The sequence below is a fragment of the Arvicanthis niloticus genome, chromosome 22 (genome assembly GCF_011762505.2).
Source record: "Arvicanthis niloticus isolate mArvNil1 chromosome 22, mArvNil1.pat.X, whole genome shotgun sequence".
NCBI classification, from domain to species: Eukaryota; Metazoa; Chordata; class Mammalia; order Rodentia; family Muridae; genus Arvicanthis; species Arvicanthis niloticus.
The window spans coordinates 2833901-2903433 of NC_133429.1; the positions used below are offsets into that span (position 1 = coordinate 2833901).

The window sequence follows — 69533 nt, forward strand, 5'->3', positions numbered from 1 at the left end:
TCCCCTACCATCCCCCACCATCTCCCACTGTGGGGAGCCGAAAGAAGGGGGCTATCATCCTTGCAGCCATCTTGAGCCACATACCCTGATAAGAGATTTGATTGCATTAGCCTACAACAGCTGAGCACACTCTGATAACATTTTGCTTTAGATACCCAGGATTTTCCCTTGGGTGTGTGAAACTTAAAGGTGTGTGACTTAAGGGTGTGACTTAGAGATCAGATTTAGAGACAAGACCTAAGGGCGTGATTAAAGGCATGACTTAGAGGTGTGGCTTAGAAGTGAGACATATACAAGGTGAGAGGCAGACAGGAGAGTTCAGAACAATTTGGAGTAACAGAGATTCAGACACTAGGAGTAGGAGTAGACATTAGACACTCGGAAGAGAATAACTTAGAGTACAACTTGGAACTAGAAATTAGGTTAGACACTTGCAACAGAGAATTAGGCACTTGACACTTGGAGAAAGAACTTGGAACTTGGAGGCACTAGGAACTAGGAACTCAAGACTTGGGACTTGGAGAGAAGAAGAGAGACTGAAGAATAAATGGGATTGAATCACACTCTGTCTGGTCTCCATTCTTTGAGTCCATCCTCACTCTCTCTCTTGATGAACCCCGACCCATGGACCGGAGCTGCTTAGGCAGTTTGGGCTAACAAGTTAGTCCCCAAGGCTTTTGGCAGTGCAGGTTCCAACATTGACAAAACAGTCTGAGACATTTTGGTCCCCAAACGTGGGCCAGCTCAGGCTGCAACACCCCACCATCCTCCACCATCCCCACTATCCCCCACCATCCCCACCATCCCTCACCATCCCTCACCATCCCCATCATCCCCACCATCCCTCACCATCCCCCACCATCCCCCACCATCCCCCACCATCCCACACCATCCCCACAATCCCCCACCATCCCCCACTATCCTCCACCATCCCCCACCATCCTTCATCATCCCCACCATCCCCCACCATGCCTCACCATCCCCCACCATCCCCACCATCCCCACCATCCCCCACCATCCCCATCATCCTCCACCATCCCCCACCATCCTTCATCACCCCCCACCATCCCCCACCATCCTACACCATCCCCACCATCCCCACTATCCCCCATTATCCCCAACTATCTCCACCATCCCCCACCATCCCCCACCATTCCCCATCCCCCACCATCCCCACCATTCCCTACCATCTCCCACTACCTCAACTATCCCCCACCATCCTTCATCACCCCCACCATCCCCCACCATCCTACACCATCCCCCACTATCCCCAACTATCCCCCACATCCTTCATTACCCCCACCATCCCACACCATCCCCCACCATCCTCCACCATCCCCCACTATCCCCAACTATCCCCCACCATCCTTCATTACCCCCACCATCCCCTACCATCCCCCACCATCTTCCACCATCCCCCACTATCCCCCACCACCAGCAGTCAGACAAGGACCTGATGAACAATTTTCTGATTTTGTTCATTGATTAATGACAACAGCAGGGAGGATTTTTGGTAATGCAAAGGCATGTGTAGATTATGTGAAACAACTTGCATATGAAAATGCCAATCCTGCCTGCCAAATGGCCATTAGACCCTTCAGGAAAAAGACAGACCTTATGGGGTATATCAGACTCTGTTCTGATATAGGTCCCTCCTACCAACAGGGCTTAGCTATGGCAGCTGCCATGCAAGGACAATCAGTAAGAGATTTTTTGGCTAGTAAAAACCAAAAAGCCTGTTTTAAATGTAGCAAGCCAAGACACTTTGCAAGAGATTGCATGGCAGAAAATGAGTTAACCCAGAGACAGCCCAGAAAACAGCCTGGGCTCTGCCCACTTTGCAAACATGGAAAGCATTGGGCTAGTGAATGTAGGTCCAAAAGAGACGCACAAGGAAACACCCTTTCCCATAATCAGGGAAATGAGAACAGGGGCCAGCTCCAGGCCCCGAACCAACATAAGCCAAAACAGGCTTATGGAGCAGTCAGTTTTATACTAGCAAACAATAATCCCTTTCAGAACTTAGTCGAGCAACACCAGGAAGTGCAGGACTAGACCTCAGTTCTGCCACCCACATAATGTTAACCCCAGAAATGGGACCTCAGGCCTTACCCACTGGAGTGTTTGGACCATTCTATCCAAATGTGTTTGGTCTGATAGTGGGAAGAAGCAGTACTGCAGGGACTACAAATTTTTCTTGGAGTAATAGATAATGATTATCAAGGTGAGATTAAGGTAATGGCACAGGCAATTCAGAATATAGTCACCATTCCTACAGGAAGGAGGATAGCTCAACTATTGTTACTTCCATTGTACCCTACTAATAACAAATATAAGAATCCTAAAAGAGGGGAATCAAGGCTTTGGTTTCTCTGATGCATACTGGGTACAACCTATAGTTAAACACAAACCTATGATGACACTATGGCTCGATGGAAAGGCATTCCAAGGCTTGGTTGACACAGGAGCTGATGTGACTATCCTAAAACAAAGTGGTTGGCCTGCCACCTGGCCTCTGATCCCAACCTTAACCAATCTAAGGGGTATTGGCCAAAGTAAAAATCCACAACAAAGCTCTAGGGTGCTGACATGGAAAGATAAAGAAGGTAATACAGGGAATATACAACCCTATGTCATCCCGGGCCTTTCTATTAATCTCTGGGGCCGAGATCTGTTATTCCAGTTGGGATTGATTATGTATAGCCCTAATGACATACTCATGGCTCAAATGGTAAACTCTGGATTTTCCCAGGGAAAGGATTAGGAAAAAGTGAAGAAGGGATTACTCATCTTGTTGAGGTCCATGGTAATGAATGTTAATCATTATGATGAATTTGGCAATCAAAAATATATACATGTATTGTAGATACATACAGTGGTTTCATTTATGCGACATTACAATCTGGAGGAACAAGCAAGCATGTGATTACTCATATGCTTGCTACAATTGCTGTATTGGGTGTGCCTAGACAGATAAAGACTGACAATGGCCCAGGTTATACAAGCTCCAGTTTCTACCAATTCTGTGAAAAATTGAGGATACTACATAAAACGGGTATTCCATATGATCCATAAGGCCAAGGTATGGTAGAAAGGGCGCATTGAACCATTAAATGTCAATTTAAAAAATTAAAAAGGGGGAATGGTACCCTACCAAGGGATCCCCCAGAAATATCCTTCATCACACACTCTTTATTTTAAATTTTTAACTTTGGATTCTGAAGGAAAATCCACTGCGGATAGATTCTGGCATCCTGATACAAAAAGAATTTTGCAACAGCCCTCTGGAAAGACCCATTAACTGGAACCTGGAATGGGCCAGATTCAGTGCTTATCTGGGGAAGAGGTTCTGTCTGCATATATTCCCAAACTGCAGATGCCTCATGCTGGCTGCCAGAGAGACTGATTAAACAAATAGACAACAATAACAAATCCAGGGAGAAGAAACCCCTGAGAAGCATATTTTTTCTTTGCAAAAAACATGAAGATGCTTCTCAATTGCCTTCAAACTGGAACAGATCAACCAGCAAACCTCACTTGGGAAGTCCCCAATGTGGGAAGAGACATCACCACCCATACTTCCAGGGTGGCTCTATTGGACTCTTGGTTCCCTAACTTATGATTTAGTGAAGAACATTGTTTAGACCCAGGAGAAAACCCACTACCACAGTTATAGTTGGTTTTTTGGGTTTGAGATTGAATGGAGCAGGAACAGGGGTTTCCTTACTTGTTTTGTTAAGATCAAAGCTATGATCAGTTCTGTATTTCTATATATTTAGATTCTGCTATAACACATTTATAAACAGAATAGAAGAGGATTATACTTTTTACTCCTCTGATAGAGGGAGTTATATGTTGCCCTTAAAAAAGAGTGTTGTTGTTATGCTGACTATTCAGGCATTGTTAAGTTGCTAGACTCTTGGGTCCATGCTGTTCAACAAACTGATGGCTTTTGTATGACAACAGGTAGACGCTATTCAAATGAAACCCATACAGGTCCATTATTACAGGCTGGAAGTAGAGGATTGTAAAACCTCTGTCATCAAGACTAACGAGGATTATCTCCTAATTTACGAGCTAAGCTGGATAGTCAATGACGGGTAAGAGAACACTTCAAGACCCTTGCTCCTAAAAAGGGAGGCCTCACCATCCTAAGACAGGAGCTCAATCAATGGCTGTTGAGTATCCAAAGATACTCAAAAGGAAAGGGAGGCTGGGGTCCTTTGTTCCAACCTAAGGCAGGCACGGTTTCCATAAGTTTTCCCAGCCTTCCCTTTTAAAAAAAATTCAAAAAGGGGGACCTGTGGGGAGCCAACAGAAGGCAGCTATCATCCTTGCAGCCATCTTGAGCCCTATACCCTGACAAGAGATTTGATTACAATAGCCTACAACAGCTGAGCACACTCTGATAACAGCTTGTTTTAGATACTCAGGATTTTCCCTTGGGTGTGTGAGACTTAAAGGTGTGTGACTTAAGGGCGTGACTTAGAGATCAGATTTAGAGACAAGACCTAAGGGCATGACTTAGAGGCGTGGCTTAGAAGTGAGACATATAAAAGGCGAGAGGCAGACAGAAGAAAATATTATTATTAAGTATTAGGCACTTAGAGTAGGCACTTGAGACTCGAGACAGGCAACTAGGTATTAGGCACTTGGCACTTGGAGGAAGAACTTGGATTTAGACATTAGGCACTAGAACTTGGAACTGGAAACTTGGAACTTAGAGGCACTAGGGACTAGAAACTAGGGAAGACTTGGGACTTGGACTAGGAAGAGAGACTGAAGAATAAACGGGATTGAATCACACTCTGTCTGGTCTCCATTCTTCGCCTCTGTCCTCACTCTCTCTCTCTTGCTGAACCCCGACCCGTGGACCAGAGCAGCTTGGGGCAGTGTGGGCTCTAATAATTTAGCCCCCAAGGCTTTTGGCATTGTGGGTTCCAACACTGATAGAGTGGTTCATGACATTTTGGCCCCCAAGCGTGGGGTACCTCGGGCCGCAACATTTTTTGGTGTCCAACGTGGGGTAGTTCGGGCTGCAACACCCCACCATCCCCCACCATCCTCAAACATCCCCACCATCCCCTATCATACCCACCATCCTCCACCATCCCCCACCATCCCCAACTATCCCCCACCATCCTTCACCATCCTCCACCATCCCCAACTATCCCCCACCATCCTTCACCATCCTCCACCATCCCCCACCATCCCCACCATCCCCCACCATCCCCACCATCCCCCACCATTCCCCACCATCCCCCATCACCCCCACCATCCCCCACACCCCCACCATCCCCCACCATCCCCCACCATTACCCACCATCCCCCCCACCATTCCCACCATCCTCCATCCATTTCACCTTCCTACAACCAAAGCCCTACATTGGCCAAAAACAGTAAAAAAAGGCAGGAAGATACAACCCCTGACATCTACTGGAGACCCAGAGCCAGGCAGAGAGAGGGCACCAGGCCTGAGAAGTTCTCTCAAGTTCATCCAAGTCCATTTCCTGGGCCAAGGCCACCAGACAACTGGAGAAAGCCTTGAGGGTAGGTGGATTACAGAGCCCATGGCACAGAACTCACTGGTGCCCTCTGGTGGAAGAAAGGAGAACAGGCCCTAGCAGGTCTGTGCAGGTCTGTGAAGAGATGCTGGGATAGAAAGAAGAGAATACAAGGTGATGACAGATAAAATCAGATAACTGGAGGATGATGAGATGATGAAGGATGGTGGGGGTGGGGGATGGTGGGGAATAGTGGGGGATGGTGGGGGTGGGGGATGGTGGGGAATAGTGGGGGATGGTGGGGGATGGTGTAGGGTGGTGGATGATGGTAGGGATGGTTGGGGATGGTGGGGGATGGTGGGGGATGGTGGGGGATGGTGGGGGATAGTGGGGGATGGTGGGGGATGGTGGGGAATTGTGGGGGATGGTAGGGATGGTTGGGGATGATGGGGATGGTAGGGGATGGTGGGGGATGGTGGGGGATGGTGGGGGATGGTGGGGGATGGTGGGGATAGTGAGGGATGGTGGGGGATGGTGGGGGATGGTGGGGGATGGTGGGGGATGGTGGGGATAGTGAGGGATGGTGGGGGATGATGGGGATGGTGGGGATGGTGGGGGATGATGGGGATGGTGGGGGATGATGTGGGATGGCAGGGGATGGTGGGGATGGTGGGGAATGGTAGGGATGGTGGGGATGGTGGGGGATGGTGGGGATGGTGGGGGATGGTGGGGGATGGTGGGGGATGGTGGGGGATGGTGGGGGATGGTGGGGGATGGTGGGGGATGGTGGGGGATGGTGGGGGATGGTGGGGGATATCCAGGCTGTGCCCTATCCTAAGTTACTTCATATTGCATAAGACAGTAAAATTTCCCTGAGACTTTGTTGGGGGTTGGTCTTGTGCACTGTATTTTCAGATGCTGAATTCTCTCTCTCTCTCTCTCTCTCTCTCTCTCTCTCTCTCTCTCTCTCTCACTCTTATTCCTCAGTGTAACCAGCGCTCCTGGTTATCCTGGCCTTGCTTTGTAGACCTGGCTGGCCTTGAACTCATAGATCCGACTGCCTCTGCTTCCTGAGTGCTAGGATTAAAGGTGTGCGCCACCATGTCCATGTCCAGCTCAGATGCTGAGTTCTGAGCCCGAAGGTTACAGTCTGGACATCAGCATTGTCATGATTATTGAACCATCTCCTGTATCTGTGTAGAGAATGCCTTCCCGCTGCCTCTGATTGGTTAATAAAGAGCTGACCAGCCTATGATTGGGCAGAGGGAATAGGAAGGCTGGACTCTCAGAACCTGCCCAGTTTAGGCTTGTTAATAAAAATACAGGTCAAGATTAAAAGCACTGGCCGCTCTTCCAAAAAAAAAAAAAAAAAAAAAAAAAAAAAAGTCCTGAGTTCAATTCCCAGCAACCACATGGTGGCTCACAACTGTCTATACGATCTGGTGCCTTCTTCTGGCTATGTAGGCATATGTGCAGGCAGAACATTATATACATAATAAATAAATCTAAAAAACCAAACCAAACAAAACCCCAGGTCGTTGTGTCAGTTATTTTGGAACTAGAACAGGAGCAGATAAGGTTACCTGCGTGACTTAGAGACGTGAGGACTGTGTGTCGCTCTAGGTGACTCTGCTATCATCTAGCTTTGAGTTCATTCTGAGGGAGAAGTATGACCACAACCACTGGGTGGACCCGGAGGCTGCACTATCCATGTGGGCGGTACATGGTTGGCATGACATATTTCTGGTACTTGAAAGGGAGCAACTCTGTGTTTATCGAGGTGAATCAAGACTGCGGGGCATACATGGACATATTAAAGTCACACCAGATGAAACAGGACCAAGAATTTACCAGACACATGTGACCAAGGATCCCATAAGAGTCCTATAAACTGACAGCCACTGTGGGGTCATGACCCCACACCGACTCATCACCGGGTATCAACAAGCGGAGGACTCCCTAACTGTCCCTGGCACACAGGCTCAGTTCCACTCCCCTCTTTGACACTGTCTATTAGATTGGCTGCCAATTCACTTGTTTGTTCATCTGGTCCAGGATTTGAACCTCCATTTTTCTACGTCAGACCCGGCTTGGTCTGTAGCTTAAATTTTTCTCAACCTTTTTTTTTTTTTTGGTTTTTCGAGACAGGGTTTCTCTGTGTAGCCCTGGCTGTCCTAGAACTCACTTTTGTAGACCAAGCTGGCCTTCAACTCAGAAATCCACATGCCTCTGCCTCCCAAGTGCTGGGATTAAAGGCGTGTGCCATCACTGCCTGGCCTCACCCTATTTTTAATAATAGTTCTTAAATGCTTTAATCTCTGTTCTAGCTCACCACCCACCAGAGGTGGTACCTCTACGGAGTCACCACAAACCACGAACAGAGCTCAGCTAAAAAAAAAAAAAAAAAAAAAAAAAAAAAAAAAGTTGAACCAATACCTGTGTGCTGTCATTAGCAAAGAATCTGTCATGGGTCCTTTCAGGTGCTTGCTTTAACAGAACATCTTTCCACCTGTGTCTCTTTCATCTGTTTGCCCCAGCAAAACACCATCCGACACAAATGACTTTCCAAAGAACCCAGAAGTTTCCACTTCACTGGTCTTTTACCTTGTGGCAGAAGGCGGCAGCTTCACCCTCCAACCCTGACTCCAGCAGCCCTAAACTGGCCCTGCCTGGTTCATTATCTTCCCACTGCAGACTCTTGCTCAGCTTCCCAAACCTTGTGAACTGTGTGGCAGCCTCTTTAACTTGTCTCTGTTCTGCAGACCCTCTATGGTGCTCACGGACACAAAGGTGCACTCACTCACCATGTGCCACGGGATGTAAAGTTAAGGTCAGGCTTCTGAGGCTGGCAGATCGCATCACAAGTTGTTGTCACTAAAATTACTGACCATTGTGAACTTACTGCTATTTGGCACCTTCTGACATTGTAGAAAGACAAGAGTGTATTTGCCTAGGTTTCTGTCCTAGTGAGGACAGGACAAGCAGGTCCTTACTCCTTGCTGCCCAGACTGCTGTGGTCTAGAGCAGAGTATTGTATGATGGGAGCTGATGAACTGAGGGTCCAGGTAACTGAGGAGTGAGCTGTGAGCCATTTCAACTGGTTGCGTAACTAAGGAATCCTTAATGGTGGGGGGGACCTGGGGTTGAAGCGTTGGCTGTGGGTGGGGGGTCCAGGACCAGCCATCTAATCCCATGTGACCAGGGTGGAGCTGAATCAAGTACGTCAAGAGGACAAGGACATGCATGCTGGGCTTGTGGGCCCCCCTGAGACTCCTGGATCTCTGCTTCAGGGAACCGCAGGAGCCAGGAGCTAGAATCCGAAATTGCTGATGTAAAATTTGTTGGACTGCCCAGGCTCAGGCTTTTTGGTATGTTTCTGAGGGACTCAGAATCTTAATCATGTGAGTATCCATTGTCTGTGACCAAAAAAGGAGGTAGTTCTCAGTCACCTCCTGAATGCAGTTCTAGCACAGGGAGGCAGAGGCAGGAGGATCAGGAGTTCAAGATCAACCTGGGCTACATTGTGAGTCCTTGTCTCAAACAAAACATAACAATACAAAGCAAAAATCCGTGGGTCACTACATTTAAAAAGGTGCCCATCAGCATAGAAACAAACTGGAAGAAATATCTGAGTTTGATTGTGCCAATCTTCCCAGAACTCTCTGGTGGGGACACGGTGGTAGCCTTTGGCAAAGGTAAAAATACAGGATTATCCTGACATACTCTGTTCTCAGCTCTGCCTCAGGACCTTTGCAGAGCTGGTCTCTTACCTGACAAGGTTATCCTTCCCAGGCTGGTTCATACCAGAACAATCTATCTATTAAATTTATTGTTTAGCTTCTCTCCCCACCCCAAGAACACCCACCCTTTACCAGTCTGCTCCTGTTCTACTCACATCACTCTGAAAGTGTCTGGGATACATCAGGTGTTCAGCACGTGTCTGCTGATGAATGAAGGAAAGCTGGCTGACACCGATGAGCACCCGACTGAGTTGGGAACATGTCGTCCACAACCCTGGGCTCTGTGGAAATGAGGTTTTGCTCCCCTCATCCATGTTCCTTCGGGTGTTCTGTTTGCGGTCCTGGCTCCCTAGGGCCTGCTCTGGCCCCATGGCCCAGCTCAGCCGACTCCCTGGGGACCTGTTCGGCTGACACTGGAGTCTTTCCTGGACCATCCAGCCACCTGGCTGACACTTGATCTCAACTCCACTTCCAGGCCAGCGTCCGGCAGACCAGCCTGGCTCTGGCCAGGCCCTGAGATCCTTGCTTAGGGACAAGGGGTTGTCTGTGTGGTGGGAGGGTGTGGTGAGGCCAGGCTTCTGCCAACACTGGCTGAGCTGTGAGGATTGGGGACAGTGCCTGGTTTGTGGCACCAGAGTAGCAGCACGCAGGAGCCCACACGAGGCCCTGTTCACCATGGGGACCCTCAGCTGCGACCCAGCGGCTAGGCTGGCCACAGTACCCCTGGCCCGGCGAGTGGCTGATGGCCACATTCCGGAGACTGGGCTGAGGAAGTCCTGTGGAATGGCCACCTTGGAGAACGGTTTGTGCTGGCCTTGTTGGGAAGGGCTCCTCCTGTCTCCCTGCTGGGGTTCCTGGGATGTTTAGTAGGTGCACTACCTGCAGGCAGGCCCATATGTCCCTTGTGGGATCTGCTGGCCGTGCACACGTGTGCTGCAGGGGACAGGTTGAATGAAGTGGAGCAGAACCCGAGGGAGGAAGTTAGAGGGAGTGTGCATGTGGGGGCTTGCGGAGCTATGGAGTGTGTGAAGGGGCTGAGGCTGGGTGCTGGGGGGGGGCATCTGTGTAGAATGCAAGCCGTAGCCTTAATTCCCCATCCTACAATGGACAGTGTGGTTAGATTTATACCAGGTTCCATCTCCCCACCTCTGATGTGGTATTTCTTTGTGACCGGCCTCAGTTTCCCCTGTAGAACAATCTCTCTGTCCTGGATCCACTTTCCCCATTTACCCTCACAACCTGTGATCTCTCTACTCTGGGTTCAGTTTCCCTTCCCTCCCTGGGTGGTGTCTCCAGCCTCAGCTTCTCTAGCTGCAGTGGTCCTGGTTTCCTCTCTTGCCATGGTCTCTCTGTTCTGGCCTGTTTTCCACTCATGATAGCTTCTCTATTCAGTGTCTATGCTTTTAGCTTTAATAACCTGCTGTGAGACAACAGGTCTGTTCCCAGCCTCAGTTCCCCTACCAGTGATGATCTCTGTGCTAGCCTGTCTTCCTGGGCTCTGTTTTCTAAGTCTCCACAGACCCGGTGATTCATGACTAGCTCACAATGTGGGTGTCACTCAGTCCTCCGGGACATTTTCTCAACTCAGACATGGAGGCGGCTGGGGTCCAGGGTGGGACTCTACCTAGCCCCTCTGCGTTTCAAGCACTCGCTCTGATCTGGTCTTTGGGTCTCAGGCTCCGGACCTGGCTTGTATGTTCTTCCATCCACCGTTGGCTATGTCAATCACGATTGTACCAAGGCAGCCAGTCCTGCCTACTCACTCGCTCGGAGGCCCAGTGAAGGTAAGACCGGCTGAGGGGCACAGGCTACCTCCCCAGGCCTCCAGAGTCTCTCTGAAGTAAGCCTCAGGGTGAGCAAGGCAGGGCAGGTACGCACATCTAGCAGCTTGCTGCCTTCTCGTGCAGCTCAGGCTGACTTTGAACTCCTGATCTTCCCGCTACCACCCCCCAAGTTCTGGGGCCACAAATGTGTATTACTATATCTGGCCAGATACCAAGATTTTGACGTGTTAACCAGTATTGGGGTGCTAGGGTACAGCATGTGTGTCAGTGGGTAGAGCTCTTGCCTACAATGTGTGAGGCCTTGGGCTGGATTTAAAAGAAGAAAGAACGCCATAGTCCTGCTTGGTGCTCAAAAAGTGTCAAGTAAAGTGCGTAGGTGCACGTGTTATCCTGAGCGTAGGGTGGTCTTAGTGGCAGGCAGAGGTGTGGGCGAGCAGGCCCTGGGGCCTCCCCGACTCCGATGACATTCTACAGTGAGTGACATCTAAGCCCCATAGCCAGCTTTGAGTTCTCAGTGATGCTGGCTGAACACACCAGCCAACTTCTCAGTGCTTGGTCCTAAAGCTGCTCTAGACCCCACTGGGCTGGATGGAGGCTGTCTGGGTAAGGGGCTGCTGCAAACAGCCATGAAACAGAAGGCTGGAGGGTCTACTGAGTCAGGTAAGTGTCCTGAGTGGGCAGTGGGATCCGGGCTCAGCAAGGTAAGTAAGATTCTGGTGGGATAGGAGAGATGGTTCAGCTCGTACGAGTTCTTATTGCTCTTGCAGAGTGGGGCTCACAACCCCCAGGGAAATCTGAAGCTGTCTTCTGGCCTTTATGGGTCCTGCACCCACTGTACATACAACCTCTCCTACAAACACATATAATTTTAAAAAGTCTTTGCTGGGCTGTGAACACCTTTTAGTACCAGCAATCTGGAGCGAGAGACAGGCAGATCTGTAGTTCAAGGCCAGCCTGTTCTATATAGGGACCCAGTCAGAGACACATAATAGAGAGACCCTGCCCAGCCCCCTAAACAAAACAGAGCAAAACAAAACAAAAATATATTTTAAAAATGTTTGGTAAAGAAGTCCTAAGAGAAAGGTACACCAAGTATGGCTTGCAGGTCGGGTGGGACATGTCTTGACGGGCAAGCTGGGTTTTCTTATCACAGGGCTGTGTAGGAAGATGGGTACGGAGGTTTGCCCATGCAAGTTGAGGTGCAGAGGGACAGGCATCTTCTTGTGTGTGACCCAGCACATACTGGTAACTGTGACCCAACCCCCCTCCTATCCCAGGAGTCATTTAGATTTAGCTCTGAGCTAGAGAAGGGCTGGAAACAAATTCTTGTCAATCAAACGGGAGTGTGGGGTGTTTCTGAGGGCCATAGCTTAACACTAGTGACCACCATGGGTTGCTGGGGAGCCTACTGTGTGTGCAAACCCTGCTTGTGTGTCTTTGCACAGAAGCCCACACCTAGGTGGTACCTATGCACATCCTGGGACTCACTGAGGCTTTGAGAAAGACTTGGTGAGGTTCACCACTTACCTACAGGGCTCAGCACGGACCCACCACACTCCCATGCTTGCTATCTACACGCTAGTGTGCTTCAAGTTCAACAGTGGCGAGGCCAGCCACAGGGGCCGGAAGCACAGTCAGCGTGAAGCTAAAGAGATTTGTGGGGCCTGGGCTCCATGTCCACACACACACACACACACACACACACACACACACACACACACACACACGTCCGTAACAGTGGGGAGCAGCTGTGACATCAGCGACTTCTTCCTTCCTTGTCGATGTGAAAATGTGAGTCAGGCAGGCTGGTTCCCTGTGAGCCGAGAGGTCCTGCAGGGATTCGCATGCCCCACCACAGTCCCCCTGCTTGATCACCACTTCTGAGGCTGTGGCTCCCAGGTTGAGATGCTGCAGGATCTCAGGAGGCTCTGGGCCTTTTGGGCCAGGTCTGAGGAAGCCTTATGTCAGGGCACCTTTGAGACTCTGTCTCCTTTCCCCAGTACCACTCCAGGATTCCAGCCCAGGACCTGTCTACTTCTTGGATCCGAAAGTTACTCGCTTTGGCCGTAGCTGTCCCCCTGCCTACTCCATGCAGGGCCGGGGCAAGGTTAGAGGTGAGCATGTGATGTGTGGTGGGAAAGGTCTCTTAGGAGCTTGAGACCATCCTCTCCTGCACCACTGGAGCTCTGAGAACTAGTGTGTCTGTAGTGATAAAATCCTTGGATTTTCAGATGAAGGGTCATTACTCCAATCCCTCAAGCCTTGAGCTGAGGTGGAAATGTGGTGATCTCCCACCATGTCTCCACCCTAAAAGCAGGAAAGCCTGGTTCTGGCCCTTTTTGCTAACAACCCCTCTGCATGGTTCCCGGAGGATTATTTGGATACTTGATTTTATTCTCTGCCCATGTTATCAATCCACTTATTCACTCGTTAATCAATCCATCCACACATTCATCAGTTCATATACTCATTCATCCATCTATCAATATACCCACCATCTGTCTACACAGTCATTCATCCACCCACCCACCCATCCACCCATCCACCCACCTACCCATCCATCCATCCATCCATCCATCCACCCACCCACACATCTATCCATTCACCCACCCACCCACCCATCCACCCACCCACTCATCAATCCATCCATCCATCTATCCATCCATCCACCCACCCACCCACTCATCAACCCATCCATCCACCCACCCACCCATCCACCCATCCACCCACCTACCCATCCATCCATCCATCCATCCATCCATCCACCCACCCACACATCTATCCATTCACCCACCCACCCACCCATCCACCCACCCACTCATCAATCCATCCATCCATCCATCCATCCAGCCACCCAACCACTCATCAACCCATCCATCCACCCACCCACCCATCCACCCACCCATCCACCCACCCATCCATCCACCCATTCATCCATCCATCCACACACCCACCCACTCATCAACCCATCCATCCACCCATCCATCTATCCATCTACCCATCCACCCATCCACCCACCCACCCATCCACCCACCCACCCATCCATCTATCTATCCATCCATCCATCCATCCACCCATCCATCCACACATCTATCCATCCATCCATCCATCCATCCATCCATCTACCCACCCATCCATCTGTCCATCCACACACCTACCAACTCATATTCTCATGCATCCACTCATCCATAAGTCCATCCACCTATCCATGCATTCATCTACCCATAAGTCTATCTTCCCATTCACTCAGCCATCCATCCATTGTACATCCACCTTCCTCCCTCCCTCCCTCCCTCCCTCCCTCCCTCCCTCCCTCACTCCCTCCCTCCCCTCCCTCCCCTCCCTCCCTCCCTCCCTCCTCTCCCTCCCCTCCCTCCCTCCCTCTCCTCCCTCCCTCCCTCTCCTCCCTCTCCTCCCTCCCTCCCTCCCTTCCCTCCCTCTCTTTCTCCCCTCCACACATCTCATCATCTTCCCGCTCACCCTCTCACCCATCTCCCTGAACGCCATGGCTCTGCCTTCTCTCGATGCCACGCCCCAGCTTTTCAATCACACTAAAGCACAGTCAAATGCACGGAAGAAGCGGCTTAGACATCTTTGCCTTCTTGAATTTCCTGGTGGACTCAGGCCCACCTAGCGGGCCTGTCTCAGGGAGTCGGGTTTGCAGAGAGGATAATTCAGGTGGTTACGGGGCCCTGGAGTGAGTGTGGGGAGCAGGAGGGGAATGCCTGGGCTGTGCTATGGTTGGAGTCTGAACACGGGAGTACCAGGAAAAGAATGCATGCATGAAGAACACGGCTGGGGTGCTGGCTCTGAGTGGCCACTGGCGCAGGTCTTCGGCCAGGTGAGGCCTCCATCTTGTGCCTGTGCCCATTCACTTTACAGGTCTGGAGGTGACACCAGGCCCTGGAGCCTACAGCCCAGAGAAGGTACCCCCAGTACGGCAGCGGACGGCCCCAGCTTTCACTCTGGGCTCTCGCCTCCCACAGAAGCCCCCAGACACCTCTGCTCCTGCCCCCAATGCCTACAGCATGCCACCTCTGTGGGGATCACAGATCTTTATCAAACCTAGTAGTCCCAGCTACACAGTTGTGGGCCGCACACCGCCCGTGCGTCCCCCTCAGGATCCTTCTGAGACTCCAGGCCCTGGGCAGTATGAGAGTCCTGACCCCAACACCTACCGGCAGCGTAGGCCGGCCTTCAGCATACTGGGGAGACCCCGGACACCACGGCCCCTGGAGGACACACCTGGTCCTGGTACCCACAACCCAGAACAGGTCACTGTGAACAGGGCCCGGGCCCCGGCATATACCATGGGCATCCGTCACTCAAAGCGGGCATCCACCATGGTAGGGGACACCAAATGCTGACAGTTGCAAGCCACAGGCAGCTGGGGCCCTTCCTGGGCCTCATTTTCTCAGAGTGGAACAGAGGAGGTGCCTCTCCCTCCCCTTCTGCAGTTCAAGGTCCTTTGAGGGCACTTGATCTTTCTGTCCCTGGGGCCTGTGATCAAGGAAGGCTCCACACAGGGTGAGGGTGAGCCTCCTTCCAGGGCCCCAGTTTCTTTTCCCAGGTCAGACCAGGCCAGGAAGAAGTGTCCCTTTCCCTGGCTGGACCGGGAGCTATGTGTCCTAGAATTCAGTGTCCAGGCCACTTGGGTTTCTGCAGATGAGGCTGGAGAAGTCTCCTGGAGGTAGCCCTGATACCTCTGCCCCCCCCCCCCCCGTCACCCCACCCTCTAGAGTTGCTTGCCAATAAATCATTCCTCCATCAACAGCTGTTAGCACTGTGCTCATTGGTTTATTTAGCACTTCTAACCACGCTGCAAAGAAAACACTAAACAGCTCTGTAAACCTCGTTCAGTTCAGATGGGGCAAATAGAGGACCCTGGCAGCAAGAGGCTAGAGACACTGCCTGGGTTTGGATCGCGGGACCAGTTAGGTTCTTGGGAAGGGGTATTGTGAAGCTGGGCTTTGAAGGATGTGTGGGAGTTTATTAGAGTATTATTTACTGCCATTTGTGCCACAGATTAAAGAGTAGAGCCATTCCGACAACCTCCCCATTCAGCAGAGGAGCACACGTGATAGATGTGCACCCAGACCCGGAATGCCGTGGTCCACATTTACACAGCTAGATCCCACAGCCCTTTCTCAGACTTCAGTCCAGTGGCGCTCCTCCTCCAGCCGACAGCACCAAAGGCGACCTGGCTGGGCTCCTTAGTGTGCCTGTGCTGAGAACCCGGGCACGCGCCCCCGCCCCCTCCCCCCCTCTGCAGGCAGTGATCTAGTTTCTCTCGGCATCGATCTTGCCGGCCTTGCCCCTCCTCCGCACCCTGCCCCGCCCAGCCTTCTTTTCTTTGTTTCCTGGCAGGGCTGTCCTGGATAGGGCGGAGGACAGAGGCAGGCTGATGATGACAACCCCTTCCCTCACTGAAGGAATCCCCTTGGGGTCTGAGTAGGCATCTCTGAGGTCTCTTGGGCCTGGGCTGGGACCCGTGGCACGCCTGGGAATTCTGATCCTCAGGTTCCAATAAGATCCCAAAGAACCGATGGACTCTGCTTACAACCTAGGAAACAGGCCAGGAGCCATCAGAGGCGGCCAGACGCAGCCCCACCCGCGGTGTCCTGGGCACTTGCTTCACTTCCAGGCCTCAGTTTCCCTTTAAGCCTTGCTCCAGGACTCAGTTTTCCCACTAACCAGTAAAGTAGGTTCAGTTGGAGGGGGTTGAGTTTGAGGTTCTCTTGTCCTGGACCTCTGCCCTGCCCCAGGCCTTATTTGGACCTTATTTAGAAGTAAAGTTGGGCAGGATATGACTGAAAGTGTCAAGGACGGGACAGTCTCATCTTGCTTCTACCACGCAGATCTCAAGTCTCCTATTGTCCTCGCCCTCGCCCTCGCCCTCGCCCTCGGTTTCCTCATTTGAGCAGCTGCTCTACCAGGGCTTCAGTTACCCTGTTCAGTAAAGCAAACATGGTGGAACAGTGGCTGAGCGGGGATAATTTAGGGGCCGGAGGATGCTGTCTCATTATAGCTCTACAAAGCCGGGCCTCAATTTCCCAATTTAGAAGTAAAGAAGGGCAGGATGTTGCTGGAAACGTGGTGAAGGATGACCTCGGGGTTAGAGGTCATCCCTGCACCTGCGACTCCAGGCCTGTTTCGTTTTTTCCATTTAGAAGAAAAGAAGGGAGGATGGGATGCTGCTGGAGCGGAGGCCAAGAGTGACTTGGAGAATCGCGCCCCGCCCCGTGTCTGCGACCCCTGGCCTCAGTTTCCCCATAGGTCAGAGCCTGACTGGACTGCCCCTCTGGGATCCCCAGGGAGACCTGGCTGTGCCAGGTCAGGGGCGGCGCTGCCAGAACAGGGTCGGGGTCCCAGGAGCGTAGCCCCCCGCGGCTGCGCGCTGCGCGGAGCGGTGACATCACTCGGCGGGGAGGAGCGCGCGGCTCCGGGCCAGGCTCAGCCGGGGCTCCTCGGCGGCCGCGGCCATGACGCAGGGTCCGGGTGGCCGCGCGGCCCCCGAGCCCGAGGCGCCCACCACCTTCTGCGCGCTGCTGCCGCGTATGCCGCAGTGGAAGTTCGCGGCGCCCGGTAGCTTCCTGGGCCGCGGTCCTGCGGCGGCGCGCGTGGCGGGGGCGGCAGAGGCGCAGCCCGAACCCGTGGTCCCCGCGCTGGCCGCTGTGCTGGGCGCCTGCGAACCGCGCTGCGCCGCGCCCTGTCCGCTGCCCACGCTCGGCCGCTGCCGGGGCTCGGGGACGCGGGGCGCGCGGGTGACTCCGGATGTCGCCGACGAGTGGGTGCGCAAGGGCGGCTTTATTCACAAGCCGGCGCACGGCTGGCTGCACCCCGATGCCAGAGTCCTGGGGCCCGGGGTCTCTTACATCGTTCGGGTGAGTGCGCCCAGGCTCCTTCCCGGTGCGCCGGGGTCGGGGACCGCTCCCACCCCCAGTTTGGTCTCCCAGACCCCAAGAACCAAGTGAGCTCTCCCCACCACCCAGGAACCCGGTCTCCGGTACGCGAGCTTCTCGGCCGCCCCCACTCGCAGGCGCTGGGGTCCGGGTTCCCACGGTGTCACGTGGGGAGGGGCGGGGAGAGGGCTCAGGTGAGGAGGGGACACACGCATGCGCAGGCTAGCTCCCCCACTTCCCGCTGTTGGGTGAGAGAGTCCTTAAAGTGAGGACTAGGTCGCCGAGGGTCCCCTCACTCCTGAGAAAGCAACTTTGCAGCGATATAGTGGGGATTCAATCTCAGGGCTCAGGATTCCAGATTCCACACCAGAGCAGGTGAAGCGAAGGGGCCTGTCTATGTTTATCCTCTTTATTGTGGCAGAGGTGGAAGGGGTACGGATTTGGCGAGAGGATTGCGATCTCCATCTGCAGGCTATCATTCTCCCTTAGCAACCTCCCCAAATATTGGGATGTTAGATGTGTGTCACCACTTCCAGACCTTTATTCTCTGTTTTGTTTTTGAAACAGGGTCTTATGTAGCTCAGGCTGGCCTAGAAGTCACTATGTAGCTAAGGATAACCTTGCATTCCTGATCCTCCTGCCTCCACTTTTTAAGAACCAGGGAGACAGTCACGTACCACCACACCCTGTCTTTATGTTGCTGGGGATGGAGCTCACTCCCGTACACGCTAGGCAAGCTGTGTGTCTGCTGAGTGCCAGCCACAGACCCTGCCCAGGGTTTTATAGTGACCTTTGCAAGGGATGAGCTCTGGGGGATGGTCTACCACGTGCTCTCAAGTCACGGGGGACAGGGTAATCAGTGGCTTGAAAGTAAGCTGGCATGTGATGCTCTCCTTAGGCATGCTAGTCTGCCTTCCTGCCCACCACCGGTAGTGAGATGACAAGTGATCTCAGAATGCTGAAGTCTGTTGGATGTCCCCCGACCAGGATGCTGAGAGGGTGTCTCTGTGTGTGTCCTTGTTTTCCCCACCAGGGTCCCCTATGTCACGTCTCCCTTCCCCAGGCTCTGTTGAGTCTCCTATATTTTTTTGTCTTGGGGATCTACAAATAGGACCTTATTTGGAAGTGAATTTAGTGGAGCACACCTGTAGTCCTAGCATTCAGGAGGCTGGAGCAGGAGGATTGCCAGTAGTTTAGGCCAGCCTGGGCTACATAGCCAGACCCATCTCAAAAGATAAAGAAGGAAGGCATGGTGGTGCACTTGGAAAGCCAAGGATCTATATGAGTTTGAGGCCAGCCTGGGCTACATAGCAAGTTCCAGATCCATCTATAAACAGTCAAACACACAAAAAAGAAAGACAAACCAACCAAACAAACAAAAAAGGAAATATGTATAGTGACAATTTTGGAATTTTGGTTTCCTTAAAAATACAGAAATATTATAAGCATGTGCTTCTGTCTTAATGCCAGGTGAGGGCTGTGGGCCTGCATTGACGTCTGCAGCAGCTGATTGTGATTTGCCTCAGGCTCTAGCTGAGATGTGGTTTTGCTGGTTGCAGATAGTTTCTTTGATTGTACAGTGTTTGGGACTCTGGGAACTTTTCAGAAGGTGCATAAATGCTAGGTCCCGTGAGGCTGGGTTGGTTGCGGTTTGTTAGTGGTCGTGCTCAAAAGAAACAAAATTAAAGAAGTTACATTCAGGGATCTCTCTCTCTCTCTCTCTCCTATATTGTTATAGGGGATGGAATGGGGTGGGAGGGTAAAGGATGGGAACAAAAAGAATCCACAAAGTAGCAAAGACCAGCTACCAGTAGGTTTGTGGTAGGTGTAATGAATTCAGATGAGGTTGTACAGGAGTAGGGTGGGTCCTCTTACAGTGACTGAGACATAAAAGCCAAGGCACAAGTGGGGCCAGGAATGGTGACACACACCTGTCATCCCAGTATTGGGAAGAGGGAGGCAGGGGGATTAGGAATTCAGGGTTATCTTTGGCTAGAGAAGAGTTTGAGGCTAGCATGGGCTATGCGAGACCTTGTTACAAGACAAAACAGAACAGCTAAGAGAAGAAGTAGAGGCTGGAACAAAAGACAAGCTACAGGCCAAGGGCCACTCTGAGAGCCTTCAGATGCTGGAAGAAAGGGACCCTCTGTGTCGCCTCAGAGGGAGAGTGCAGTCTGCACAGAGCAGTTCCTGCTATGCCCCCCCTGTCTGTGGTACTTTGTTGCAGTAGCCCTGATAACTGATAACCCTCTGGCACTGCCGCCTTGACACCGGATGCTCTGGGTGATTGCCTGGTTCGGGGATCTGTGCAGTGTCTGCCTGTTAGATCGTCCTGTAGCTTCTTGGCCCCTGTGCAGGATCTGGGTGTCCTCTGTAGATGATGCTCACATTCTTGGTCTGGCTTATGTCCCCTTTCTGCTGTGTCCTGATGGTTTGGTATTTCTGGGTTCTGGTGACACACTGTGTGTGAGAGTCCCCAGTCTTGTCTGGTGGAGACATGTTGAGAATCCAGATACTGTCATTACTGGGGCTCCAGATGTTCACGCTTCCAGGTCCTGACAGGTCAGGGGTGCTAAGATAGTGAGACATTTGTACGGGGTTGAGAGGTCTCCCTCCAAATTTATGCCCGCCTGGGACTCCAGAACACAGCCACACTGGAGCAGTGTCCCTGCAGTTGTGGTCAGTGGAGACTAGGAAAGGTTAAGTTCCAAATCTGATGACTGCTGTCCTTAGAAATCCCATAGGGGGACAGGAAAGGAGGCTGTGACAGTTCAGCAGAGTGAGTTGTATAGCTACAAACCAAGGGACTCAGAGTACTGTGGCCACTGGATGCCTGGGAGAGGCAGGAGGACCTCTGTGAAGCCTCCAGAGGCAGCTCAGTCCCAGCAGACCTGGCTCCTGGTCTTTGGCCACTAGAATGTGGATGGAACTGTTTCTGGTGTTCTAAGTCCTATCCTAGTGGGAATTGTCATATCGTCCCTGGAGACCTACTCTTTGGCAGTCCTAGCTCCCCTGCTGGTGGTTGTGGTCCTGGAGAAAGGGCTTCATTTCCTGTGGGCCATGTTCATGGTGTTTTCCCTGGCTGACCAGCCAGAACAGGGCCTTGTGGCTCTGCAACCACACTGACTGGGGCCCTTGCACTTTGTGTCCTGAGGCATGGCAGCTGACGGTTGTTGTGTGGTGTGGTTGCTTGCTCTGTCCTCTGTAACACAGTGCTCCTGCCCCTTAGTGTGTGTGCTCGAGTGCATGTGTGTGTGTGTGTGCATGTGCACATGGACCCTCAACTGGCCAGTAGCTCACCAATTGGGTGAGGATGGCCAGCAAGCAAGTCCCAGGAATGCTTCTGTCTCTGTGTCTCCAACGGTGGGATTATCAATGTGTACAACAGTGCCTCACTTTTTATGTGGGTGCTGGGGATTTGAACATTACTCACTGAGCCATCAGCTCCCTAGGTCCCTGAAGCATGTTCTCATGTTGACATTGTGGGACATTGTGGATCTACAGTTGTTTGTGTACCCAGCTCCTTGGTTGAAGAGAAGACTCCTCCCCCCCGCCCCCCCTTCCCAGGGCTTTCCCACCCTGTTTGTCAGAGGCTCCACACCTGTCTCCTGCCATGCATGGCAGAGAAACTCCTTTCAAACTCTGATGAGCAGAGTGTGGCCTGAAGTCCCCACAACATGTCTCACTCTGTTCTCTTGGGGTATTGCCACTGACAGACAGAGGCTGGGAACGAGGGGTGTGGGAGCGACTGGGCTCTTTCAAAGCAGGGAACCTGGCTGATGCTCTCATGTGCCACATAGTGAGACATGCCAGACAGAGGCCACATTGCTCTAGTCACCTGTTCCTCTTCCTTATCCATGGACAGGCTTGCCATCAGCCACCTACCCACGTGCTCACCCATCCAACAGTCATCCATCCACCCATCATCTACCCACCCAGCTACCCACCTACTCAGCTACCTACTGACCACCCATGCACCCGCCCACCCATCCGTCTATCCATCCATAGGTGAGGCTCAGCTCACTTCTGTCTGTGGCTCCCCCTTACCTCTTCCGTTCAGAGGGAATGAGCCCTGTAACATTGCGATAGCAGGGTTGGGTGGCCTTGGCCTCCCGGCCTTCATCTGTCTGGTCTCTGTCCCACTTCTGCCCTGGTGCTGCTGCTCTGTCTGCGTGGCTCCTCCCTTACTGCTTCCTTCCCTTGGTCCCTGCCCCACGGATCTAGTAATGTGAAGCACAGGCTCTCCCGATGGTGGCTCTGAGCTGGGCTTCGCCTGAGTGCTTTGTACCCTTTCACATGGTGGGCAACCTGGCTTGGGACTTAGGTCCCTTCCTCCAGCTCCTGGCCTTGCACCCTGGACAGTCACATCACCTTAGATAACTACCAGGGACACACCCGGGGCCAACATGCTTCTGAGACCCCATTCCCTTTGCTGATAACATGTAGGCAAAGTCATCGCACGGGTGATGGATCACGGGCGGCCTGTGATCACCCCTGACTGTTGAGTCCACGGATCTGCAGATGCAAGCTGTGGCTGAGCATGTATCACGTGTCCCTTCGTACTCGGATGATCTCATGATGACTCCCTCTTCCCACATGTTACCATTTGGAAATCACTTCATATAAATTCACAAAAATAACTTGTCTCTTTAAAACCGCTGGCCGTACTCTCCCGTGTGCCATGTGTGTTCAGCTTCTCCAAGCAGAGGGCAGCTGCTGTACATGGCGGCTTTCAGAGAGCGCCAGCAGGTCTTAGTGTGTACGTGTCCCACATGAGGGCATCTACTTGGGCTGCAAAGCTATTTGCGCGCGCGCGCGCGCGCGCGCGTGTGTGTGTGTGTGTGTGTGTGTGTGTGTGTGTGTGTGTGTGAATTCAGCTGGCACAGGATGTGCTGTTCTTCCACCCCAGAGACTCTGGAGCTCTTTCCTGCTGGGAGTAGGGGATCCTGTACCAGCACTATCAGGGCTGGTACCTCTTCGGAGAAACTGAGGCAGGAGTTGCAAGAGCTGAGCAGAGGTGTTGGGTGCTGTGTTGGGAGAGTGTGGAACAGAAGGGCCCTCAGCCAGGCTCCTCTTCCCTCCCACCCAGCGGAACCTGCCCTCGTGGTGCAGGGCTGGTGGGCTGTGGAAATGGGAGCAAGGATGAAAACAAGATATGCATCAATCTTCTTATTTAATTTTAATTGAGAGCAGGTCTTGCTGACACGTGGCTGCAATCCCAGCACTTGGAAGTGGAGGCAGGGGAATCATACCTGGCTATAGAGTGCATATTCGAGGCCAGCCAGGGATATACGAGCTCCCCAAACAACCGATGTAAATAAATAACATAAAACTATGTGGGTGTGACGGTGCCTACATTCTCCCAGCACTTGGGGAATGGGGAGGCTGCAGAATCTCCCAAGCCCAGGAGTTTGGGGCTAGCCTCTACAACAAGCAGGGTGCCAAAATAAATTAAAGAAAGACACAAATCAGCGACAGGCTGGGAGATGCCTTGGTGGATTGTCAGGAGCCCTTCCTGCCCCTGCTGCTGCACTTGGCTCCCAGTTCCCAAGGCTGCTTGGCTCCTGACAGCCTGTAACTCCAGCTGTTGGGTACCTGGTACCCTGAAGCCTCACGTGCACATGCCCACACACACTTCCTCTTTTAGCTACATTCCTCTTTTCTGTCCCAAGTGCTGGGATGATAGGTGTGCACTCCCATTCTGGCTTCCCTTCCAGGATGGAAGCTAGGTGGTGGACATGTTAAGGGTTCCTCTTTGGTCTTCCTCCTATGTTCCTCTGACTGTGTGTTCCTTTCCACAAAGATGTTTATCTAGTCTACAAAGTTTCTTTTTCTTTTGAGGCAGGGTCTTTGTACCCCAAGTTGGCCTCAGACCCCCTTTATAGCCAAAGGTGACCTTCATTTTCTGATCCCCCATCTCCTCCTCCACCCTGGTGTTCAGAAGGCAGGTGTGTGCCACCACACCAGATTTATGGGATACAGCCCAGGGCCTAATGCATGCTGGGTAAGAGCTCTCCTAACTGAACTAGCGTTCTGCCCTACGAGGTTTCTATGGAGGGCAGGTGGCTGATGTTTGCATCTTTGCCAGGCAGATGGTCTGTCTGGATCGTCCGCCAATCTTGTGAGTGGTGACTGGATTCATTGAACATGCATGCCACCATCTGATGTCATAGCTTGGACACTGAAACTGAGGCTTGGGATTGGGCCTGGGTGGGGCTCAGTGCTAGGTCGGAGAGGGTACACCCAGGACACTGCAGAGGTCCTGGCTCTGATTGACCACCCTCTCTCTCCCCAGTACATGGGCTGCATTGAGGTGCTCCGATCCATGCGTTCCCTGGATTTCAACACCCGAACACAGGTGACGAGGTGAGGCCTTGGATGGGGCTGGAAGCCTGGGTCTCAGGTGGCCTGTCCATCGTGAGGCCTCTTGAGGGTGGCATGGTGGGTTGGAGGTGACCTAAAGATAGAGGGCAGACCGGGCTCAACATGGGCCATACTTCAGGTCTGTCCCTGATTGCTGTGCTTGGCTGTGATGAACACTCCCCAGACTCCGTTTCCCTTTAGCCTGTCCTGCAGTGGGGTGTGATTTCAGGAGGGCGAGGGGAAGAGCTTTGTTTATTCCATGAATTTAAAACCCAGGACACAAAGCCAGGTGTGTTGGTTCACACCTGGAATCCCAGCATTTGGGAGCCAGAGGCAGATTAGCCATGACTGGGCTAGCCTAGGCTATAGATTGTCCCAAAAAACAAAAACAGTAGATTTATTGCCCCAACATTCCACCCCGTCCACTGCAGTTCTTTGCTTTAACATATCTCTGCATAGTATTTTATAGCCACCTGATCTGAATATTGGATCTAGAACATTCCAGCACCCTAAAAGGAAGCCTTGTCCTCATGAGCAGTTATCCACCCTCCAACCTACCCAGCACCTACAAATCCACTTCCTGTCTCCGGGTATTTCTTATCATGAAGTCCCACTCTGTGGTGTAGCCTTGTGTCTCTGTTTTAGCCACTCTTTGTGCCGTTGTGATAAAACCCTGACAAAAGCAATTCAAGGGAGACAGGTTTTATTCAGCTCATTCAGTGTATCATAGGAAGGTAGAAGCTTGAAGAATCTGCTCTTAGTAAGTATGTGACAAATAAATAATAAAATTAAATCTGCTCAAGTGATTACATTCATGATAATGAACACAGAGAGAGATGAATTACTGTAAACATGTTTATACCCAGTTTGCTTTGTCTACTCTTACACGGTCTAGGTTCCCCTGCCTAGGGGATGGTACCACCCACAGGGGACAGCCCTCCCTACCTCAATGTATCAAAACACTCCCGCACAGATATTCTCTGAGGCCCACCCCTGAGGTGATTCTGTATTTTGTCACATTGACAACACTAACCGCAATGTCTCACTGATCACTCATAGTCTGTTCATGTTGTGGTGTATGTCTGACTGTTGTTCTTTTCAGGGCTGAGGAACACCCCAGTGGGTGGACGGACTGTATGTCTAGTCACCCATGCTGGACACTGAGTGCTATCTCTGCTGCCAGCCAGGTTTACAATAATTTGCATTACCCTGCCCTCATGAAACCTAGGTTGGCCTCTAACTTGCTATGTATCTCAGGCTAGCTTTGAATTTATGACCTTCTTGCCTCTGCCTCATGAGCAAAGTGACAGCCATGCCTGGCTCCTCATTGCTTGTCTCTTAGCACTGGCCCTGCTGTTTCTAAGTAGGGTCTCATTCTCCCACAGGGAAGCCATCAATCGGCTCCATGAGGCTGTGCCAGGTGTCAGAGGCTCCTGGAAGAAGAAGGTAGGTGTGGGCTCTGGTCCTCCTGAGCTGGTATGTGTCTTGGGAGGCTGAAGGGAACACTGGCTACCCAGAGCCCCTCTGGTCCCAGGCATCTGATGCAGGTGGCTCACTGTACCTTCTCAGGCCCCCAACAAGGCGCTGACCTCCATCTTGGGGAAAAGCAACCTGCGCTTCGCCGGCATGAGCATCTCAGTCAACATCTCCGCGGACGGCCTTAACTTGTCTGTTCCCGCCACCCGCCAGGTGGGAGCCACCAGCCTTCACCCTGCACACCACCCTGCAGCAGCTCTGGGACCCTCACCCACCATCCACCTTTGCCCAGCTCACATCCTTTGCCTCTACCCTGTCCACATCCGGATCTCGGCTCCACCCTCAGCCCCACCCTCAGCCCCACCCTCAGCCCCACCCTCAGCTCCACCCTCAGCTCCACCCACAGCTCCACCAACAGCCCCACAATCCTGTAAGCCCCAAAGCCAGCAATTGCCATTTCAGACCTGTACTTAAAGACAGAGTGCCTGTGTAGACCCTGGCTGTTCTGAAACTTACTCTGTAGACCAGGCTGGTCTCGAACCCAAGAGATCCACCTGTTTCTGCTTCCAGAGTACTGGGATTAAAGGTGTGCACCACCACCACCCAGCTTCAGTCCTATTCTTATGTCCCTATATGTAGGTCCTTCCACAGCCCCATCCTCAGCCCCAGCCAACCTCAAAGCCCTCAGCCACACCTGCTCAGCAGGCCTTACCTATAATCTGCAGAATCCTTACAACGTCCAGAAATATCTGGTGCCTACTGAGGTGGAGCCAGGGTGTGGGAGTTGCTACAGGTACAAAGTCCCCAGTATCTGGGATCTGAGAGGTCGGCTTGCCTTTATGCAGGGCAATGCCACCACTGGGGCAGATTTGTCCACAGTGACCAGAAGTTTACCTGGGCTGGAGTGGGTTGCAGCCAGGGACTGGGCTTCCCTTGGATGTAGGGATGAGAGGAATGCTGGGCTGGACCCCAAGGAGAGGCATCTTCTATGGGAAAGGACAGCATGAATCTGGGAGATAATTTTGGGGTCTGTCCCTAGAGTAGAGACAATGGCATTGTAGTCTCTGCTAGGCACTGAGGGGGCAATGCCAGGGCCAGCTGAGCAGCTTTCCTGGCAAGAGGGGCCATGGGCAGCCCCTGCTGAGAGGTTTATAGTGGGGGACACACAGCTATGATGGCTGTAGGAAGACTTTGACCCCAACAATAGGCAGTACCCCAATTCTATCCACCAATCCCAAAGCCCAGCTTTTAGTTCTGGTTACCTTAACTCTAACCTCCACCTCGACCTTATGTCTTTGGAGGTAAAGTCTCACCATGTAGGCCCTGCCTGGCCTGTAACTCTACTTGCCTCTGCTGAGATTAAAGGCATGGGCCACCATGCTTGTGTTTAACCTGGCTTCTAACACTAACCTCAACCCTTAACCTGGGTCAGGCCTGGGTTTCTCATATGTGGGCACAAATGCCCTGGTTGATCTGGGATTCAAGGAAGTCTGAGCTGGAATTGTGTCAGCTACAAGGTGCATCTGTGGCCCCAGACAGTCCTGCAGGGAGGGGTCCTTCAGTCCATGTCTTGGATGCTCCTGGCAGTGCCGGTATAGGCACATGCTATGCGGCAGGAGGCATCTCACATCAGACACGAGGCAGGGCTGGCCTCACATTGGAGCTAGCTGGGGCTCAGATGTAGTGTTGGGCAGGGTGACCTGGGCAGAGAAGGCCTTTCTCAAGCAGCTCAGCGGAAAGTGAGTCTCCCTCTGCCCCAGCTCCAGAATCCAGCTGGCTAGTGAGTCTGGAAGGTTTGGGGAAGACTCTGTCCCACTAAAGAATGGGAGTCCACACATGGAAGGGGCTCCCAAGCCTGCTGCTGATATTAGTGAAGAAGGGAGACGCCAGCCTAGGGATAGGGTGAACAAGGGCAGGGGAGGGGACCAGAGCCTGGAGCAGAGGCCTCAGTCTGATGCCCAGGCTTCCCAGCTGGCCGGAAGGGAAGGAGCGCAGGTTCAGCTTCCTGAGACAGTGAGCTTTGTTATTTTGAATCTTAGGGACCTCCCTCCTCCCCACACCTCCCTCCTCCCCACTACTCCCTCCTTTCCACTCCTCCTTCCTCCCCACTCCTTTCTCCTCCCCACTCCTCCCTCCTTTCCACTCCTCCTTCCTCCCCACTCCTTTCTCCTCCCCACTCCTCCCTCCTTTTCACTCCTCCCTCCTCCCACTTCTCCCTCCCCACTCCTCCCTTCTTTCCACTCCCTTCTCCACACTTTTCCCTCTTCCTCACTCCTCACTCCTCTCTACTTCCTCCTTCCCACTCCTCTCTCCACTCCTCCCTCCTCCCCACTCCTCTCTTCTTTCCACTCCCTTCTCCACACTCTTCCCTCTTCCCCACTCCTCCCTCCTCTCCACTCCTTCCTCCTCCCCACTCCTCCCTCCTCTCCACTCCTCCCTACTCCTCCCTCCTCTCCACTCCTTCCTCCTCCCCACTCCTCCCTCCTTCCCACTCCTTTCTTCTTTTCACTCCCTTCTTCACACTCTTCCCTCTTCCCCACTCCTCCCTCCTCTCCATTCCTTCCTCCTCCCTACTCCTCCCTCCTCTTCACTCCTCCCTCTCCACTCCTTCCTCCTCCCTACTCCTCTCTCCTCTCCACTCCTTCCTCCTCCCTACTCCTCCCTCCTCTCCACTCCTCCCTCCTCTCCACTCCTCCCTCCTCTCCACTCCTTCCTCCTCTCTACTCCTCCCTCCTCTCCACTCCTCCCTCCTCCCTACTCCTCCCTCCTCTCCACTCCTCCCTCCTCCCACTTCTCCCTCCTCCCCACTCCTCCTTTCTTTCCACTCCCTTCTCCATACTCTTCCCTCTTCTTCACTCCCCTCTCCTCTCCACTTCCTCCTTCCCACTCCTCCCTCCTCCCCACTCCTCCCTCCATCCCTCCCTCCTCCCCACTCCTCCCTCCTCTCCACTCCTCTCTCCTCTCCTCCCGCCTCTCCACTCCTCCCTCCTCCCACTTCTCCCTCCTCCCCACTCCTCCCTCCTCTCCACTCCCTTCTCCCTTCTCCACACTCACGGGGGATGGAGATGCAGGTGGGACTTTCAGGCCTTAGCTATGTTAGACAGACAAACAGAGAGAGGACACACGTCTCTCCCCTGGTGCATCTCCCCTGTGGCTGTGGCTCACCTGCCAGGGCTCTTGGTGACTGAATGTGAGCATGCCTGCTTCCCTGTCCTCACAGATTATCGCCAACCATCATATGCAGTCTATTTCCTTCGCCTCGGGTGGTGACACGGTAAGATGGGATGGGTGGACCTCTGTGCCCCATGTCCCTGCAGCCTTCCCAGGCCCCACCTGCTGGGTCCTCTGCCCCTCTAGGGAGCTGAACCCTGTTAGCTTCTCCTCCCGATCTCTCTAGGACATGACTGATTACGTGGCCTATGTGGCCAAGGACCCCATCAACCAGAGAGGTGAGCTGGACTGTGGCGGGTGGAGCTCAGGGCCCTGGGTCTGGATCAGGGCTGTGCTGGAGGGTCACAGGCACACTGACACTGTGACCTCCCCAGCCTGCCACATCTTGGAGTGCTGTGAGGGTCTTGCCCAGAGCGTCATCAGCACCGTAGGGCAAGCCTTTGAGCTGCGCTTCAAGCAATACCTGCACAGTCCGCCCAAGGCTGTAGTGCCCCCTGAAAGGTAAAGAGACAGTAGGTTTCCTGGGCCAGGCTGCTAGCTGGATCCTCCAAAGACAGGCTGGGTCTGCCTTCTGTTACCCCAGTCTCTTGTGTACCTCCATTTTCATTTATCTCATCTAGACCAAGAGCTGGCAGGTGGCAGCCCCCTTGTGCTCTTGAGGGAGAGTGGGATGTCTTATGTCTGGGGTGCTGCCTGCTGCTTTCTGACATTGGGTCTAGTACACAACTGTTGGTGGTTGTGCAATGTTCTGGACAGGGCACCACGTCCCACCCCATAGGTCATGGTTACTGTCACCAGTGTTACCTGGGGAAGGCCTGGCTGATAGGCGGAGGTGGGGGTTGGGAAGGGAGGGCCCAGTGCTCTCACGTCTGCTCTGTGCCCCCAGGCTGACTGGGCTGGAGGAGTCGGCCTGGGGTGAGGAGGAGGCTGCCGCAGACCACAATTACTACAACAGCATTCCAGGAAAGGAGCCGCCTCTGGGTGGGCTGGTGGACTCCAGACTGGCTGTCACACAGCCCTGTGCGCTGGCGACCCTCGGGGGCCTTGGACAGGTCAGCCTTCTGAGGGGCCAGAAGGGATGTGGAGCTGTCACTGGGGTGGGTGGGAAGTGGGCCTGGGACATATCAGGGCCATCACGCCTCTCTTGCAGGGAGTGTCACCGGCATGGAGAGATGTCCGTGGCTTGCCTTGGGACATGGGCCCCTCTGGAACAGGTAGGGTGTTCTAGCCTCACAGAGTCTGCCCCCTGCAGCCCCATGTCCCTCCCTGCATGTAACTGTATCCCACAGGCCGTGTGCTCCCAGCTCTCCCCTGTTCCCAGTGAAGCTCTGTGTGTAACTGTGCCCTGCAGGCCGTGTGCTCCCAGCTCTCCCCTCCCCTTACCCTCTTCATTGCCTCCTGTGATGAGGTCATGGCAGTTGGGGATAGATGGACCAGTGGCTGATCACTCTGGAGCTTCCCAGAATTCTCGGTGCACACTTGAGCACTTTGTTGATGAATTACTTCCTGGTATGTCCACATGAGGGCACACACAGTTGACACTTGATTTTTTTTTTTTTTGTCCAAGTGTCATGACTGTATAGTACTCTTCTTCACACGACAATGTGACTTCTCTCTGGTGTGAGGACTGTGCACAGCTCCCGGTGGATGGGGCCCCTGTGACCTGACAGGGATCCCTCTGTGCCTTACTAGCCTTCCCTCCCAGGGCCGTGGCTTTGGCTGGGTCACACCTCAGTGCCACAGGTCAGTGTTCACACAGATTTCAGGGCTTCTCAGGCTCTCTCACGCTCAGTCAGATTTTTTTTTTTTTTTTTTTTTTTTTTTTTTTTTTTTTGAGATAGGATCTCATGTAGCCCAGGCTGGCTTTGAGCATGCCACATTCTGCCTGCCTCTGGGCCACTTAGTTGCCATCAGTGTTTTATGGTTAAGCTTCTACTCTCCCAGTTTTACAGAGGCTCCGTGACATGTCTGGGTTCTTGGAGGGCAGAGTCATGGTGTCTTCAGGGTTAGGGAAATGTGGGTGGTAAGGCAGGGCTTACAGTGGCCCGGAAGGCTTGGTCACGGCTTAAGACCTTCCAGTCCTCACTTCCTGCCTGGGGTTCTGAGAAGTACTTGGACCATCCCTGGGCTCTGAAAAATCTGCTCAGCTGAGCTTAGATGGGAGAAGGAAAGTCGGGTTGTTCATACGGTTGGCATAACCCCCAGGGACCCTGCAGATGAGGCTGAGGGGACAGGATAGCCAGCTACCCCTGGGTGGATGAAGACATATGTAGGACCTGGCAGGGCGCGAACAGCCGTCAGGAGACTGAGAGCTATTCAGAGTGAGTACAAGGAAGAAAAGACAAGCACAGCGATGTGAGTGTGATTGCTGTCACTGAGCTAAAGGCTGAGCAAGGTCTGGAGTCCCAACAATGGGAGACAGACAGAAGGATCTCTGGAGCTCATTGGCTCATTGTAGCTTAATCAGTTTCAGGTTCAGTCACCACACACACACACACACACACACACACACACACACACACACACACACGGAATGAGGAGAAGGCCTCCGATTTTAAAATAGGAGTGACAGTGGTAACAGCCCAGCCATATGGCAGGTCACATAGTGGCCTGAGCCTGACTGTTATTATTTAAACAGAGGGTCAGTGTGAGCACCCAGCCCTCTGGAGCCTGCAGCTCCCACCCGCTCCGCTCCCCCTTGGCCAGAGAGCTGTCCCCTTGTGGCTTCTCTGAGCTATGGCATATCTTGGGTCTGACTGAAACGTGGCCAGCCTCTGTCCCCAGCTGGAGCACTGTGTGGGTCTTGATTCATGCAGTGACACCGAGGGCATGCCTGCCCACTCCTGCCTCCCTCTGGATCCTGTTTGACTCATTATCCTCACTCCCCCCTGCACCCAAGTCCTTTGGGTTTCTGCCTGACCTGCCACCATCTGTCCTCTCTAGTTCCGCCTGGGGATGGCTACGTGCAGGCAGATGCTCGAGGACCACATGACTATGAGGAGCACCTGTATGTTAACACCCAGGGCCTGGACACAATGGAGCTTGAGGACACCTCTGAGACACCTCTACAGCTTGAGGATAGCCCCAAGAAGGACCTGTTTGACATGCGTGCGTGGCCCGTCCCCATCTGACCTGGGATTGCATGGGGGAAGGTCCTTGGGAATCCCAAGGGGGGGAGAGGCTCAGGCTGAACCTCAGTTAACTAGAGACAGATTTCTAGTGCCACCCCTCAGCCACCATATTCCTTCTTAGCATTACAGCTGTGGTGTGAGACAACATCTACTGAGTGTCTGTTGTGTACTGTGGCAGCGGTTTGCAGAGTGTGGGTTCCTCACAGTGGGAAAGCAGGTTGGGCTGAGCTGCCCGCAGAGGCAGCTGGCCGCGGAGTGACAGCCATCTGACTGACTTCCTAGGGGAGGTGGGTTCCCAGTTAGCTCTTGGCAGGGGAAACACCGGGGTTATCGTCAGGCTCCTGTGTCAGGGACTTGGGGGTCGATCTGTATCACTTTCTGCCTCTTCCTAGTCCCTTGAGGGTCCTGACTTAGAACAGTGACAGCTCCACAGAGGTCTGGATGTGAGGCAACCTCTCCTTACCAACAGTCAGCCAATGGCATGGATGTGGTCTGCAATGAGGCACACATGGGACAGAGGCCAGTGCAAAGGGGGTGGGGGGGAATCCTGGTCAGTAGTGGGGGGAAGGAGTGTTGGTATGCCTCAGTTTCCCCTGAAAACAGCGTTGACAGTGAGTGGAACCAGTAGACCTTGCTGGTGAGCACTAGGCTGAGGTTGCAGAGGCTATGCCAGGTTGGGTCTAGAAAGTCCCAGGGCCCGGCTTGCGCTGAACACCGTTCATTCCAGCTAAATGAGAGAATGAGGAAGGAAGACAGAATTTAAGGCTAGTCTTAGCAAGTTGTGAAACCTTGTTAAAAGTAAAACAAGGACGGGGCCGTGGTCAGGGGTGGAGCCCTGCCTAAAATCCCCCAGTGAGGGGCTGGGGGCGTGGTCAGGGGTGGAGCCCTGCCTAAAATCCCCAGTGAGGGGCTGGGGGCGTGGTCAGGGTGGAGCCCTGCCTAAAATCCCCCAGTGAGGGGCTGGGGGCGTGGTCAGGGTGGAGCTCTGCCTAAAATCCCCTAGGGAGGGCCTGGGTTTGTGGCTCTGTAGTGTGCCTACCTGGCAAGCATGATGGCCTGGGTTCTGGCTCAGCAACAGAAAAAAAATGACCCACAGGACCCTTTGAAGATGCCCTGAAGTTGCACGAGTGCTCAGTGGCAGCAGGTATCACTGCAGCCCCGCTCCCTTTGGAGGACCAGTGGCCCAGCCCCCCTACCCGCAGGGCCCCCATTGCACCCACAGAGGAGCAATTGAGGCAGGAGCCCTGGTATCATGGACGAATGAGCCGGCGGGCTGCAGAGAAGCTGCTTCGTGCCGATGGGGACTTCCTTGTGAGAGACAGCATCACCAACCCGGGGCAGTATGTCCTCACAGGCATGCACGCGGGGCAGCCCAAGCACCTGCTGCTGGTGGACCCTGAGGGAGTGGTAAGTTGCCACTTTGGGCTTCAGGGTTGGGGCCGTGATTTTAGATAATGGGTCCTTTTTTTTGGTTTTTGGTTTTTGGTTTTTCGAGACAGGGTTTTTCTGTGTAGCCCTGGCTGTCCTGGAACTCACTCTGTAGACCAGGCTGGCCTCGAACTCAGAAATCCATCCGCCTGTCTCTGCCTCCCAAGTGCTGGGATTAAAGGCTTGCGCCACCACCGCCCGGCTCAGATAATGGGTCCTTTAGTAGGGAAGAGGTGCTTGCTTGTCAAAACATCTTTCAGTTAAAAAAGAACGTTTTATTCAAGGGTGCTAACTCACACCTGTCTTCCTAGCACTTAGAAAGCTGAGGCAGGAGGATTGCTGTAAGTTTGAGGCCAGCCTGGAACTTCAGGGTGAGAACATTGTCTAAAAAGAATAATAAAACCTTTTGAAGGAACTTCTACTTTGTAAAGCATTTTGGGGTTTGCAGAAGCACGGCCACCCCTCCAGCCTCTCAGAGTTCCCACCCAAGGGCTGGCTCCTCACAGTGCAGTGTGGCAGTTGGGATGTGTTTATCTGGATCTCTAAGTAAGTTATGAAGCCAGGGCCTTTCCAGAGTCAGTCCCCACTACTCCCTTGGTCAAATGCTTACTACGTAGCCCTGTCTGGCATGAAACTTGCTCTGTAGACCATCAGCCTGGCTTTGAATTCACATTTCCTCCTGACTCTGCCTTCTGAGTTCTGGGACTAAAGGTGTGTGCCACCACATGTGGCTCTGTTTATTTTTCTCTTTTCAAATGTTTTATTGTTATTATTTTCTGCATATGGGTGTTTACCATCTGTATGCTGTACCCTCAGAGGACTGGAGTTACAGATGGTTATGAACTCCTATGCGGGTGCTGGGAATTGAACCCCTGACCTCTGCAGGAGCTGCCCGTGCTCCTAACTGCAGTCACGTTCAGCCCTCATCTAGCTACTGGTTGGTTTTTTTTTTTTTTTTTTTTTTTTTTAAACCGCCTACTGCCTTTTGAACAGCTGTATGGCTGAACTCGGGTTTCTTCCTCCCTGTTCCTCGGGCACGGGTATTCCTCTTGGAGTTGGGGATTTAAACTCAGGTCTCCATGCTTGTACAGCAGGCGCTTTCCTGCCTCAGCCCCCCTGAACCCTGTGATCATGGGGACCTGGAAACACTGGGCCTATGGTTCTGGGGTCTTGAGGCTGGTTCTGGTGGAGTCCTCTCCTCCACAAGCTCCTATCCGGCAGGTGTGAGCTGGCGGGGACGTGGCCTGTGGGATGTGTTCAGGGGTGGGTGCTGAAGTCTGTGTCTACAGGTGCGGACAAAGGATGTGTTGTTTGAGAGCATTAGCCACCTCATAGACTACCACCTGAAGAACGGGCTGCCCATCGTGGCTGCTGAGAGCGAGCTGCATCTGCGGGGAGTGGTCTCTCGGGAGCCATGAGCCAGGTTTGTAGTAGCTGTCTGCATCAGCCAGCTACGTCTGCCATCTACAGGGTTCCTGTGTTTAAAGACTGATCTGCAGTCATGAAATTCACCCATTCTGTGCATCACTGTGTTGTGCGGCCATCACAACAGCTAACTGCCAAAGATTTTGTCATCCCAAACCTTCAAGACTGGTTGATTGAAGTTGTCTGAGTCTGGCTGGCCCCACTGTGTGCTGTCTGGCCCCACTGTGTGCTGTCTGGTGGAGGTGGCTTAGGTTTAGTCTCGGGCTGCCTGTTGGTGCTGAGGGGACGGAGGTTGACTGAGGAGGGAAAGCAGAGCTGGTGAGCTCAGGGTGTCTGGGCAGAGTAGGAGGAGGGAGACAGCTGTGGTTGAGGAGGGCAGAGGCAGCAGCTGGATGTGGAGGCTGGGTTGGGGGAAGGAGGGGGCGCTATGGAATTTTCCCAGAGCTGCTGGCCAGGTCAAGCTGTTCTTCATCCCCATGACAACGTCTCCTTTCTGTCCTCTTCTGGATTCCTCCTGCTCGGGGGCCAGGGCTGCAGGCAGAGCTGCTCTGTTTACATGGAGGATGTGGCCCGTGAACCTCTCAGGTGCCTCTCTGCACAGTGCTGGGCCTAGTGTGTGTCACCCAGGCAGAGCTTCTGTTCTAGCCTCAGAAGACTTGTGAACCTAGGAGTGAACCTCAGGGTCACTGTGGTATCAGTGCACATCTCTTAGACCACACAGTTCTGAGACTGGCACTGAGGCTAGCATCTTTGCCTGCACAGAGAGGTTAAGATGTTGCCCTGGGGAACACAGCAGCAGCTTGGCCCCAGGCCAATGGTAGCTGAGTGCCCATGACTGCTGAAGCCCTTTCTGTTCAGTGGACACTGATGTGGCTGTTGTCATGGTCATCCTGACTTCACCTCTTTCTGCCCACAGGTGACAGTCCTCAGCCCAACTTCTACCCCCAGATGCCCTTGCTGTGGCCTTGAGGGCTCAGCCTTTTTCTCAGACCCTGAAGCCATGAGAACCAGAATGGTTACCACCTCTCCTTCCGCATGAGCCTCAGGAAGCCGCCTTTTCCCAGCTGTGCTCGCTCTGCTGGCTGGGCCAGTGAGACAGAGTCGGGGTTCAAGCCCCCGGTCCCACCTGAGCCCCAACCCTGAACTTGGGTGAGGCCGTATAAACCAAAGACAGACCGAGTCGCCTTTAACAAAAACATCCAACTGCAGACCCAGTGCCTCTGGTCCCTAGTGGGGTAGAGACATCAGGCTGTGTCCACAGAGTTGGTGTGTATCACTCAGTGTGGGCAGGTGTAGTCCTGCCCTTGCTGGGCTTTGAGGGCCTAGATGCACTGTTGCTTTTGGGGGTGATTAAGGTGCTTTGGGGTCTCAGATCCCTGATGGGGGAGCGGCCTAGCTTTGGATGCTCTACATCCAGGTGAGTGAGAGGCAGAGGCGCCTCAGCGAGGTGTGGTACCCACTCAGCACCGCCCAGCTGCCACCTGCCTGGACCTTCAACTGTAATAAACATGGGGCTGAGTGTGAGCCTGCTGTGCCCGCTGTTCCCGCTGTGCCTGCTAGGGAGTCCCAGGTGGACAGCGGGGAAGCAGTATGCAGCTCCAGGGCTGGAGTAGACAGTGGGCTAGGTGGGCCTGTGGGTTCTGACCTCCTGCAGCACCCTACCCCCTGTACCCCAACAGTGAACAAGCCTCTGTTTTTTTTACTCCAAGATAAATCAGCCACTCTCTCTGTTTGGTATTTCCTCAGCCCCTTCTTGGAAAAACTGTGGCTTACCTCCTAGGGGCCTCACCTGGGGATTCCTGCACACAGGGCCCACTTAGGATGACTGGGCTCCTCTGTGTGGTTCTGGAGTACCTGCCAGGGATGGCATGGGGATAAATGTTTGGTCTTATGCTCCAAACATGAGACGTCATTAAAGTCAGAGTTACAGGTCATTTTGATGCCCTCTTCCTCCAAATACAGAAAGACTGAGTCCCATCCCCACCACCCACATTTCCATCCCCTACTGAAGTGGAAACTTACATGGTTTCTTTAGAAAGTCAGTTGTGTCGGATGGTGTTGTGTTGGGACAGACATGGAAAGGAGTGTTTTCCTGAAGCAGACACTTGGAAAGGGATGTTTTGCTAAGGCAGACACGTGAAGAAATGTTTCGTTGACATAGATAAACGAACACGTAAAAGCACGTAAGATGTTGAAAAGGACTCAACAGATGGTGGACGACGCTAGATGATGCCTTGTCATTCTTTTTAATGACTGTTAAGTCATGTTTGCCGTGACATACACACACACACACACACACACACTAAAAAACTTCTGGTGGTGTTCTGGCGGCTTTTTGCTGCTTCCACTGACTCGGGCTGATTGGCAGAGTGATGTCAGCTGATACAGACTCACATGGTAAGACAAGACCCGTGGGAGGACCCGTGATGCTTGGATAGAGTATAAATAGGACAGTGACAGAGGCTTACATAGCTAGCTTTGTAACACATCCCTGGACTCCAGTCTTTGCTGATCTTCACTTTGTTGAGAGGGACACAGCAGAAAACTTTTCCTGGTGTCCCTGCTGGTCCTGGTCACTCCTGTTGACTTGTGCGATTTGACTGAGGTAGACTGTGTCTGTTAGGCCATGCCACCACTGCTGATTCGTGTTTGCTATCCTGACACAACTGAACTGGACTGCTGGTGTATATCCTGACAACACAGATGGGATTTGCTCTAAAGAAATTTCTAAACAGGTCCACATCCCCTGTATCCTAATAACATTTCTTTTCCACTACCTTTGGTGGGTGGTGGGCTAGAAGAGAGGTTAAAACATTTAAGAACACTTTTTAAAAATAGGTTTTAAAGGGGGGCTGGAGATATGGCTCAGTGTTTAAGAGCATTGACGGCTCTTCCGGAGATCCTGAGTTCAATTTCCAGCAATCATATGGTTGCTCATAACCATCTGTAATGGGATCTAACTGCCTTTCTGGTGTGTCTGAAGATAGCTACAGTGTATTCATATATATTAAATAAATAAATAAATCTTTAAAAAACAGGCTTTAAAAAAATCAAAGCCTACACTATCCATTAATCTCCATCAATCTCATAACTTACCCATCCACACTTGTCTTTCTACCCAGCCACTCATATGCCCCATCCATCCATCCACCACCCATCCACCCATCCATCCATCCACCTACCCACCCATCCATCTATCCATCCATCCATCCCTCCATCCACCCACCCATCCCTCCATCCACCCATCCATCCACCCATCCATCCATCTATCCATCCATCCACCCACCCATCCACCCATCCATTCATCCATCCATCCATCCATCATCCATCTACCCATCCATCCATCCATCCATCCATCATCCATCTACCCATCCACCCATCCATCCCTCCATCCATCCACCCATCCATCATCCATCCATCCATTCATCCATCCCTCCATCCACCCATCCATCCATCCACCCATCCATCATCCATCCACCCACCCATTCATCTATCCATCCACCCACCCATCCCTCCATCCATCCTTCCATTCATCCACCATCCATCCATCCACCTACCCACCCATCCATCCACCCACCTACCTATTCTCTCATTCACCCATCATTTTATCTACCCACTCCACCTTCAGCCCTATCCACACCCCACCTACTCTTCCTCATCTATCCATGTACCAGCTCATCCACCCCTCCCACCACGATCCTTTGAGCACCCCTCATCCACTAGGACTTCTGGTGGCAGCAGGGATGCAAGACTACCCGAGACATTGATCACCAAGTCACCACTGTGTATTTTCCAGATAAATAACATCTGGAAGAAGGAGCGTTCTGGAGCTCAGGGATCTCATAGGACCTGGAGAGCTTTGTTGAGGGACTGTTGGTGATCCCCAGGAGGAAGAGAGTTCTGGGTAAAGTGAGAGCATGCACAGACACCCATGTATGTGAAGCTGGCTTGCCTAGGGACTGGTGAAGGACATAGGGCCGGGGAGTGCTGGAGAAAGCTGCTGGGCTTCTTAAGCACGAGGTCATAAACTTGGTTTCCAGTGAAAAGAAGCACTATGGTGGGAACTGTTCCTTGACAGGACAAGGATGTCTGAGGACCTGGAAGAGGAAGTGTAGTGAGATTCAGGGACCTGGGTCAAGGAGGGGGCTGGATGGGCCAGGGGTGACAAGGATGGCAGAGCTGCCGGGCACATCATCTCCCTGATCCCTGAGCCAGAGGAGTCTAGGGTGCCCAGGTATGAGATGAGCAGGGACCAGGAAGCCCACATGCGTGGCTGTGGGGGAGTTCTATCTACAGCCTTACCTTTCACACTGTCAACTACTCAATTAACAAACATTTGCCCAGAGGAATCTTAGGATGGGTGTAGGAGAGTTCTGAGTTCAAATTCTGTGTTTGTCTTCTTCTGAAGTGTCCACAGAGACAGGAGATCTAGCTTTCTGTAGGCCTGCCAAGCACTGCACATGTCTGGAAGTGAATAGGCTATGGAGGAGGAGCAGTCAGGCCCCTCTGCCAACAGCCCACCATTCTGAGTGACCCTGCTAGAGCTGTGTGGTCGCAGGATTGGCACTGGGTCTTGAGCCTTGAGTCTTAATTCTGTAGTATTGCATTGAATTTTATGTGTATGTCTGCACACAAGGTGGGTGCTAGAAACTGAACCTGGGTCCTTTGAGAGCAAAGTTCTCTTAAGCATTGAGCCGATTGTTCAGTCTCAGGAGCAGAATGCCTCACAGACCTCTGGGAAATACCCCTCCCACTGGCCTGGGCGCAAAGGTCACACAGCAGGAGGTGGCACGACTCAGGACTGCAGGAAGAAGTTGGATCGATATCCCTCCTAATCTTGATGCTCTCTGCCTCAAGAGCTGAACCTGAGTCCTGGATAGGAGGGGCTTGGCCATGTCTGCCTCTGCCAATGGCTCTGCTCAGCTCAGAAAGAAGCAGACGGCTTTGTTGACCAAAAGGTTCCTGTCTGCCATCTGGCAGCTAGAAGGGCTGGCCAGGCTTCTCTGCAGGGTGGGGTCCACAGGGGCCAAGAGGGTGGGTTTGGGGATCCACATCCAGATACCTTTCCCTATGGGCCTTTGTTTCTAAGTTTCCAGGTATTATGGTGTAGGAGCCAGCCTCTGGGGTCCTTTGCTGCTTGAGTCAGGACCCTTGGGCTAAGATGCTTGCTCACCTATAGAAGCTCAGAGAGGTTGGGAGGCTTACCTGACGTCACACAGAGGGGAGTATGTACAGCCACAGGATTGAAGCACCAGCTGAGCAAGCCCAAGGCAGCCTGGTTCCTGGGGGCTGTGATCCTGTAGCTACCCTTGGTTTGAGCCCTGGCCTTACCATGCTAGGCCTCTTCTGCCACAGCCGACCACGGATGACAATTTCTTCTATTGTCCTCTAGATTTCCTGTTACAAGTTTTTTGTTTGTTTCTTTCTTTTGTTTTTGTTTTATTTGTTTGAGACAGTCTCACTATGTAGCCTTGGCTGTCCTAGAACTTACTATGTAGACCAGACTAGCCTCACACAGAGACCTGCCTGTGCTCCCCTCCTTGCTCCAAATGCTGGAATTAAAGGTGTGTGTCATGTTGTTCCATGGCTACCTGTCTCATTGGTCATCAGGATGACCATCAGACTGTTCCCAGCTTCTGGGTCATTTGGCCATAGATGGGTACCAGATAAATGTAGGCCCATGGAAGGTGCATTTCGTCAAGGACCTGATGCTGGGCTGTGGAAACCCAGCGAACAATGACCAGGCCTTTCTCTGGGTGGGTTCTTCTAGAGAGAAACTGTCACCCCATCTACAAATGCTGAGGATGCTGGGTGCCATGGGAGCCAGAGATGGAGAAGGTCGTGTAGAGGCTGACAAGGACTCAGTTTCCAATTCCAATCATTACAATTATTATTGGTTGAAGATCAGCTGGCTTGTGAAGGGGCCTGTTGTGCTCCCCAGAGCTGAGGGCCAAGGCCAGGACTGGAAGTGGTACAGCCTGACTCAGCTGGATCCAGTGCCACAAGCCCCGCCCCTCAGCTCCCCAACCAGACAGTATTCCACTCAGTCTAGCATCCGGAGGCCTGGATCAGTAGTCTGGGTCATGCTCAGGACCACAGGCTATACAAATTGGTATTAGGAGACCCCCGTCAAGAACCCAAGACCAGCCTCACGAGCTAGGCCCGCCCCTAACCCTCACAGAACTCTCTCTGTACTGAAGCCACGCCCCACCCACCCTATACCAGGCAGGTGGTTCAGTGCTACCCAGGGAAAGGACAATGAAGTCCAGCCACTCTTGCCAGCTCCGCCCCTTGTTCAGGCCCCACCCTATTTACCAGTAGCCCCGCCCACCCCTAGCATGAACCAGGAGGCTATCTCATAGGCCCCGCTCCGCATGCAGACCCCGCCCTATTTATATTTGGGGCCCCGCCCCCTATCCCCCGCCAGTTCCGGGAGGCCCCGCCCCTCGCGGATGGCGAGGACGCGGGCGCGCGGCCGCATTCGGAGGAATACGGCTTGGTGGGCGGTTTCCCGCGCCGAGCGCAGAGCTGGCCACTGAGCTGCCACCTCGCTCGCAGCTGCTCCCGGCCGTAGCCGAGCTCCGGGTTCCGGAGTCGCCGCAGCCCGCCGGGCAGGTGAGCCCAGCGCTCTCCGCAGTGCCCATACCCCGCGCACAGGGAGTCGGGGGCGCGGTCAGTTCGCTGCGCCCGGCCCAGGGCTGCCGCCGCCTCCCCCAACGCAAAGCGTAGCAGCTGGGTACCGAAGCCACAGGTGGGTGGCAGCCGGGGGCGGGGCCGGGATGCTCAGGCCTGTGGTTCCCGGGGGGACCCCCGACCCCTTGAAGTGGTGGGTGGGTGCGCAGGATACTGGTCGGGCCCAGCTCGCGTGGGAGACTGACCCTGCTCAGGGCGCCCCAAGTGCTCAGCGTGACCCTACGCTACGCTGGCTTCCACCCTGACAGGTGGTAACTACTGAACCAGGTGTCAAACCCATGGGGCCCTGGCAGATGACTCCTGTGTACAGTACCACCCCCTGACATCCTTGACAGTCGGTTGACAGCTGGGCATAGATGCCAACCTCTTGATAACCCTAATAGGTGACCCTTTAACACAAGTTCCACCCTCTGACAGCCCTGAGAGGTGACCTTTGAGCACAAGTGTCACCTCTGACCTCTATTTCTTTTCCCAGACTCCCTGGTCTCTTGCCTGTTGCCCTCATGAGAAAAACCAACATGTGGTTCTTGGAACGACTTCGGGGGTCTGGGGAGAATGGTGCCAGCCGCGGGGTGGGTGGCGAGGCTGGGGACAAGGCCTCCAAGGGCCCTTTGTATAGCAACGTACTGACTCCGGACAAGATCCCCGACTTCTTCATCCCGCCCAAGCTGCCCTCAGGCCCCACAGAGGCTGAGGGACAGGCGGACCTGGGTCCCTCCACCTCAGAGCAAAATCTGGCTTCACCTGGGCCCCGTCGAGCACCTCGCAGTCCCCGGCTGCCGGTCAAGTTGGCCTCAGAGAGCAGGAGCCTGCTGAAGGCAGCCACACGGCATGTGATTCAGATAGAGAGTGCGGAGGACTGGACAGCCGAGGAAGCCACCAACGCTGACCCCCAGGCACAGGGTGCCATGTCATTGCCCTCTGTGCCCAAGGCTCAGACTTCCTATGGCTTTGCCACACTGGCCGAGAGCCCACACACCAGACGCAAGGAGTCCCTTTTCCACAGTGAGCACGGGGCCCTGGCCCAGGTCGGATCCCCTGGTGCTGGCCGCCGGCGAGCAGGGGCCAAGGCCAATGGAGGTGATGGGGGATCCCGGGAGGTTGGGGGGGCCCTGATGAGTCCTAGCCGCTACTTCAGTGGTGGGGAAAGTGACACAGGGTCCTCTGCTGAGTCGTCCCCCTTCGGGTCCCCTCTGCTGTCTCGCTCTGTATCGCTGCTCAAGGGCTTTGCCCAGGATAGCCAGGCCAAAGTGAGCCAGCTGAAACAGTCGGTAGGTCGCCATGGCTCCCTGTCTGCGGATGACAGCACACCAGACACCAGCCCAGGTGTCCGTCGCCGCTTGACCCGCAGGGCTACCCCGGAGCCAGGCCCCGAGTCTGGCCAGGCACCACGTGGAGAGCACACAGTGCGGATGGGCACCAGGGGCAGCGTGAGGCTGCTGGCCGAGTATGAGGCTGCTCAGGCTCGCCTGCGTGTGCGCCTGCTGGCGGCTGAGGGCCTGTATGACCGGCCTTGTGATGCCCGGAGCATCAATTGCTGTGTGGGGCTGTGCCTGGTGCCCGGGAAGCTGCAGAAGCAACGGAGCACCATCATCAAAAACAGCCGCCACCCCATCTTCAACGAGGACTTCTTCTTTGACGGCCTGGGGCCAGCCAGTGTGCGTAAGCTGGCCCTCAGAATCAAGGTTGTCAATAAGGGTAGCAGCCTTAAGCGGGACACACTCCTTGGGGAGGAGGAACTGCCACTGACCTCCCTGTTGCCCTTTCTGTGAGGTCACTGATCCCTCCCTTCTATACTTAGCTGAGCGGGCGGAGGTGGGCGGGGCCTGTGGCCCTGCGTTCCCTGGGTCTCTTAGTGGATTGCTCTTTTCTTAGAAGAAGATGGGCTGCAGACGCAAACACTGCCCTGCTGACCGAAACCCCTCCCCCCTGACCCACCCACATTGAGTTTTTGGGGTTCCTAGCAGTGCTAGGATCCCGGTACCTAAAGTAGCTGGGACTCAGAGCAGAGTTCCCTGAGTGTGGAACTTCGTTTTTTGTTTTTTGTTTTTTTTTTCTCCCTTCGCTGCACGCGGGTGTTTTTCCGCACAGTCTGGTTGCTCAGACGCTCTGAGAACTTCTTTGTGACATCTCCCAGTCTTTGGGAGGTCATCCTCCCTGTCCAGGCTGGCGCCAGGTAGGTCTAGCCTCCCAAGTTCTGGCGCTGATGTTTCATCCAGAACCACAGGAGGGCTTGGCCTTCAGCCGGAGCTGGGGAAGACAAGAAACCCAGAGTGCGCAGAGAGCAGAGGAAGGCTGTGACTCTTGGCTGATGGCTCTTTGGCACAGCCTTCCCTCCACTCCTGCTGATCAACCAGAGCCACCTGTAACCCAGGAGCTTCTGCCTCAGGCCTGTGGCTCTCTCCCCATCCTGCTGGCTACAAACCGCCTTCCTAGGGTGCACTTGGCAAGTCGCCCTTTGCTCCAGAGTGTAAATAGGCTATAGTTGTGGTGGGTGGGCTGTGTGTGTGTGTGTGTGTGTGTTTGTGTGTGTGCACGTGCGCACACACATGTGTGCGCTTGTTGGGGGGGGCGGGGCTCTGGGTTGTTTATGTGTGTCTTTCCTGCACAGGAAATCCTCATGGGGTGGGATGCATGGGTCCCTGAATGGCTGCTGTGTTTTGCACAAACTCTAAGGCTCAGAACAGAATGGACTGCCTGTTGGATAGTGGTGGACCAGGGAGGGTCCAGCGTCCCTTTGTCTTTTGCTATCTCCTCAAACTCCAAAAGCTCTTGTCCCTCTAGAAAAGAATTTCAGGGTTGATTGCTTGGACCCTTGAGGTGAGCCAAGCACCTTGGAGTTGAACCCCCCCCCCCCCCCCCGGTCCCCATTGTCTCTGGAACTAGGGCACATCTAGGACCTGGGCTGGTCAGTTGGAGTGGTGGACCGAGGGTCCCAGGGGTCTCCTGCTGTTTTCTGTCTCCCATCCTCTATGCTCTGTGGGGCCCTGTTTTCTACACCTTGCACTGTTTGCTTTGTTTGCAGTTGACTCTGTGTGAACCTTTTAAGATACCTCCCCCAAATGTATTTGTTTATAATGCTGTTTTTAGTGCAGTAAAGGTGTTTGGGGAGTGCGGGGGTGCAGGCCTGCTTGATTTGTGTTTAATAACAACAAGAGTTTCACTGTGGATGGCTGGCAGGGTGGGGGAGCCCGGGGTGAGGAAGACCTTTCTCACACTCATACTCTCTGCTGCTTGGGGCTGAACAGAAGATAGAAGAGGTAGGCAGACCCTGGCTGTTGTGATGGGGACTCACAGGTCCCAGTGCTGGGTTCTGTCCTCAGTCTTCATCCATACAACTCAGCCTGTCTTCACAACAGTCTGCAGAGTGGACACTGGATATCCCACAAGCTGCTGAAGGCCTGTGGACTCCGTGGAAAGCCGAGCTATCTGGTGGAGGTTGGGAGGGGAGGCAAGCTGTATGGTCCCCAGAGAGCTAGCTCCGTTTTCTTTCTAGGTCTTGCCTACTTGTGGTCTCTTTAGATACTGCCAGTTGCCTAAACCAGGAACTGGCCTGGACCTGTCTGGCCCAGTGAGACCAGAAGACAGGTTTAGAGGCTGCTGCCTAGGTGGTAGGCACTTTATAATTAATTTGATATTATTTGAAATTTACTGCAATTACAAAGCAGTTCTGTAACTTTAAGTTTTTCAAAGCCGACTATTAATGATGGTTCTTAAGTGCTTTAACCTCTGTGCTAGCCCAGCACCCACCTTGGTGGTAGCACTACGGGGAGCCCTCTATGGCCTCTCAGCTGGAACAGGGTTTTCTCTGCAGTGAGTCACTGAGTGGGAATGATTCTGACACTGGAGTTGGGACATCTAGTCCCTGGGGTCACCCATGCACACATATTCAGTTTAGCTGGGTGAGGATGCCTTATCTGTCAACGTGGGCTCCTAACCTCTGTCCCATGGGTGGGTTGGACCAATGCTAAGGGGAAGACCTGCCATGATGTGACACCTGTGGTCTTCTACCAGCCTGGGCATGGGTAACAGTAATGGAGGGAAGAAATTGGGACCATGTGGGAAGGGCTGGGCTGGTCATGTCCAGCTACAGGAGAGAAGTGAGCAGAACCCAGGCTGGGTGCCCTGGTGACTGGAGGTTCAGGGCTATGGACTGACAGGTCTCCTAGACTTCCAGGACAGGGCACAGCCCTTGCTATCTACCCAAGGCCCTGTGGCCTCTCTGATCCTCATCAAGGACAGCACATCGCTTTGATCCCAGGACAGGACTGTGTCCCTCTCTGCCCCAGGGCACATCAGGTCCTCCTGTTGCGACTGGGATCTCCCTGATCCCCCTGCTGGCTCAGGATCCCAGCAGCCCTTTCTGCCAGTGGCCAGATGGGCAGCGCCACTGAGGCTGAGGCCCTGGGATGTGTTGCCAGGGCAACTGGCCTTCTCCTGGGCCACATTCATGCCATTCCAGAGCTGATGTCATCTCTTGGAAGCAAGTGTTCTGTGTGTCTCACTGACACCCTGTGTGACTCTGAACACATCTCTGTCTTGGCTTGTACACTTTTGTGTGTGTGTTTACCTGTGTCCATATGTAATGTATGTGTGCCCTTTTATGGCCATGTTTACCCTGTGTCTCTGTATCTGGCTGTGGCTTCCCTGGGCCAAAGCACAGGGCCTGCATCATGATTTCTAATGCTATTGCTGCCCGAAGTTGAGAGCCCCTTTGAGCCTGGTCCCCCCTTCCTCCCCTCTCCCGCCTCACACTGCCTGGGAGGACACCTGAGGAAGCACAGACTGTCTGGCATTGCCTGTTCACATGAGTCCCAGGAGAACTTCTCTCTGCCTTGCAACAGCCAGGGAACTCAGGAAGCAAGGTCTGTGGAGATGGCGGAGGCAGGCGTGAGTGTCAGCATGCACCCTGCCGATGTGGCTTCCATCTGAGCTGTCGTCCCTTGAAGATGCAGTGGGCAGCCGGGTGGCCACGCGCAGATGCGTCTTAATGGGTTCAGTCACAGCCGATTCACTTTCCTCAGAGGGAACCAGCATAAGGAAGGCTGAGCTGAGGGGAGGGTTACATCCATGTTGGGTGCCTGGGTCCAGCTGTGCTTGCTGGCCATGGCTGGGCATCCTTTCAGCCTGGAAGTCCCCTCTGTGCTCTAGCCTGATGGTTTTCATCAAGAACGCTGGGGCAGTAACCTTATGTCTGAGGTCCTTGTTCTGGGTTGCCCCAGGATGAAGCACACAAGGGACATAGCTCCAGGAGCCTGGGTGGTGGATACTTGCAGGACACGAGCCTCCTGCCTGCGATCTGTAGACGACACTGAACCTAGGAAGGGAACAGAGGAAGGGAGTGATGGAGGGGGTCTGGGGTGGGGGCCAAGGAAGGGAGTGATGGAGGGGGTCTGGGGTGGGGGCAAGGAAGGGAGTGATGGAGGGGATCTGGGGTGGGGGCAAGGAAGGGAGTGATGGAGGGGGTCTGGGGTGGGGGCAAGGAAGGGAGTGATGGAGGGGGTCTGGGGTGGGGGCAAGGAAGGGAGTGATGGAGGGGGTCTGGGGTGGGGGCAAGAAAGGGAGTGATGGAGGGGGTCTGGGGTGGGGGCCAAGGAAGGGAGTGGGAAAGGGTGAGGCACAGGGATGGCCCGCTCATGCCCTTGCTGGCCCTACTCTGCAGCCGTCCATGAACTCTGGAGCCCCCCTGCCCTCCCTAAGCCCACTCACTGATGTGGGATATTGTGGCTGAGGGGCCTCCCTTCATCTCCATGCTCAAGCCTCTATTTTCCACTTGACTGTGTGGGGTTCTAGCTGAGCACATGATCAGCCTAGAAAGCCGTGTGTGTGTGTGTGTGTGTGTGTGTGTGTGTGTGTGTGTGTGTGGTCACCCTGGGCTCAGTCCTGATGCTCTGCAATGGTAATTAACACAATCATATTAGGTGGTAATTGCAGGTTGTCCAGGCAGTGGCTCCCTGGATGGTAGTCCTGCTCTGCCCTAGGTGGGAGGGGCCTCAGCCAGCTCAGCTGACTTTGGGTTTGAAGCTGCTGGAGTTGAAGGGGAGGAAAGGCTGCAGGGCAGTGAACACCTAGGTGTTCGCAGGGTGTGGTTTCAAGCTGGCCACTTGTTTACCCACTTTACGAAGGTTTGTATAAGCGCCTGCCCTCAGGGCTACCGATGGTAGGCCTTGGTTCAGGGCTGCTCCTCGTAAGGTGTAGCCTTGGTTTGAATCCTGGCAGGTTGCCCCTTTTCTGTGACTTAGTTTCCTCCCCAGCACCCTGCTGCATCCTACTCTGGTGGTGGTGTGGAAGGGGTAGAGACTGACACACACAGCACTGTGTTCTGCTCACTGCAGTGCTAAGGTGAGAGTCTCCCATTGTCAAAGAAAGAGCTGGGCTGGGCCTGACTCTTGGGAGGGGGGTCTGTCAACTCTACTGGGTGTCTTGGTTGAAGCATGGAGGGCTTTAGGCCTCAGGGGATTAGCCTGGACTGGCCTGCCTCAGAACTCACACACCAAGCCATGCCACGCCACGCCATGGGAGAGCCCTGATCTATGGTGATACCAAGAAGGAAAGAGTAATATTTTTGTCCCTTTCCAAGCTCTGGATTTTTCTTAACCTGAGGAGGGAATAAGCGTAAGTCCTGTGAATGCTGGCCACAGGATAGAGCTAGCTAGTATTCAGTATGTTAGCTGTATGCAGTAAGTGATGAAAGCACCTTGGCTGCACACAGCAAACAATGCATATAGAAGATGCCCAGTGTTCATTAGTTAGTGCTCAAATCTGGCTACTGAGTCCATAGAAGGAGCGGGTCCTCATGATGACTCGTGTCCCAGATGACATCCACAGTCCTCTCTCACCTTGGGCAGTTCACAGCGACAGTTAGGCGTGTTATGACTCCACAAGACCAGGTAACAACTATCAGGGCCTAAAGAGACCCAGGGCATATGGCCAACTATAGAGCCTATCAACACACTGAAGTGTAAGCTGGCAGCCATGTTCACTCGGTGCCTGGGACTCCCCTTGCTGACTCCCCTTGTCCTTCGCATCCCCCTCCCTGCAGCTTTCCCCAAACTTTTCTAGGCCAGGGGTTCTGGTGCCAATCAAAATCAGCCATTTTGTCCACATGTGGTTGTCATTCTTTTCTTGCTTCCTCCTGGTCCTCTGCTCTTGGTTCCTGGTCTTCTCTTTTCTCTTCCTCTCTTGCTCTCCCTCCATCCCTCCTCTTACCAGCCTGGTCTACTCGGCTGGCCAAGTTCAATCCAGCACTTTCTCTCTCTGCCCAGGACTCTTCCAGCCACCTCTGGCTGTTCTCTCCCTCATACCTACAATACCCCCCGCTCCCCTGACCATCCCTTGGAGTGGCCATGTCCTCATTCTTATCCACTCTCCACTTACTCTGGGAACTTGCTGCCCTGCCAAAGGGAGGCCCAGGCAGCCAAGTGACCAGCTGGCAGCCCACAACACTGTAGCCTTAGTGAGACAGGACAATGGTTCCTGTGTGCCCGAGCGCCTGCTCAATCAAGAGCTCTAGCCAGGACATGGTGAGACCAGCAAGGGTGAGACTGGGGGTTTCTTGGAGTGGGAGCCATTGGGAGAGGGAAATGTGCATAGCATCAGGGTGTGAAGGGTGTGTTCTACACAGGGACGGGCCTAGGTCTCATGAACTTTGTTCTGGGGAACAGGTTTGTTTTAAGTTAAATTAGTTATTATATCACTATTGTGATTTTACAAATGAGGCAGATGCAGGTGGATCTCGGTGAGTTTGAGGTCAATGTGGTTTATAGGCAAGTTCTAGACCACGGCTACATAATGAGACCTTGTCACAGAAAAGATTTATTTATTTATTTATTTATTTATTTATTTATTTATTTATTTATTGTGTGTGTGTGTTCATGTGTGTGTGTGTGCGCGTGCGTGTGCGTGTGCGTGTGCGTGTGTGTGTGTGTGTGTGTGTGTGTGTGTGTGCATGTGTGTGTAGACGACAACTCATGGGAGTCAGTCCTCTCCTCACATATGGGTCCCTGGGATCAAACATAGGTTGTCAGGCTTGGCTGCAAGCACCTTTATTCATCTTGCCAGCCCAGGTAATGGGTTTGACGATGTTTTAGAAGGGGAACCCTCCCCTTGCCCCATTGCCAGAGGTCTGTGGGGGCAGGACAGAGATGGGGAGGATCTGACTCAGGAGAACAGTGCAGGGTTTGCAGTGCACACTTGAGAGACTGGAGTTGCTAAGGGTCCTGAGGTACAGAGTATTCACCATTACCCACTCCCAAACACACAGACCTGGGCAGAGAAGACTCAGCTGCAGCCTCGTGGCACCCACAGTGTGAGGATCATGAGGCTGTGAGAAGGCTGAGGAGCGGCTGTGTTGCTCCTGTTAAACCTGAGAATTGTGAGGAGAAAAGACTGAACCCACGATTGCCCAGTTAAAGCAAGCTGCATTTGGGGGGTGCATCTGGGGCTGGCCAGCCAGCTGCCTCACCCTAAGTGGGTTTTGAGAGAGCAGTTCCTGCTGGCCACTTGAAGTCCCCTTTATAGGAGAGATAAGGTGTTCACAGGGGCATTGTTAGACAGATCTGATGGAAGGGACATGAGTACAGATGTCATCATGTGAAAGGCTGTGGTGGTTTGAATGTGCTTGGCCCACGGGAAGTAACTCTGTTAGGAGGTGTGGCCTTGTCAGAGGAAGTGTGTCACTGTGGAGGTGGGCTTTGAGGTTCTATGCTCAAGCTTTACCCTGTTCAGAGGAGACACTCCTTCTGGCTGGCTTCAAATCAAGATGTAGAACTCTCAGCTCCTTCTCAGCACCATGTCTGCCTGGATGCTGCCATGCTTCCTGCCATGATGATAATGGACTGAACCTGTAAGCCAGCCTCAATTAAATGTTGTCCATGTAAGAGTTGCCTTGGTCATGGCATCTCTTCACAGCAGTAAAACCCTAACTAAGACAAAGGGGTTGTAAGCAGTTTACAATATTGTTAATTATAAATAGAAACCTTAACTTGCAAGAACTTAACACAGGACCAACAGGAACTTATTCTTAGTGGTTTTAACTGCGAATAGAAACCTTAACCTGCAATGTGTAATTTCTCTGATTTGGTCTCCCATTAACTTGCAAGCTATATAGTTTCTGTTGGTCTCACATACCATAAAGTATGGAGCAGGCACGACCCAGGGTGGCGACAGTGGAGCAGGGGCCTTTGGGAAGCTCAGTGTCCATATTCATGGGTGGTAGCCACCAAGGGAAGGTACTCATGCTTCTGCTCTCCAAAGGGCCAAGTGCCCAGAATCCATAAGATATGACAAATGAATAAGAACTGAACAGCTAATTCTCTATGCAGTAGTTCTCTACCTGAGGGTCATGATCCCTTTGGAGGTTGAACAACCCTTTCATGGGGGTTGCATATCAGATATCATGCATATAAGATACTTACATTAGGATTCATAACAGTAGCAAAATTAAAGTTATGAGGTAACAACAAAATAATTTTATAGTTGGGCTTTCCCACAGCATGAGGAACTGTATTAAAGGTCGCAGCATGAGAAAGGGTGAGAGCTGTTGCTCTAGAGGTTCTAGAACAGCTAGCACAGTCATAGAAACCACTTACACCACCCAAGGAAACTCAGATAAAAATAAAAACCATGGGATAATGCTCATAGCCACAGATGTCAGCCAAAGAGGCTGCTGGGAAATTGAAGCATCACACCTGGGAATGGGATTGTCACATGGTACAGCTGCCTTGAAGCAATCTGGTAGGAGTGGGGTTCCTTAGAAAGATGAACTCAGATCCACACAAAAGAAAGGCAAATCATCACCAGACACCACCCCACAAAACTTGTTCATACTTGCATTGTTCACATACCCAAAGATGGAAAGACCTGGGCTGTCTGTCTGTACATGGATGATGGACACATAAGATGCTCGGTCCACAGGCTGAAATATTATTCAGCTGTGAACAGGAGCAAGGCTCTGGCACACACTACAGCATGGGAGGACCTTAAGTGTCATGTGATACGTGAGAATCAGGTATGAAAAGTTACACAGTATGGGTCTCCGGAGATAGGAAGTATTGGAGACACAGAACTAAGGTTTATAATATTATTAATTTGATATCATTTGAAATTTACTGCAATTACAAAGCAGTTCTGTAACTTTAATTTTTTCAAAGCTGACTATTAATGATGGTTCTTAAGTGCTTTAATCTCTCTGCTAGCCCACTACCCATCAGAGGCAGTGGAAAAGAAAGGATATGGGGGAAGTGGACCTTACCTTTAGAAAAAGGTTTTTCGGAGCTGATCCCATCTGTGTTGTCAGGAAATCTGCAGTTCAGTTCACAGGTCAGTGGGAGCAGCTCAATCTACCTGCAAACACTTCACAGGTATACCAGCAGTCCAGTTCAGTAGTGTCGGGATAGTGGCAAGGGCATGACCTAACCGAAACAGTCAGGCCTCAGCCAAAATAGCACAAGTCATCAGGAGGGACCAGGGCCAAAAGGAAAAGTTCTCAGCTGTGCCACTCTCAGTGAAGAGAAGATCAGCGTAGAAGTGAGACCAACAAGCATTGCACAGGTAGCTCTACAAGCAAGCCTAGCTTAGTCTCCGTCACAATCCCTTGGGTCCTATTTGTACTCCCTCCAAACATCACATGTCCTCCATGTGTTTTGTCTCAGCACATGAGTCTGTCTCAGCTGACATCACTCTGTCAGTCAGCTTGTGGAAGCAACAAGAAGCTGCAGTACACCACCAGAAGTTTTTGGTAAGTTTCTCTCCATGGAGTCTTGACAAATGGAGCTCAACTACTTGGGCCAATACATGTGTTGTTTGCAAAGAGTCCTTCGTCACGTGTCCTTTCATGTGCTTACTTTAGCAGAACATCCTTTCACTTGTGTCTGCTTCAGAAAAACACCCCTTCACATGTTTGCCCAGCAGAACACCATTCAACACAACTGACTTTCCATAGAACCCTTAAATTTCCACTTTGCAGTTCATTGAGTCTATACTGTTGATTGCCTATTAGTTAAAAATACATGAACAAAACTCGTGGAATCTTCTCAGCACACACCTCACAGCCCCTGTGATGGTTCATGTCGTCATCAAGTAGAGGGGAATTAGAATTACCTAGAAGCCACGCTTCTAGCCCTGCCTGTGGAGGATTGCCTAGATCAGGTCAATTGGAGTGGGAGGATTCCCATTAACTGTGAGTGTCTTAGGCAGAGCTACTGCTGTTGTGGTGAAGCACTGTGGCCAAGGCAACGTGGGGAGGAAAGGGATTGATTGAGCTCACACTTCCACATCAGAGTCCATCACTGAAGGAAGTCAGGCAGCAACTCAAGCAGGGCAGGATCCTGGAGGCAGGAGCTGATGCAGAACCCGTGAAAGGTGCTGCTTACTGGTTTGCTCCTCATGGCTTGCCTAGCCTGCTTGTTATAGAACCCAGAACCATCAGCCCAGGGATGGCACCATGCACAATGGGCTGGGCCCTCCCCCATCAATAACTAATTAAAAAACATGGCTTATAGGCTTGTATACAGCCCTGTCTTATGGAGGTATTTTCTCAGTTGAAGCTCCCTCCTCTCTGATAACCATAGCTTGTGTCTAGTCATCCTCCGACATCCTCCCATCACCTTCATCCTCCTCCACCATCTCCCATCACCTTCATCCTCCACCATCCTCCCATCACCCTTGATCATCCTCCTCCACCATCCTCCCATCACCCTTGATCATCCTCCTCCACCATCCTCCCATCACCCTTGATCCTTCTCCTCCACCATCCTCCCATCACCTTTATCCTCCCACCACCATCCTCCCATCACTGAAGTGGAAAGTTCAGGGTTCTTTGGCGACTCAGTTGTGTTGAATGGTGTTTTGCTAGGGCAAACACATGAAAGAGTATTTTCCTGAAGCAGACTTGTCATGAAGGAATGGTTTGTTGAGGCAGACACAGGAGAGAGGCTGTTCTGCTAAAGTGAGCACATGAAAGCACACATGATGGATTCTTTGCTAACAACACACATGTATTGGTCTGCCTTATATTGTGTGGTTGAGCTGCATTTGTTGGGACTCCACAGAGAGAAACACACCAAAAAAAAAAAAATTCTGGTGGTGTGCTGTAGTTTTTTTTGTCGCTTCCACAGACCCGACTGACTGGCAGAGTGATGTCAGCTGAGACAGGCTCACATGCTGAGGCAAGACACATGGAGGACACGTGATGTTTAGAGGGAGTATAAATAGGACTTGAAAGACAGTGGAGAGACTGAACCTGGCTTGGTTACATGGCTAAACGCTTGTTAGTCTCCCATCTTCACTGATCTTCACTACTCTGAGAGAGGCACAGCCCAGGACTTCTCGTGTCCCCCTGGTCCCTGCTGCTGACTCGTGCCAAAGCTGAGGCCTGGCTGTCTCTGCTAGGTAGTGCTACTGCTGTTGATTCATGTTTGTATCCTGACTCTACTGAACAGGACTGCTGCTGTATCCGTGTGTGAAGTGTCTGCGGCAGATCAATCTGTGTGTGAAGTGTCTGCAGTGGATCAATCTGTGTGTGAAGTGTCTGCGGCGGATCAATCCGTGTGTGAAGCGTCTGCAGCGGATCAATCCGTGTGTGAAGTGTCTGCAGTGGATCAATCTGTGTGTGAAGTGTCTGCAGTGGATCAATCTGTGTGTGAAGTGTCTGCAGCGGATCAAACTGCTGCTGACCTGTGAATTGAACAGCTGATTTCCAGACAACAGCTGATTTCCAGAGTTGCTCCAAAGAACCATTTCTAAGCAGGTCCACTTCCCCTGAATCATTTCTTTCCTACTACCTCTGCTGGGTGGTGGGCTAGAAGGGAGGTTAAAATGTTAAGAACCATTATTAATAATAAGCTTAGAAAAATTAAAGTTACACATCACCCTTCATCATCCTCCACCATCCTCCCATTACCATCCTCCCATCACTATCCTCCCACCACCATCCTCCTATACCATCCTCCCATCATAATCCTCCCATCACCATCCTCCCACCACCATCCTCCCACCACCATCCTCCTATACCATCCTCCCACCACCATCCTCCCATCACCATCCTCCCACCACCATCCTCCCATCACCATCCTCCCACCACCATCCTTCTATACCATTCTCCCACTACCATCCTCCCATTACCATCCTCCCACCACCATCCTTCTATACCATCCTCCCACCACCATCCTCCCATCAACATCCTCCCACCACCATCCTCCCACCACCATCCTTCTATACCATCCTCCCACCACCATCCTCCCATCAACATCCTCCCACCACCATCCTCCCACCACCATCTTCCCATCACCATCCTCCCACTACCATCCTCCCACCACCATCCTCCCACCACCACCCTCCCATCAACATTTCCCATCATCATCCTCCCACCACCATCCTCCCACCACCATCCTCCCACCACCATCCTCCCACCACCACCCTCTCATCAACATTTCCCATCATCATCCTCCCACCACCATCCTCCCACCACCATCCTTCTATACCATCCTCCCACCACCATCCTCCCATCAACATCCTCCCACCACCATCCTCCCACCACCATCCTCCCACCACCATCCTCCCACCACCACCCTCCCATCAACATTTCCCATCATCATCCTCCCACCACCATCCTCCCATCACCATCCTCCCACCACCATCCTCCCACCACCACCCTCCCATCAACATTTCCCATCATCATCCTCCCACCACCATCCTCCCACCACCACCCTCCCATCAACATTTCCCATCATCATCATCCTCCCACCACCATCCTCCCATCATCATCCTCCCACCACCATCCTCCCATCACCATCCTCCCATCACCATCCTTCCACCACCCTTCATCATCCATCACCATCTTTCCCCAACCCTCCATTGTGCTCCACCATTGTCTTCCTACACACACCCACCTTCCTCCCATTGTCCTGCCAGCATTCTTTCTAGTCCTCCTCCCCTCTGCCTCCCACCATTCTCCTCCCACAATTCCTCCCTTGTCCTAGTTTATAAAGATAAAACACCATGACAAAAAGTAGCTTGTGGGGAGGGTGTCCAGGTTACAGTCCTACAGGTGGCAGTTCATTATCAAGGGAACTGGGGGCAGGAACTCAAGCAGGAACCCTCCCACATCAACTGTCAATCATGACAATGTTCCTACAGACTTGCCTACAGGCCTACCTGGTGGGGTATTTCCTCACTGAGGCTTTCTCTTCCCTGGTGACCAGCCATCAAAACCACCTCCATCATCCTCTGAGGGCAGAGGGATGGGTTAGATTGGTCTGGGGCTGAGGCAGTGAGGAGCTGGAGCTCACTGATGGTACTGAGGGGAGAAATGTCCCCTGGTCCCTAGAGGAGCACCTGGACGGCCTGCTGTCTGTGTTGCCGCAGCTGGGCCTGCTCCACAGCTCAGCCCTGTCAGAACTGACTTTGAATCTAGATTGAGCTATGAGTTCCCCTGAATCTAGTGGCCAGTGTGAAATGTCCCATCTAGACCAGTCGCTGGCTGGATCTGCCATCTCACTGGTCCTTATCTTGGGTTTGTTCTCTGGTGGGAGTGCCCCACTCTTCACCAGCCAGTCTGGACTAGGAGGCTCTCCAGGGGCATCCCCCTCTGCCTGGGGAGTGGGGATGAGGGCAGGTGGCGTACCCCAGTCTGTGGTCTCCATAGTCACGGCTGTTTACTGCCTCACCCACTCACCCAGGGTTCTGCAGGCAGGTGGCTCTGACCTAGGGGATCCTGGGTCCTGTTGGTCTCATATGTGTCTCTCTGGATCATGGGAGTTCCTGGCATGGAGTGGAATGGTCACCTCTCTGAGTTACAGAAGACCCGGTGTCTATTAATAAATGTGAGATGGAGCAGCTCCATGGCCCCTCCTCACTGAATGAGACCCTGGTGTGCTGGCTGCATGCCCTCAGGCCCCCATGCTGACTCACCACAGCTCACTTTAGATCCTCTCTTTCTACCTCCCCCACCTAGACGACTTAATTTAGTCTCAGGCGAGAGAGCCTGGCACATGGCGGGAAGCCCAGCTCAGTCTGATTCCACTCTGGGTGTCTCCATAGGAACCAGACTGTGCTGGGAAACGCCAGGATGGAGGACCACACTGGAGCTCGGTTCTGTCTTCCTGATGCATGGGCCCGTGGATGTTCATGGATGCTTCTGCCCACAGCCGTGGATCTGGAGGTCCCCACTGAGAGGCCTGAATGCTGACAGAGGTCTTGGGAAGAGGCAGAAACCTGAGAATTGGCACAAAGCTGTCAGCTCCTACTTTTTCTGTCTCATTAGAGCAAGTTCTGGAATGTTCTACCTTGGGGGAAAGAACTGCAAAGTCCCAGGACAAAGAATGGAGGCTCCTGTGCTCTTAGAGTTTGGGAAATAATGAATGACATGTGTGGAAGATTTATTCTAAGCATGATCATAAGACACTCCAGCAAACACAGGATTAGGGGGTGGAAAAACGCAGCTACAAAAACACAGGCCCAGCACTGGCCACCCATCCCTGCTTGAGCATGAGGACCCTTTCCAGGCCTCTGCTCCTGCAGGGAGTGTGTGCTCCACACCTCCTGCCATGGGCCCTCCACACTGCAGCTGCCCAGCGTCCACTTGTGTTTCATACCCTGCTTCATGCTTCCCTAGCTGTGGTGCTGGCTACAGTAATGCCTTGCTTCCGCCTGCTGTTCAGTGAGTTGGCTCAACATCACGTGTGTTGGCTTCTCAGAGCTTTGAGGTTCTTGGCCCTCGAGATGCCCAGCATTAGCTCAGTGAGGCTGGCTTGAACTTTGAGAGAATGGGTTCATTTCTGTTGTTTCCTCCCTACCTTGTGGGTGTTTGAACCTAGGACCTCATGCATGCTAGGCAGGCACTCTGCCCCAGAGCTACAGCCCAACCTGAATCTGCATCAGTTGACCGTATCTGTTTGGGATATGTCAGGGCAGTCAGCAGAACTCACAACCAGAGGACACCAAATGGAAGGTCCCTCTTAGATTAACTCCTGGGTACTCCTTGACGTCTGTACAGATGGAAATTAGTCTCGCCTGGCTGCCAGAGGAGAACACCCGAAGGGGTGCTGTGGGGTAGGAACAGAAGTTGAAGGATAGCTTAGGTCTCCAAGCAGCACCCAGCCTGGTGTCCTCGTGTGCTGCATTTCCTAGCTGTGATCACTGGGGGACCTTGGAAGAACAAGCGGGTGTTGCTAGGGCAGCTGGGTCTCCAGCGCAGCCTTGGGTGCTCAGGGAAAGCCACGCAGCCCATGTTAGTGCTGGTAGTAGCCAGGCCCTGGGCGGGGCCTTCCTGGAAAGCTTGAGATCGTCTGAAAAGAGAACAGCAGAAACGGAGACGAGGACAGCTGTGTTCTAAAGCTTCTGTGAATTTCTGTCTGTGTTTGGTTAAAGGAATGCTGGGAAGGTCAAACTTTTGTTAGCACCAGAGACTTTCCCCTGGGAAGGCCGAGGAGCTGGAATCTAGGGCAAAGGGTCTGAGTTTTCGCCATTGTATTGATTATTTCAGTCCTGCTTCATGCAGGGTAACAGTGTATGTCCATCTCCTGGGAAGGAATCAGACATCCTGGGTCTTCTGGAGTCACAGAAAGTTACTGAGCCAGGGAAGAGCACACTTGTGAATCTTTGAGCCAGTCTATAGTACCAGGAAGGCTGCTTTGGCTCTAAGCTTTGTTCAATGATAGTTTTCATCTACGCTTGTTTACTTAACATCTCTTTCTGGTTTGTAAATTCTGCCCAGCCCTAGGGAGACGAGGAGCCTCCTCCTCGACGCAGGACACCAGTGGCCGTGAGTAGGCCACCACCTAGTGGTCATCATGAGCATCACCATGGTCTCGGCTTGCTTGCAGCACTGCTGAGCTGGAGCCTGCCTCGGAGGAACTCAGCCTCCTGCCTCAGGACCTTTCCGGACTGCAGCCAAAAAACGTGAAATGGAGCAACAGAGAAGTGCGGAGGACCAAAACAAACGGAGAAGAGCAAGGAAGTAGGGCAGAGAAGCAAGGACGGCTTGATGCTCGGAGAGAAATGGGAGTGGGACTGCGGGGAGGGAATCCACGGGGGTCAAGGGCAGCCTGGATCAGGGAGAAGCCATGCCCTATCTAAGGGGCAGAGGAAGGACAGAGAGGGGCTGAGGGGAGGACAGAGGAGGGAAGGGGCAGAGAGGAGGTTAGAGGAGCTAACAGTGGAGTTACAGAGGAGAGGACCCTGCCTTATGAGGAATGGTTGTGTTGTTTGAAGTCAGGGTGATACGCATCAGGGGAGGTTGTTGGGATCTGTGGTATGGTCTGGTCTGGCTTGTGTCTGTTGAACCCAAGCACAGATGCTGTGACCCTGTGTGCTGCTGTCAAGTCTTGAACAGCATGGCTACTCTCAGAGCTGGGCTGTGTCTGTGAACAAATTTGAGCTGATGTGTGGCACCTTCTCTCCCATAACCTGTCTTTTCACGGACAGTGTCCCCGAAGTCAGGCCATCTCTGTGACTTCAGGCAGTCAGGTTCTTCCTGTGTGCAGATTGAGGTACACAGCTGAGGTGGACTCTCTGATTGGGTGCAGTCAAAGCCGGATAACTCTTCCACAGAAGAGTCTTGGTCTTGGTCTCAGCCCTACAGTTGATCCTTCATTAACACCAGCCACTCCGACTCTGGTTCCCAGAGCCAACAGGGAAAACATCAGGTTTCTTAAACCGTGGGCTGCAACTTCATACATGACTGAATGTGTAGGTCATAAAATACTGGACAGTAGTTAGAGGTTTCGAAGCACAAAACATCCAAAAAGGAACTCAAAATAAAAAAAAAAAAAACATAACAAATCTGAGGTGTCTTTTGTAGCTGTTTTTGGCTACTTTGTAGGTTCCTCTTTCTCCCACCCTTCTCCACAAAAGGGTAGAGAGAAAAGAGTTCCCTAAATAATATCAGTGGTTGGAAAGGGGGTGACATCATTGCTAGGTTACTTCCTGCTGATTAGGGGCATCAAGTTCCTTGGGGCAAGTTTGATCTTCACAATCAGGATGTGTAATTTCTTCTTGTTGTTTCTTCTTTGTGCGTGACCACTTAGCAAACCTCTACTAATAGCGACCAACAACAACCAACAGTCTCCTGCCCACAAACCATCAACAACCCACCTCTTGGGACTCTAGCCTCTGAAAGGTTCCCAGTGTTCCAAAGATTATACAACCACAGAAACTATGTGCAGCTGGCAAAACCGTGCCTCTGCTAAAGCACGAGGCAAATCACAGTCAGCTGCTGTGGACAGCCTGAAGTAGCCCCACATCCCACACCTGAGATTAACATGAAAGTGTAGTCTCATAGGATGTCTGTGGTTTTTTTGAAACCACAGTCTCTGGCAGTGCTCTCCTGTGCAGTGTCACACACTGTCACCACAGCTCTGGATATGCATGGCTGTGCTGTCACAATGCACACTGACCAGTGTGGCTGAACTCCCTCAGTGTGGGCCAACTGTGTATGACTGTGGTGTTTGCATTGTGCACAACATTTTCCTCTTTCATAGAAACATAATGGTTAAATCATGGACAGCAAAGACTTAGTATTGTCATCCTCTGTGTATCTCATGAGTATGTCTGTGAATCTTTTTCTTCTGGAATGCTTGGAGCTGATTTACGTCCCCTGGTATCCATGATACATTCTAACAGGCATTAATGTTAATATAAAAACATCTCATTACTCATCTCATTACTGTTTAAATTTGCTTTTATTGCTCATGAGTGCTAAAATTACATATTATTCCCAGTGGTGGTTTGAATGCAATTTGCCTAGGGAATGGCACTATTTGGAGGTGTGGCCTTGTTGGAGTAGGTGTGGCCCAGTTGGAGGAAGTGTGTTATTGTGGGTGTTTAAGTCCCTCCTTCTAATGACTTGGGAGCCAGTCTTCCACTAGCTGCCTTCAGATAAGGATGTAGAACTCTCAGCTCCTTCTGTGCCATGTCCGCCTGGACGCTGCCATGATTCTACCTTGAGGATAATGGATCTTTTTTTGTGCATGTGTGGGCTTTTTATGTGCATCACATGTGTGCCTGGTGCCCACGGAAGGCAAAAAGTGTCAGATTCCCCGGAGCGGGAGTCATAGGCAGTTGTAAGTAGCCTGATGTGGGTACTGAGAGCCACCTGAGTCCTCTGGAAGAACAGTGAGTGCTTTTAATCACTAAGCCATCTCTCCAGCCCTTAATGTTTTGTTTTTATGTGTTTGTGTGAGTATACACCATATGTGTGGAGGTACCTGCTGTGGGGGTTTGAGTGAGAATGGCCCCCATAAGCATACATACTTGGTCCCCAGTTGGTGGAACTGTTTGGGATGGATTAGGAGGTGTGGCCTTGCTGGAGAAGGTGTGTCACTAGGGTTGGGCTTTGAGATTTCAAAGCCCATAACAAGCTTACTCTCTCTCATTCTGTGTCCAACTTGTGGATCAGATATAAGCTCTCAGCTGCTGCTCTTACACCATATCTGCCTGCTGCCAAGCTGTCTACCATGATGGTCATGTACTCACCCTCTGAAACTGTAAGCAAGGTCCCAGTTAAATGCTTTCTTTTATAAGTTGCTTTGTTCATAGTGTCTCTTTTCAGCAATAGTAAGACAAAAGTTGGTATCAGAGTGTGGCATACTGCCGTTACAAGGCTGATTATGCTGTTTCATGGAGGAATGTTGATTTTGGGACTTTGGATCAGGAAAGCAATTAAACAGGACTTAGTGGACCATCCTAATAGGAACCTGCAAGACAGTAGTGCTGAAAGCAATGTGGACTATGGAGACCCAGGTCAAGAGGTTTCAGAGAGGAGCAGTATTAGAAACTGGCCTAGAGACCATTCTTGTGATATTTAAGCAAAGAATATAGCTGCTTTCTACCATTTTCCTAAAAATCTAGAGGCTGAATTGAAGAGTTTTGGGTCAGTGTTGTTGGCAGAGGAGGTTTCAAGACAGCCTGGTATTGACTGGGATATGTTGGTTTTAGTAATCACTCTTATGCAGATCTACAGTGAAAAAAGAGCAATCAAGGCAAAAAATACAAAATGTACAGTTGGAGGAGAAAAAGAGCATCTGGGAGTGTGATGTTGAAGCCAAGCCTTGTGCTCAGAGAGATGAAAGGTTGAAAGAAAAACCTGGTGCTAAATGGAATAAAGGAGTGGTGGCCTTGGGGCAGAACCACACCCAGCTAGTCCAGCAACCTGGGATAGAAAAAAGCCTGTTCCTAAAGAGCATTAATGAGTCAAAACTTATGCAAATTAATTCAAGGAGGGGGCCAAGCTCCACTCTAAGCAGGCAGTAGAACTTGGCAGCTTCAGCTGTGCGGCTCTGGCTTTGTCAAGGATATGGGTGTAAAGGCGATGGATGTGGAATCTTCCTGCATGGCTAAGGAATGCTGCCGAGGCTGTGCGTGCATGTGTGTGTGTGTGTGTGTGTGTGTGTGTGTGTGTGATTGGAGTGGGGGGGGGCAGAAGGTGAAGGTGAAGCCTGGATTACTTTGGAGACGGCAAGATGTTGGAGATGCCAGAACCATGGGACACCTTCTCCTTGGAGAACTGCAGATAGGGTGTGGAACCAGCCAAAGGGAGAAGTATGTTTCAGTCCACAAAGCTGGAAGGGTATGTGGCCATCAAAGTATTTTGACATCAAACAGAGATACTGATTTGGAGTTTGTCCTGCTGGGGTTTGGCCCAGTATCTCCTCAATGTGTCTCCTTTCCTGTTTTTTTGGAATGGTAATGTATATTTTGTACGATTGTGTAAGGAGCAGGCCCTTAACAGGACCGACTCCATATTTGTAATAGGAAAGAAAACAAGTTTGAAGTGAAGTTGTTTTGAAGTGCTGTGATAACAGAAGTTGTTTGTTGTTTTGAAACCTTATGAATCAAAATATTTGTGCACAAAAACAAGTTGTTTTGAATAAGTGTGATGACCAGCTGTAATGAAGTCATAGCCCCACAGATAACAAGACGCATCTGGTTATCTGCCTTGTACATCAGAAGTAACCCTAATTCAAGCTTAAAAAGGAACCTTCGGCCGGAGCACTTCATCACACTGGTAGCTATGGTTACCAAGAGTGATCCTCCATTCAGGCCTCCTCTGCAGCTGAGAGACCAAGCACTCTGCAGCATGGATCATCAAAGCAGCAGCCAAGAGACCAACGTTCCTATCTTCGTGGTCAAGCACTCTCCGGACCTGAGCTGCTGGAAACTACAGTCATAAGAACTCAGGTCGTATAACCCACAATTAATAATGTACTTACTGCTATGTTTACTTCTTTGTTGATTACCAACTTATTATTTGTGTACTGACATAGATAGAGTCAATGCACAGGAAATGTGGCAATACCTTGTTGTTACAATAGCTTTAGCATTGGTGATAATATATTGTTTGCTGTGTATTATAAAAGAGCATTTAAATATCAAACCTCTGTCTCTGACATACTCTCTCCCCTCTCGGGGAACCGACCATCTCACAGTCAATCCTGTATTCGATTCCTGAGTGGAGAGGACCTGTCGATCCTCTTCCCACGGGGACCTTATCACAACCTGCTCATGACAGATAACAGACTGGGCTCTCGACAGATTGTATGTTGGAAATATGTAATTTGCCTTTTGATTTTATCTGGTGTTACAGGTTTATAATTAAACTTATAAAGAGGTTGCTATGAGTCTTAGAAGAGACTTTGACATTTTAAACAGTGCTAATACTGTGATAGACTATAGGGACTTTTGAAATTGAACTGAATACACCTGCACTGTGATGTGGCCACCAACCTATTGGGGCCAGAGAGTGGAATGTGGTGCTGTGAATGAGAATAGCCCTCATAGGCTCTGTGGTGGTTTGAATATGCTTGGCCCATGGGAAGTTGAAGTGGAAATTTCTGGTTTCTTTGGAGACTCAGGTCATAATGATGTTTCGCTGGGGTAGACAGGTAAAAGAATGTTTTACTGAAACAGACACATGAAAGGATGCAGGAAGTTTAGAAAGACTATAAACATGGCCACAGGTGGTGGAGCACTGTCTCACCTTGCTGCCTCCATAGTCTTGCTGCTGATGCTCGTGTATTGGTTCGCCTTGCATTGCTGGTCTCCACTTGGCTCCAGCGGCCTCCTGCTGCTTCCGTGGGCTTGGGATGATTGGCGGAGCCTCAACTGCCACTGTCTGCCAAGTGGGCTGGACTGAAGCTGCTGATTCTTGTTTGGTGGTTTGCTAGTAGACTGAACTGTTGATATCCTGAGAATGAAGGTTGGGATCACCCCAAAGAACTATTTCTAAACAGGTCCACTTCCCCTGTGTCCTAATAATCTTTCTTTTCTACTACTTCTGGTTGGTGATGGGCTGGAGGGGAGGTTAAAATGTGTAAGAATCTTTATTATAAGTAAGTTCTAAATAGCCAAGTACCTACAGGAAGTGGCACTATTAGGAGGTGTGACCCCGATAGGAGGTGTGGCCTTGTTGGAGGAACTATGTCATTGTGTGGGTGGGCTTTGAGAGTGTCCTCCTGGCTGCATGTGGAAGACAGAGTCCTCTCCTGGCTACCTTCGGATCGAGATGTAGAACTCTTGGTTCCTCTAGCACCAGGCCTGCCTGCATGCTGCCATGATTCTTGCCGTGATGATAATAGACTGAACCTCTGTAACTGTAAGCCAGCCCCAATTAAATGTTGTCCTTTAAGAGTTGCCTTGGTCATGGTGTCTTTTTACAGCAATGGAAAGCCTAAGACAGGCTTGCATATCAGAATGTGTGGTCCCCAGTTGGTAGAAATGTTTTGGGGTGACTAGGAGGTGTGACCTTGTTAGAGGAGGTGTGTCACTGAGTATGGGCTTTGAGCTTTTAAAAGCCTGTGCAAGGTCCAGTCTCTCTTGTTCTGTGCCTCCCACTTGTAGCTGAGACGTAAGCTCTAACTCCTGCTGCAGCACCATGCCTGCTTCTCTGTTGCCCAGCATGCTCACCCGGGGCTCACTCTCTGTGTCTGCTACCCAGCATGTCACCTGGGGCTCACTGTGTCTGCCACTCAGCATGCTCACCCAGGGCTCACTCTCTGTGTCTGCTGCCCAGTAGGCTCGCCCGGGGCTCACTCTCTGTGTCTGCTGCCCAGTAGGCTCGCCCGGGGCTCACTCTCTGTGTCTGCTGCCCAGTAGGCTCGCCCGGGGCTCACTCTCTGTGTCTGCTGCCCAGTAGGCTTGCCCGGGGCTCACTCTCTGCCACTATAAGCAAACCCCCAACTAAATGCTTCCTTTTACAAATTGCCTTGATCATAGTGTTTCTTCACAGTCACAGAACAGTAACTAAGACACCTGCCAAGGCCAGAAGATGATGTCAGAGCCCCTGGAGCTGGAGTTACAGGCACTTATGATCTACCAGGAACCAAACTCAGGTCCTCTGTAAGAGCAGCAAGCTCTTAACTGCCAAGTCACGTCCCCATCCCTCAGCACAGCTATTCTCTCCACCTATTTTGTTTCCTGCCTGGGAAACCCAAGATGAAGAATGTACCTGCATACACCACCATAGTCCCTGGGGCCCGCAATGGCTCCAGTTCTACAACCTTTTATGTGTTAGCCGGGGCTCTCCAGGGTGTCGGAAGGGAAGACATTTGTTAGACTGGCTTACAGGAGGATATGGGTTGGATAGTCCAGCAATGACTACCTATAGTGTGCAGCAGCTGAATACCTGGCAACTCTCTAGTCTCTAAGACTGGATACCTTAGCAGTCCCAATCTGCCACTGAAGGTCTGAGGGTTCCTAGAGAACCACTGGTCTTCAGTCCACCCTGGAAAGCTGAGAAGGCTGGGTTCTGATATCAGTGAAGGAAGGTGGCGGTGGCAGAGGCAACAGTAAAGTAGACATACTCACCAGCAAGAAGCAAAGGTCAATAGGCAACACTGCCTTCCCCTTAGACTTTACTACAGCTGAGCAGACATCAGAAAGTACTGCTCACTCTGGGAGAAGGTCTCCCTTTACTCCTTCCTGGAGAAGCCCTCATAGGCCAGCCAGGCTGGTCTTAGATGACCCAAGATACAAATAAAATTGACACTCAAGGTTAGCCAGCACATCTGTCAGAGGTTGAGGTATCGCCCAGGGTCTGGCCTCTTGGCTGTGAGCTTTGGATGGGTATTGCCTCCTCATCTCCCTGGTCTCTGAGACTCTGAACCTCTTACATGCCTCCATGACCTCATTTCAATCCTACTTTTGTAGAAGCAGTGAAAGTGGAGATGGAGTCTCTCCAGTTCATGGTATGGGGACTGAGGTCCTCTGTGCCATCAGCTCCCCACGTGCCCAGGCTGGAAATGGGGTGTTGTTGGCAGCGCCCTCTGCCACAGCTAAACTCTCATTGTAAGATGCCAGGTGGTGTATTTGGAAGGTTCTTCCTACATAACTCGGGGCAGGGTCTGGGTGTCTTAGGACCCTGAGCTGTGAGAATCAGCTACCAGAGGAGGAGGTGGAGAGCCAGAGCCATCTGTGAGGGACTGTGTTGGGAAGCTCACCTGCCATCAGATGAATAGGTCCTGTGGTCACAAAATGGCTGCGTGAGCAACAGACATTAACGATAAGCCCAATCATCACCAGGAAGCAGAGACGTGGTGTCTTTCTTGTGGCTCTTTTAAGGGGAAAAAAATTCATGCCCAGAAATCCCTGTGGATTCCATAAGCCCACCCACTGGAGGGGCACAGCCTTCTGGTGTGGGAAGCCATGGCAAGGCCTTACTCTTGGCAAACACTCACCCTTGGCTCTCCTATCTACTATTCTTCTTCCTGCTTACATTCCATGATTCACTTGTCACTTCTCAGAACTTCAAACAAGGCCTTATAACAACCCACCTTAGTAACCCTTCCTCCTGATCTCTAGATTTAGCCAACATCCTGCTAGATGTTTTTTAGAATCCCTGGTAACAGAAAGGCTTTGTGAGAATAACTTAGTTAGACTCCACAGCTGCAGCTAGCTTCCTCCACCTGCAAAGCCCTCTTTCCTTTCCTACCCCTCCCCATATCCTGTTTTCAGAGTATATAACCTGTGTGAACAATAAAATCTTTGGCAGCTTGATCAGACTTCTTGACTTGCTGTGCCTCCTTATTTTCTCGTGCATCTCAGTCCTCTCCACAGGGTCTAAGGGTCCCACTTGATTGTCCAGCTGGCCTGGACACTCTGGGAGATCTGAATCCAGGCTCAAGTTTGGAGTCCAGCACAGATGTGTCATCTCAGCACTCAGGAGGTTGAGGCAGGAGGAAGTCAGGTTTGAGGCCAGCCTGGACTACATAGTGAGACCCTGTCATCCTGTCACAAGCCCAGTATGTTATCTGTTGTGAGCAGGTTGTGATAAGGTTTTAGGGTCTCCGTGGGGAGAGGAGCGACAGGTCCTCTCTACTCAGAAATCGTACACAGGATTGACTGTGAGATGGTCAGTTCCACGAGAGGGGAGAGAGTACACCAGAAATGGAGGTTTGATATTTAATTGCTCTTTAATAATGCACAGCAAACAATATATTATCACCAATGCCAAAGCTATTGTAACAACGAGTATTGTCACATTTCCTATGCATTGCCTCTATCAATGTCAGCACAATTAACACAAATAAGTTTCTAATTACCAAAGAAATAAACATAGCAGTAAGTACATTATTAATTGTGGGTTTTATGACCTGAGTCCTTATGACTGCAGTTTCCACCAGCTCAGGTCTGGAGAGTGCTTTGGTCTCCCTGCTGTTTCTTTGATGATCTGGTGCAGAGTGCTCAGTCTCTTGGCTGTTGCTTTGATGATCCATGCTGTAGAGTGCTCAGTCTCCCGGGTGCAGAGGAGGCCTGAATGTAGGATCACGCTAGCCAGTCATGACTACCAGTGTGATGAAGTGCTCTGGCCGGGGGCTCCTCTTTTATGCTGAATTTGGGGTTACTTCTGATGTACACGGCAGATAACCAGACATGTCTGGTTATCTGTGGGCTATGACTTCATTACAGCTGGTTATCACACTTATTCAAAACAACTTGTTTTAATGCACAAATATTTTGATTCATAAGGTTTTCAAAACAACTTTTGATTATCAAAACTACTTCTGGTTATCACAGCACTTCAAAACAACTTCACTTCAAACTTGTTTTCTTTCCTATTACAAATATGGAGTTGGGCTGGGCGGTGGTGGCGCACGCCTTTAATCCCAGCACTCAGAAGGCAGAGGCAGGCGGATTTCTGAGTTCGAGGCCAGCCTGGTCTACAGAGTGAGTTCCAGGACAGCCAGGGCTACACAGAGAAACCCTGTCTCAAAAAACCAAAAAAAAAAAAAAAAAAAAAAAAAAAAAGGAGTTGGTCCTGTTAAGGGCCTGCTCCTTACACACCCCTTGTCCCCCACTCCAAAAGAAAGACATGAAGGGTGGCACCCTGAGCTGTACACCCCAGACCTAGCTCCAACACTGGGATGGAATGGGGGCTTGGAATCCGTGGGTGGGCATTCTTCTGTTGCTGTGGCAACCACAGGTCCATTTGGGTGCCAAGGGAGTGAGGTTAAAGGGTTAGGAGGGGCCGTACACATGGGGGAACTTGGTGAACACCGGGCCAGTTTGCTCAACAACCCAGTCCCGGAGGTCAAGATTTCGGGTGGGTCAGAGCAGGGGCAGAACAATGGCAGTTTGGACATTCAGAGTGAGCCATTTGAGGGCCACTGGTTGCAGAGCTCCAAGGCCACCACAGGGCGACCCACAGAAGACCCGGAGGAGGAAATTCCCCCAGAGGAGATGGCTGGGGAAGAACTCCCTATGGCCTCCAATCTGGAAGATTCGCTTCAACGAGACCTGGAGGTGGAAGTGGTTGAGATGAGGTGGGTGTTGGGGACTAGTGGGCAGGTAGGTGCCAAGCAGGCAGACGCTAGCACACCAGGCTATCGTGGCCGCCTTTATTGTCCTTCTCTTTGGATACCCCCAGCTTCCCAGAGGCGGGGGATGCTGCTGGTAGCACTGTCCTGCTCAGGGTCCTGGTACTGGGAAGAGAAGTGAGTGTCGTGTTCACTCTCCCAACAGCTCCAGGAGGTGGGAGCTGACTTCTGGTTCTGTGGGCTCAGGGCTCAGTTTCTGGACAGTGTGGAGCCTGGGTGACAGCAAACTCATTTATAGAGAGTATTGAGGCTCCAGGGGCCCAGAGCTGACTGAAGGCTTCTGATGGGGAAACAAGACTGCTCTGTAGGATCCAAGACTGGTCAAGATGGACCTGCAGGCCCTGATGCTAGACTCTTTTGTAGCCATCTGTCCATCACTGAGCGGACTCCCAGTATCTCCACAGCCAAGGCCAGGAAAAAGAGGAGCCGGAGGCTGCTGGAGCTGGCAAAGCCCAAGACCAACTGGCAATGTCTGAGAGACAGGTGAGGGCTGGGGCCCATGAGGCGGTGAGGCAGTAGGTGTCCCAGGTTTGCTGTGCTCTTCTGACACCTTGTCACCAACTAATCACCCCTGTGGCACCATGGGCAGGACACCTAGAGAATAAATGGGATGTTGGGAGGCAAGGCAAGAGGTGGGACCCTTGGGTGGTACCCAGAGGACAGTGAGAAATCTGGGAGCCAGTGGGGATCTAGAGGCAAAGGCAGGGCCTGGGACCCTGTCTCATCGCAGGACGGGGTGCTGTTGTAAGGGCTATGCCTGGATTTCCCCACGCAAGACCAACTTGCAGTTCTGCCTGTATTGGTGAGTTGGGGTGTCCCCTCCCTCTGTCACCTGCCCACAACAGGGACATGCCAGGCTCCAAGAATACACCTGAGCTGCCTTCTCTCCAAGGACCAAGTTCTAGGGGTGGAGGGCTCTAGAGCTAGGGCTGTCCCACCTCCGTCTTCCTGCTGTGCACTAGGCCTGCTGAGTCATGTCTGTACCTGAGCCCAGCTCTCCAGGCTACTCTTGGCCTATTCATGTGCCCCATTTTGGAACACAGGCTTCACTCTAGATAATGTTCCCCTGGTGCTTGCTGCCCTAATCCAGTCTGACCTTCTGTTTC

The 69533-nt window shown here is 52.2% G+C and overlaps 4 protein-coding genes across 9 annotated transcripts in view; all 4 read left to right on the top strand.

Moving 5' to 3' along the window:
- Nucleotides 1-9886: 9886 nt before the first annotated feature.
- Cimap1d (CIMAP1 family member D) lies at nt 9887-15693 on the top strand. Its single transcript, XM_076919166.1, has 4 exons — nt 9887-10046; nt 10921-11028; nt 13029-13142; nt 14911-15693. Exons 1-4 carry the CDS (start codon nt 9920-9922, stop codon nt 15393-15395), a joined length of 834 nt encoding a protein of 277 aa, XP_076775281.1. The 5' UTR covers nt 9887-9919; the 3' UTR covers nt 15396-15693.
- Nucleotides 15694-17217: 1524 nt separating this feature from the next.
- Nucleotides 17218-36858, top strand: Shc2 (SHC adaptor protein 2). Of its 2 annotated transcripts, none has more exons than XR_013106223.1 (13): nt 17218-17912; nt 24226-24296; nt 25679-25739; nt 25863-25982; nt 28990-29043; nt 29167-29218; nt 29315-29441; nt 29827-29992; nt 30091-30154; nt 31884-32048; nt 33168-33478; nt 34316-34436; nt 34789-34924. XR_013106223.1 is itself a non-coding variant. In XM_076919597.1 (13 exons), exons 1-12 carry the CDS (start codon nt 17511-17513, stop codon nt 34915-34917), a joined length of 1722 nt encoding a protein of 573 aa, XP_076775712.1. In that variant the 5' UTR covers nt 17225-17510; the 3' UTR covers nt 34918-34922; nt 35841-36858. The 2 variants fall into 2 exon arrangements, 1 of the variants encoding a protein (XP_076775712.1); XM_076919597.1 differs by lacking the exon at nt 34316-34436 and adding an exon at nt 35841-36858 and having other exon boundaries at nt 17225-17912; nt 34789-34922.
- Nucleotides 36859-41361: 4503 nt separating this feature from the next.
- C2cd4c (C2 calcium dependent domain containing 4C) lies at nt 41362-44734 on the top strand. 2 transcript variants are annotated; one of them, XM_076919598.1, is made up of 2 exons: nt 41362-41675; nt 42093-44734. In XM_076919598.1, the coding sequence occupies exon 2, from the start codon at nt 42121-42123 to the stop codon at nt 43387-43389; it is 1269 nt and encodes a 422-aa protein (XP_076775713.1). In that variant the 5' UTR covers nt 41362-41675; nt 42093-42120; the 3' UTR covers nt 43390-44734. The 2 variants fall into 2 exon arrangements, with proteins under 2 accessions (XP_076775713.1, XP_076775714.1); XM_076919599.1 differs by having other exon boundaries at nt 41362-41539.
- A 23224-nt stretch (nt 44735-67958) lies between these two features.
- Spmap2 (sperm microtubule associated protein 2) overlaps nt 67959-69533 on the top strand; it is a 9965-nt gene continuing 8390 nt past the window's right edge. The window contains exons 1-3 of one of the 4 annotated variants that reach the window (XM_076919603.1): nt 67959-68373; nt 68791-68910; nt 69158-69229. In XM_076919603.1, coding sequence (XP_076775718.1) covers nt 68087-68373; nt 68791-68910; nt 69158-69229 — 479 coding nt within the window. In that variant the 5' untranslated portion in view covers nt 67959-68086. The remainder of the gene's footprint in view (nt 68374-68790; nt 68911-69157; nt 69230-69533) is intronic. The other 3 variants (XM_076919601.1, XM_076919602.1, XM_076919600.1) reach the window with 3 other exon arrangements.

Excerpts from the sequence above, each read along its gene's own strand:
- Cimap1d (XM_076919166.1), top strand. The coding sequence starts at position 9,920 with ATGGGGACCCTCAGCTGCGACCCAGCGGCTAGGCTGGCCACAGTACCC. Across the intron at positions 10,047-10,920 it reads AATGGCCACCTTGGAGAACG|GCTCCGGACCTGGCTTGTAT; the intron begins GTTTGTGCTGGC and ends TTTGGGTCTCAG. Across the intron at positions 13,143-14,910 it reads GGGCCGGGGCAAGGTTAGAG|GTCTGGAGGTGACACCAGGC; the intron begins GTGAGCATGTGA and ends TTCACTTTACAG.
- Shc2 (XM_076919597.1), top strand. The coding sequence starts at position 17,511 with ATGACGCAGGGTCCGGGTGGCCGCGCGGCCCCCGAGCCCGAGGCGCCC. Across the intron at positions 24,297-25,678 it reads ACCCGAACACAGGTGACGAG|GGAAGCCATCAATCGGCTCC; the intron begins GTGAGGCCTTGG and ends ATTCTCCCACAG. Across the intron at positions 33,479-34,788 it reads TGGTGGACCCTGAGGGAGTG|GTGCGGACAAAGGATGTGTT; the intron begins GTAAGTTGCCAC and ends CTGTGTCTACAG.
- C2cd4c (XM_076919598.1), top strand. The coding sequence starts at position 42,121 with ATGAGAAAAACCAACATGTGGTTCTTGGAACGACTTCGGGGGTCTGGG.